The sequence below is a fragment of the Nicotiana tabacum genome, chromosome 20 (genome assembly GCF_000715075.1).
Source record: "Nicotiana tabacum cultivar K326 chromosome 20, ASM71507v2, whole genome shotgun sequence".
Taxonomy (NCBI): Eukaryota; Viridiplantae; Streptophyta; class Magnoliopsida; order Solanales; family Solanaceae; genus Nicotiana; species Nicotiana tabacum.
Window position 1 is genome coordinate 56,473,439 of NC_134099.1, and position 72,089 is coordinate 56,545,527.

General features: G+C 38.3%; 4 protein-coding genes and 1 non-coding gene across 5 annotated transcripts; 3 read left to right on the forward strand and 2 right to left on the reverse strand.

Annotated features, from left to right (window-relative positions):
• Positions 1–14,962: 14,962 nt before the first annotated feature.
• LOC107806317 (uncharacterized protein At3g49055) lies at positions 14,963–26,998 on the reverse strand. Its single transcript, XM_016630456.2, has 5 exons — positions 25,228–26,998; positions 25,076–25,152; positions 24,763–24,874; positions 24,482–24,598; positions 14,963–15,532 (listed from the first exon to the last, which is right to left on the reverse strand). Exons 1-5 carry the CDS (start codon positions 26,623–26,625, stop codon positions 15,179–15,181), a joined length of 2,058 nt encoding a protein of 685 aa, XP_016485942.1. The 5' UTR covers positions 26,626–26,998; the 3' UTR covers positions 14,963–15,178.
• Positions 26,999–29,124: 2,126 nt separating this feature from the next.
• On the forward strand, positions 29,125–31,140 carry LOC107806315 (replication protein A 70 kDa DNA-binding subunit B-like). The gene is made up of 9 exons (XM_016630454.1): positions 29,125–29,295; positions 29,387–29,651; positions 29,771–29,855; positions 29,940–30,064; positions 30,143–30,224; positions 30,310–30,427; positions 30,506–30,663; positions 30,754–30,874; positions 30,982–31,140. Exons 1-9 carry the CDS (start codon positions 29,125–29,127, stop codon positions 31,138–31,140), a joined length of 1,284 nt encoding a protein of 427 aa, XP_016485940.1.
• A 2,544-nt stretch (positions 31,141–33,684) lies between these two features.
• On the forward strand, positions 33,685–36,797 carry LOC107806316 (uncharacterized). The gene is made up of 4 exons (XM_075240167.1): positions 33,685–33,969; positions 34,250–35,022; positions 35,146–35,324; positions 36,589–36,797. Exons 1-4 carry the CDS (start codon positions 33,685–33,687, stop codon positions 36,795–36,797), a joined length of 1,446 nt encoding a protein of 481 aa, XP_075096268.1.
• A 77-nt stretch (positions 36,798–36,874) lies between these two features.
• Positions 36,875–39,267, forward strand: LOC142174382 (uncharacterized). The gene is made up of 2 exons (XM_075240168.1): positions 36,875–38,037; positions 38,820–39,267. The coding sequence occupies exons 1-2, from the start codon at positions 36,875–36,877 to the stop codon at positions 39,265–39,267; spliced, it is 1,611 nt and encodes a 536-aa protein (XP_075096269.1).
• Positions 39,268–54,644: 15,377 nt separating this feature from the next.
• LOC142174984 (small nucleolar RNA R71) lies at positions 54,645–54,751 on the reverse strand. The gene has a single exon (XR_012704181.1). It is a non-coding gene; the product is annotated as a small nucleolar RNA R71 (small nucleolar RNA).
• Between the last annotated feature and the right edge of the window lie 17,338 nt (positions 54,752–72,089).

Consider the following 72,089-nt stretch of genomic DNA (forward strand, 5'->3'; position numbering starts at 1 on the left):
TGCTTGACAAAATAGCTCAGAATTCGGGGTGGACGACGAGGAATGCACCTATCACTCCAGTGGTACACTCAATGCCTTTTGACCCATCAAATTCCATGGCTGAAAATGTGGCGACCCTTTTGACACAGATGAGCATACTCACCAAAAAAGGTGGAGGAATCAGGGCAGAAACAGCAAGTGCACATTGTAGATATTACCAATGGGGGCTTGTGCACATCTTGCATTAGTCAGCCAATTGGTAATCCTTGGAATGCAGAACATGATCATCATCATCATCACCCTGAAGACATGAACTATGTGTCAAACTATGGAGGCCAGAGACAGGGCAATCAGAATTGGGGTCAGCAAACTCAGCAACCATACAGACCACCTCAGCCACAGTACAACGCTGGAAGCATGGGAGGTATGAGACCTCCCAACAATATGGCACCTTATCCAAGGCCACATGGGTACAACAATCAGCAGCAAGGGCATCCCCCACCTCAGCAACAACATGGTGGAAGGCAAGAAGATGGGTTCACTAGACTTGAAGCAATGATGCAGCAGGTTATTGGGTCCAATGCAAAAATAAATGAAAGAGTAGATGCACATGACGCAACAATCAAAAATATTGAAGTGCAATTGGGCCAAATTTCAATGTCTCTGAACAATCGTCCTCAGGGGACATTACCTGCAGACACCCAGATTAATCCAAAAGATCAGGGCCCAAAGCAGCTGATGACGGCGAGTCTCCGTAATGGAAGGGATCTAGATGTAGAACAAGAGAGATCTCGAGAAAATATACATGCTGAGACATTCATTCCAGTGCCCATTGGGCTGGATGAGTCTACGATACTGACAGAGGTGACAGTCCAGCCTGCTCAGGAAGAAAAGAACATTCAGCAGGAGACCGAGAAAGTAGCTGAGCCAATTGAAGAGCCAGTAGTTGAAATAGAATCTGATAAAGAGAAGTCCCAAGTGATTGGGAAGAAGAGACCTCCTGCACCCTTTCCACATAGGCTGGCCAAACATCAAAAGGAGGAGTAGTATAAAAAGTTCTTTGAAATGCTCAAACAAATCCAGGTAACTATTCCACTGATTGAAGCTTTAAAGGAGATGCCTGGGTACGCAAAAATGATGAAGGACTTGATGTCCCGGAAATTTGATTTTCAAGACTTGGCTACGGTTACACTTACTCAGACCTGTAGTGCAGTGGTGACGAGACCTATTGCTGAAAAGCTGTCTGATCCAGGTAGCTTTACAATTCCATGCACTATTGGGAATTTCGCCTTTGCTAAGGCGCTCTGTGATTTAGGGGCCAGCATTAATCTTATGCCCCTAGCTATCTATAAGAGGTTGGGCATTGGGAGAGCTAGACGACAGGACTGTGAAGCGTCTATTCGGTATCCTTGATGATATGCTTATTCAGGTGGGGAAATTTGTGTTCCCTACAGATTTTGTGATCTTGGATTGCAAAGTAGATGAAGAGACTCCTATAATCTTAGGAAGACCATTCTTGGCCACGGGGAGAGCTCTGATTGACTGTGAGACTGGGGAGCTCAAAATGAGACTCAATGATGAGGAAATAACGTTCAATGTGCAGAAGTCTATGAGGCGACCAAGCGAGTTTGCCAATTGCTCTCTTATTGATGCCGTGGATGTAATTGTAGAGTCTGATGATGAGGTATTGACAATTGAGGACCCCCTTGATGCATGTTTGATGAACTTAGATGAAGTGAATGGTGAGGATTTGGCAGAATGGGTGTTGGCATTGGAAGGTAGAGGGTTCTGGGAGAGAAATCTAGAGTTTGAGCCCTTGCACTTAGAAAAGAGAGAAACTCCTCCAGCTAATCCATCCATTGAAGAACCACCAAAGCTGGAGTTAAAACCATTGCCAGCCCACCTCAGGTATGAATTTCTGGGACCTGACTCCACATTACCTGTTATTATCTCATCTAGTTTGTTAGATGTGCAGGTTCAACAACTTTTACAGGTACTAAAGGAGTGCAAAACTGCCATGGGGTGGACCATGGCAGACATCAGGGGGATCAGCCCCGCCTACTGCATGCACAAGATTCTGCTGGAAGAGGGGCACAAACCTTCCAGGGAACATCAGAGGAGGCTGAACCCCAACATGAAGGAAGTGGTGAAGAAGGAGGTGATAAAGTGGTTGGATGCGGGAATTATTTTCCCAATCTCTGACAGCAGCTGGGTGAGCCCAGTGCAATGTGTTCCTAAAAAGGGTGGCATGGCGGTTGTGACAAATGACAACAATGAATTGATCTCAATAAGAACCGTCACAGGCTGGAGAATTTGTATGGACTATCGAAAGTTGAATCTAGCCACCCGGAAAGACCACTTCCCACTTTCCTTCATTGATCAGATGTTGGACAGATTGGCAGGGAGGTCACACTTCTGTTTTCTGGATGGGTACTCAGGGTACAATCAAATCTCCATTGCACCGGAGGACAGAGAGAAGACCTCTTTCACATGCCCGAATGGCATTTATGCCTTTAGACGGATACCCTTTGGCCTATGCAATGCACCTGCCACATTCCAATAGTGCATGATGGCCATATTCACTGACATGGTTGAGGACATAATGGAGGTATTCATGGATGACTTCTCAGTGGTGGGGAATTCATTTGATGAGTGCTTGATAAATCTGACGCGTATGCTGAAACGGTGCATCGAGACTAACTTGGTTCTGAACTGGGAGAAGTGCCATTTCATGGTACAATAAGGCATAGTCTTGGGGAACCGGGTGTCAAGCAAGGGAATAGAGGTGGATCGCGCGAAAGTTGATGTAATAGCAAAGCTGCCTTCACCAACTTCAGTCAAAGCCATCAGAAGCTTCCTTGGACATGCCGGTTTTTACCGGAGGTTCATAAAAGACTTCTCCAAAATCGTCAACCCTCTCTATAAGTTGTTAGAAAAAGATCACCCGTTTTTGTTTTCTGATGATTGCAGGGTAGCATTTGAGGAGTTGAAAAAGAGACTGGTCACAACACCCATCATTGTTGCCCCCAACTGGGAGCAACCATTCGAACTAATGTGTGATGCCAGTGACTATGCAGTGGGAGCAGTGCTGGGCCAGTGGAAAGACAAACTGATGCACCCAATCTACTATGCTAGTAGAACGCTGAGTGGAGCCCAGTTGAACTAAACTGTGACTGAAAAGGAGATATTGGTTGTAGTGTTCGCGTTTGACAAGTTCCGATCCTACCTGATAGGGTCCAAGGTAATTGTATATACTGACCATGCAGCTCTCAGGTACTTAATAGAAAAGAAAGAATCTAAGCCACTCCTAATTCATTGGGTGTTGCTATTGCAAGAGTTCGATCTTGAGATTCGTGACCGTAAGGGCACTGAGAATCAAGTCGCTGATCATCTATCACAACTTGAGGGAGCTGAAAATGTAGTTGAGGTTGAGGAAATACTAGAAACTTTTCCAGACGAGCAGTTGCTCGCCACCACTCATCAGGAAGCGCCATGGTATGCAGACTTTGCTAATTACCTGGCCAGTGGTATAGTTCCTCACGGCCTTTCATCGGTCCAAAGGAAAAGATTTTTTCGTGAAAGTTGCTAGTATTACTGGGATGAACCTTATCTGTTTAGAATATGCCTTGATAATATGATCCGGAGATGCGTCCCCGAGATAGAGCAATTTTCTGTTTTGCAGGCTTGTCACACATCGGCGTATAGTGGACACTTTGGAGGGGTTAGGACAGTGGCAAAGGTGCTAGAGGCTGGATTCTTCTGGCCGACAGTGTTTAAAGATGCGCAGCTATGGGTGAAGGGCTGCAATGAATGTCAGTGGACCGGGAACATTTCCCGACGCAACGAGATGCCCATGAACCCAATTCTAGAGTTGGAAGTGTTTGACGTCTGGGGGATTGACTTCATGGGTCCCTTCGTCAGCTCCTATGGAAATAAGTACATTATTGTTGCGGTAGACTATGTGTCCAAATGGGTGGAAGCTGCGGCGTTACCCACCAATGATGCAAAAGTGGTGGTGGGATTTCTAAAGAAGAACATATTCACCCGCTTTGGGACACCACGAGCAATTATCAGTGATGGAGGCACTCATTTATGCAACAGGGCCTTTGAAAAGTTGCTTGCTAAGTACGATGTGCGCCACAAGGTGGCTACTCCTTACCACCCGCAAACTAGTGGACAGGTTGAAGTGTCCAACAGAGAAATCAAGAGTGTGTTAAACAAAACTGTGAACGCCACAAGAACTGATTGGGCGAGGAAGCTAGATGATGTACTCTGGGCTTACAGAACTGCCTTTAAAACTCCAATTGGTATGTCACCATACAAGTTGGTGTTTGGAAAGGCCTGCCACCTGCCAGTGGAACTTGAACATAAAGCGTGGTAGGCATTGAAATAGCTGAACTTAGACATGGAAGCTGCGGGCACGTCAAGAGTCACTGAATTGCATGGGCTCGAGGAGTTCAGATATCTTGCTTTTGAGAGCACAAAATTGTACAAGGAGAGAATGAAGAGGTTGCACGACCAGAACATTGTTGAGAGAAATTTCAAACCCGGGGACATGGTATTACTATACAACTCAAGACTATGTCTGTTCCCAGGTAAACTTAAGTCACGATGGTCTGGACCATTTCGAGTAGTTGAAGTTTTCCCTTTAGGAGCTATTGAGATTGCCACAGAGAATGACTCTCGTACATTCAGAGTAAATGGTCAGAGATTGAAGCCATATGTGGGCATGAGCGAGAAAAAGGAAGTGTTTGAGCTGCACCTGACTGAACCACAGAGGTCGAGCGAGCCTTAAATGCGCTCATCCTGCGTCGTGCCACGACGTTAAATCAGGCGCTGCGTGGGAGGCAACCCACGAAATTGTTGTAAGTGTAACACATTATATGAAAAAAAAAATCAAAAATTAGATAACTGCCCAGACCGCGGTTCCACCGCGACCGCGGTCAAACCGCGGTCAGAGACCTCCTCTGAACTTCGTTCACCGCGTTTCCACCGCGACCGCGGTCAAACCGCGGTGGGAACCCCTCTCTGAACTTCATCTACTGCGGTTCAACCGCGACCGCGGTAGAACCTCGACAGACCCCGTCGGGCCCAGGTATGCAGAAAAAAACATATCCCCCTCCCATTTCTAATTCACCTAACCCTGCACCTACCCCAAAACAATTATTCCCCCTCCCTATTCAGAATCCCTCCCTTCTCTTTCTCTCTCAAATCCCTCCCTCACTCTCAAAAACTGCCATTGTTATCTTCTACACACCTCCTCTCACCACTACCCACCCCTTCCTTCCTTCATCAAGTAAGTGTTCTCTTCTTTTTGATTCTATTTCTTCTTCTAATTAGTGTAATTTAGTCTAAACTAGTTTAGTTAGACCCTAGGTAGGAATAGTGTAGATTTTCTTTCAATTTTTGCTTCTTCTCTGTTTTTATTATTGTATTTGCTTCTTGTGGATTTGTTTGGTGCTAACATGGTTGGGTCCTTCTTATACTTCGATTGTGGGGGTTGTTTCGATGATTTGGAGGCCTAGAAATAATTTTGCGGTGTAGTTTGGTGGAGGTCCCTCTTTGGCCGAAAATTTGGGGCTTGTGGTGCTATTTTGAGGTATTTTGTGCCTATCCTAGGTTGTGGTGGTGTTGTATTTGGTGCATGGTGGTGTTATATTTAACGTGAATCACTTGAGGGAGTAAGTGTGGGGTGTTGTATGCCAGAATTTGTAAGAAAGTTGTGGGGCCATTGTGGAGGTTGTAACCTGGAACACCTCACTAGTTGGGGGTTTGGCATAGTGTATGAATAGAATAAATGGGGGTTATTATTTGGTGCCATCGGGTGGTGAAATCTGAGTAACCATCCGGCTGACACATGTAGGATATCTTTGATAGTTCTATTGTATTCTTTGCAGGTCATATGGCTTGTAAGAAGCAAAAGAGATCGGCAGGCACGTCCCAACAGCCTACATATGATGCCTCAAGGTTCGAATCAGAATTGGCAGAGGACGACTTTCATGCCAAGGCCTCAAAGAGCTTCATCCCTGAGATTCTGATTGACAGGGCAGCCCTCCGTGCAGAAAAGGAGGAGATGTATGAGAAAATCCGACGGAGGGAAATGGAGTTCTTATTTGATGAACCTGAAACGGTGAACAGGATGCTTATAAGAGAGTTCTACGCAAACTGCCCATCACATACGTTGCGGGAGGTGACTGTGCGGGGCAAATGGGTAGATGCCTCAGTTGAAACTATTCAACAGGTGTTGCAGCTGCCCCAGTTTACTGGTGACGTCGACTATTACCAGGACGCACCAGGAGTCACTTGGGATATTATGACTGATGCACTCTGCGCAGGGGGGCAACCAATCTGGATACGTGACCATATCACCCTGAACTCCAATTCATTCACCCATTTGGCTAAGTGTTGGCTCACTGTCATTTGCAGCCGGTTCTTGCCCTCAGGCAACACGACTGACGTGAACTTCCAAAGAGCCCTCTTGACGTGGTGCTTCGTCACAAAGAAAGATTTTGATGTGGCAAGACTTATTGGTGATGAAATGATCATATGGTCCCCGCTGAGGTCAAAAGGATTCTACTTCCCCTCCCTGGTGACTATATTGTGCCTGTTGAAGAATGTCCCCACTCATCCTACTGATGGAGAGTTGCCCCCTAAAGCAGCTTTCAGAGCTCCGGGCATCAGAGTGGGCAGGAGTGCACGCACCACCATTCAGATCGATGATGAGGATGATGACCCGGTTCCCATGGCACCATCCAGGAGATCCTATGACAGTGCCGGACACTCTCGGTGCCCCCATGCTGGGGCAGTCTTATCCAGATCACAGTCCACCCAGCCTATGTTGTGTACTATGGAGGAAGAGGTCGCGGATCTTCGCACCTCGGTGGAGGGCCTACACACGCGTATGGATTCCATGTCTCAGCGGCAGGCCAGGTCTGAGAGCCGGTTTATGTCTTGGTTCCGTGCTTTGGGGAGAGCTTGCCATGTGGACCCCAGCACCGTCTCCGACTCTGATTGAGGCTCAGGGAAGTCTTCTTACCCTTCTGCTCGTTATTTTTTATATGACATGGGGACATGGCATAATTTTTAAGTGTGGGGTGGGAGACTTGCTCGGGTAATGTATTGTAGTGTACATAAACATGGTGTATGTTGTAGTATTTGATTGGTGTTGTTGTGTATAATTGACTGTACTCACATTAGAAATAACTGACTTGGCCCAACGACGGACACTTATCGACGGGTCTCTTGAGGGTCAAAGTCGGATTTATAAAAAAAAAATGTAGAGGACTCTTCCTGAGGACGGACCACTTGGACAGTACTCTTGAGGGAAGTAGTCCATGTAGTTTCTTTATTTTCTTTTTTTTTCTTTTTTAGGTAGTGTAGTAATTTTTCCTTGGTTTTTCTTTTGACCACGGTTCTTTTTCAAGGGCTTTCCTTGAACTGGGTTAGGTAGATTTTTCGTTTGTAGTTTTAGGACCAAAATGGGTGAAGGCTAGAATGCAACCCTTGATGTACACACCTGAGAATAACAAAAACGAACATGAGGGTGCGACGTCTAGGCTCGTTTGTAGACTCGTAAATCTATGCCTTAATTTTGCACATCCTGTCTTGCTTGAACGCTCGTATGAGTGTGTTGATAAACTAATTCGGAATGAGTTACATGCCAAGTGTGTGTGAGATATTACTTGTATTCTGTGCTTGCATGTGATACCTAGAACTTGCCCTGTGTGTTTGCAAAGTGAAATAGAAGCTGTTTGGTTTTAGAGATGATTGAGGCAATTCTTTGAGTAGCCTGTATATTTGTGAATCCACCTGTATATATTGCCATAGTTAACCCCTTTGAGACTGAAGTCTGTTCTTTGATAACCCTATAATGACCTATATCCCTGTGTTTGAATAGTTTGACTATTTGAACCAGTACCTCCTAGAAGCACTTGAATTACTAAAGAACATACAAAAGTCAAAGTGTGGGGTGGTAAGGAAGTAGGAAAAAGGGGAATCAGGAAAGAAATACTTGAATGGTACAATGGATTTGTAAAAGAAAAAAAAAGAAAAAAAACAGTTGCACCTAAAGAAAAGTGGGGGTCACCTATGAACTAAAATGTGGAAGAACGAGTGGGCTGAGCATGGAAATTGAAATAAAAGGAAGTGTGTATTAAAAGTGCTTAGGGAGGTTAGTCACTATATCCAAATATATCCTACCCGTCCCTTAGCCTACATTACAACCAAATAAAGACCTCTTGATCTTTGACTGAATAGCTCGATTAGTAGAGTACTACACTAAGGGCAAGCTTATGGTGTGTCTGTGTGGCATGTGAATGTTCTTTGCTGAGAGTGAGTGAATTCTTCCTATCTTTGGTTCCTTGTTGCTTGAATTTTATGTGTGTGGAACTTCTCTTAGAATTATGATGTGAGGGCATGTGACTCAGGAAGAAAAAGTGAGTTTTCACCTCTGTTAGAGTAACTAGAGTGAGCATGAGTGTGTCATGGTGTTAGAATCTTCATCTGAGGCGTGACTATTGCACTGCTTAGGTTGTTTCTTCATAATGGCGGGTGTGACATAAAAATTGGGTAATGCATCGAACGATTAGGCCTAGAAGTGTAAATCCATTTTCGAAAGCAAAGCTTTGAATGGTTGATAATAGGTGAATTTAACTATAATTAGGCCCTAAAATAACCACTTTCTTGTATAGTTTGGATGATAAAAGTGATAACAAAATGCTCTTATTAGTGTTTTTCATGCTTTGCAGGTTATATATGACCAGAGAAGGCTATGGAGTACTTTTGGGATCAAATATGGAGAAAAAGAGGCCGATCGTAAAATTCCGTCAAGTAAACCACGCGAAACAGCTCAAGTCAGAACCGAAAGAGGATTGTCGCGGTTCCACCGCGACCGCGACAGAACCATGGTAGAAGAGGGCTGCATACAAAGTGAGAATTAGAGAGCATGTTTGGCCGTGGTTTGACCGTGACCGCGGCAGAACCGCGGCGGAGGCGGAGAACTTCAGGGACTAAAGTGCAAAACATGGGATTTTTAGCCCAAAACCCTATTTTAACCACTAGACTTCGCCCAAGAGAGGCATGTATTGATTTGGAGAGTATTTTGTAAAGGAAAAACAATTGTGAGAGATCACCCAAAACATCTTTCTTCTTTTCTTTGATTTTTCTTGCAAGTTTTATGATGAATATTGTTTTAGTTTGTTTACCCATAGTTATGAGTAGCTAAATCTTTTGTCTAAGGTTTTGATGGAACCTATTGGGGGATGAACTTCTTGTTTATGTGAATACAAATTGCTAGTCTCAATCTTTATTTGTTCAACTTTGTGCATGTTGTAGTTAATTGACATGATCCTCAATTAGCTGTGCTAATTAGTGTGCATAACTCGGGAGAGAGTGCATATTTAGGTTATTGTTGAACAACACCACTCCCAAAGTATAAGAGGGATCTATAACTGCGGGTTTAAAAGCGGGATTAGGGATAACGAAGCCTTGAGTGCAATCTAAAGTGAACCGTGTTAATTAGAGCTAGCTAGTGTATCTCGGGAGAGTGCATTGAGTATATTACTGTGATTACTCGGGAGAGATTTACGGTAAGATGAGCGTTCATGATTGATAGAGAGGTGTTGGTCAATTTGTATGAAGCATAAATATAAGGGATTCCATCAATAGGGGAAGTCATTACCTTAGCGTTTTCTCATTATTGTTTACAACCTTAGCATCCTTAGTTTACAGCTGTTTATTTACTTGCAATTTTAGTTATTAAAGACACCATCAACTGTGATTCACACGTTTGGGGAAATTGGTTCTCAAGAGTTTAGTGGGTCTAAAGATAGTGAGTGATAGGTTAACTCTCTGTGGATTCGACTCTGGGCAGAATACTCAGGTTATATTTGCAACGTCCGCAGGGTCCTTTTTATAAGGCATAGTTGAGTGTGATCAATGGTCTTCAATGGTGGACTTCTACTCTTCAATTTTCTTACATTGCAACCAGACGACACAAGAGGAGAAGCAGAAAATATACGGTCCCTTGAAGCATATGTAGAAGATGTGAGAAGAAGAGAGTGAAAGTAATGGTTGTGAAAATACATATTTAATTTCATAGCTTTTAGAAGCAATGGTTGTAAGAACATATATTTTGAATTTGTTAGTGCTTTCAAAATATGTACAATATGAGCTAGGTCGGATAAAACTTAAAAACATGAGCCATTTTTTTGTTATGGTGTGAAGTCATGTGTATTTTTTTGTCATTCTTTCTTCATTAAAAATATTACTTTAGTTGATGTCGTGTCCCAAAATAAGGATATATATAATGTTTGTGTAAGGCATAATACATGGACATCCCTTTAAAGTTGTCTTCACTTTTCACTTAGACCCTTTATCTCAAATTGTTTCATTTGAACATTTTAACGAAGATTTTACTGTATCATTTAAACACAATATGTTGACATAGCAAAATAAGTGTTTCTCATATTTTTCAAGCGCGTGAAGTCATCCAAAAAAGTAAAGCCACGTACTTCTTGCCGAAAATGTACAGCTTCTGCCGAAAAAAATTCTGTCCAACTTCTCTTTTCTTCTCCACATGATCTGGACTCACCAAATTCCGCATACTTCTTTTTTTCTTCTGTCGGATTCTCGATCAACCAGTCCCTCAGTTTTTGCGTACCATGGGGCTTTCTTCCCCAAAGCCATATTGTTTCACATGACCAAAATTAGATTAAACTTAGTTCTTCTAAATCACACAAAAGTACGAATCTTCTCAAATCTAAATGCTTTCTATATTTATTCTTAAAATTTGAAGAAAAAATTACAACCAGATCTCGATCTACCATGCTCCACTTCCACCACTACACTATATAGATTGGCCTCGGAATATTATAGCTTTAATGAAAAAAAATGAGCAAAAAGAGATCACTAATTGGTTCACTTATGGAAAAATTTAGCCCATAATGGGCGGAGTCTCCAAGGTCGTATGTCAAGTTCGCCGAACTTTTTTTTTTGGGAGATTCATGACATTTTTGAGACGGTTAAATGATTTATGCTTTTGCAAGCTTTTGGGAATGACATGGGAAGAATCTTGATGGAACAGAATTTGCTCAAGGTGGAAGCTGGTGACAATTTTAGAGAACGAACAAACATAGTTGAGGATTAGTCCATTGGGGAAGATGACGGTGGTGGGGTGGAGTCCTTGTTTTTATATTTTATTTTATTTTCGAATTGTTTTTAATTTTAAAAAGTTAAATTCACGTGTCGCCATTTTATTCGTCAGGCGTGTGAATTACACGCACCTTTTGTGTGTGGCTGCCTACGAATTGTGTATCCAAATGACACAATAAACCCTTGGTTAAAGTACTCAAATAGAACAAATTTAAGATAGAGTGTCTAAGTGAAAAGTGATACAACTTTAAGGGACTGTCGATGTATTTTGTATTTATGTAACAATACAAGTTCTCTTTTTATGACTTTTAACTGATGACATACTTAAGCAATGTTACATACTTCTGAGACAAATCTGATGAGTTTTCCTTTTTATATCGCAACTAGTAAAATTGCTTCGCGCGGTCGTAAAAATTAAAATAAAACTAATTTTTTTTCTAATATCTGAGTATTAAAAGCATTTAGTCCTTAAGTCCAAATATGGAGTAGATTTCATGTTTTAATCCATTTTATTACTAGCAATTATTTTAACTTATTTGTTTAATTCATCATATGAGGATATTTTGCTTTTCCTAAATCTTCCTTTTTCTTTTTCTTCTTAAAGTAACTAAAGAGACCCCAAAGCATAACAATAGTATGCAAATAAGGGAATTCAAAGCATTAATTAGCCGATATAGTTCAGGGAATTGATTGGTCGTATGCTTTATTCATTTTTCAATGCCAAAAAATTTGAATGAACCGTCTTGTCCTGTATGTAAAAATAATGCAATATATATCATGAGATAAAGAAATCTTAGATGCAAAAACTCAAGCACCTTTTCTGCCGGCACGCAAATGTATATGTATTTCAACAATCACCATAATTTGGAGGATCAACACAAGAAGTCTTTGATGACTTCCAAGTTATCAATCAACATTTAATTTATTAACAAATGTATTAACTAAAAATTTGTGAATACAATACAATTTCATAAAGATAAGTTTCGAAATTTTCATTAATGAATATACCTGGCGAACATGCAGTATCTCTCTTCGTTATCTAATCACGAACGAAAGAGATATGGAAATTTTATAACATACAACATACCTTAACTCCTAATTATGTTCTAGCCAGAAATTTTTATCACACTACACATGAGTCCATCTTATAGGAATAAACAAAAGAAATTATAATTTATATGTTCTAGTTCTAATTTGTTAGATTGAAATTTTATGACTGAGTCATTCCAAACGAAAAAAATTAAAATCAAACATAATTCTCACAAAGTTTTCCAAAAGTTAAACGATCGACATTTCTGAATTCCAATGTGTTCAATCTCACAGAAATACAACAAAAACTTATTGATTTTTGGCTCGCCTGCCATAAGTGATACATTACTTAAGTACTATTTTTTGCTCGAAAATATACAATATTAAAGATATAGAATAAAAAATATGAAGAAGGTTAAAGATTATTCAATTTGCTCACATTGAGAAAAAGAAGAGAACTTTAATGAAGCAAATAACATTTTACCAATATATCTCATATTCCATGTTCTCCAACTGTCACTCTACTTGTTAGGGGTGGATCTATGATACCGAGATCACTTAAACTCAATATTTTCAATGCGGAGCATAAATTTACGTATAAAATTTTATTAAGTTGCAACAAAAAGTAAATATAAACACTTTAAAAATATAATGGCCATAGAATAATTAAATCCGCCTCTAGTGCCAGTATTTGTGTGAATGCATCAATGACAAAAAAAACTCAGCTTACTATAACTCTTATCCAAGAAACGAAAAAATAACGGAGAGAGAGAGTTAAAAAATCATTAATAATTATAAATAAATAAATAAAGGAGAGAGAGAGAGTAGGAGAGATCTCTTTTTGAATTCAATTGCCAAGTGAGGTTCATATCTCCATACATACTAGTAACTTCACAAATTTTTTTCTTCAACTTCTATAACTTCTTTTTTATCAATTGTTCCAACAGAATGAGATAGACAATTGTCATTCTGGATAACTTATTTAGTCCTTTAGAACAGAATTTTCTTCAAATAACACCTTCAGTTAATCATATATTATAATGTGACAGAAATTGAGGAAGATAAAGGGTTTCAGATCAAGAAATTAAAATAGGTCAGGAAGAAATAAACGAAAAAACTAAGAATTAAAAATGGGAAGAGAGATATTATCTATCACGTGGTTAGTCTAACGTATTGATCTTATGTCAAAAAACCTTAGGAAATAGATTGAAGACAAAGAATAAATCTGCAAATTCTTGCTTCTATTACTTTTTCCTTTAACAGTTGAATTCTCAAGTGAGATGGTTTGTACATGATTACATCTATTTACAAATGGGAAACTTGAGGCGACATCTGTCGCGAGATTTTACTTCCCGTGGTGGGCACATCTCTCATTTATGCAAAACTAAAACTACATACAAAGAAGAATAGCAATACTTTAATTCAAACAATCATATAATTGTTGATAATTTCATAAAGTGAAGAATAACGATATTGCAAGATAGAATAAGGAGCCATACCTATACCGCGGTGTCTTTAGAATTGATGCACTTTCCATGGGTAGACATTGGAGGAAGAAGAAAGAAGCTGAAAGACCTAGCCATTGTATTTGGAAGCCTAAACTAAATACAATTAATTTGAGTTTAACTTTTTAGAAGCATACGGTTAGCTTTCTATGTTACCAATGTGACCTATCAGATTAACGTTTTACGTTACCAATGTGACCCTTCAGAGCAAATCCATTAGTCTTTTATGAATCAGTTTTTTTGTTCTATAGCAGAATGAAGAAGAAATTGTAGGAAAAAGGAAAAAATAGGTAAATACTAATGTTGATCATAGGGACTGCCACATCATCTTTATATTGCCAGCTTTATATTTATATATAGATATTCTAAAGATCAATTATTATCCTTATTATTGGAATTTTTAACCCATTTGATTGAAAGTTGAAATACTATTATTGAGCAATCAGAACTCTTCGAGCACCATTTTTACATATTCATACAAATAGACCCTAGGAGATGAGTTGAGGTTCTACGAGATACCCATTACTCGGAGAACCTTCCTTATAGTATTGATGTGCTCCATTTATGGATATAAAAAAGTTAAGCGAGTCAAATTGATTATTGATTTTGGAATAAGGAGTCGTAGGCTCTATTTATTTTCGGTAAGATTATCATATTTGAATTTAAAGACGAATATCGCGGTATTTAAACTCATCCAACGATGTAACGCGTGACAAGATGAACATGTCCCGACAATACTAGCAATGTAAGGATTCACCATGAAATTGTCTACCACGACTTTTTTTATCCGGACTTAAATCGGTAATGAGTATTCACGCACACCGAGTTGATTTTTACGCGACTGAACATTGACCTCAAATCAGCCTTCTTTCGCGTCAAAACATGAATTGAGTTCAACAAAAATTTGTAACATCCTTTATTTTTGTAAATGGAAATTATTATTGAAGAAATATCCTACAATCCCTGCGAGCAAACTCTAGCAAATTAAGAACTACACTATAACTCTAATGCAACAAATGGTTTTACCTTCAACTTTACGAAATGAACAGTCCAATTCTTCGTTCTTCAAAGCACTTCCCACCATAAATCATTTCTCAGATACCATTTCAATTTCCTCTAATATTAATGGAGCTACCTTTACTTTTATTTGAGACCTTCTACTCCATTTCTATCGAAAGATTAAAAAACAAAGCTATTGAGGCCAAGAAAAAAATACCAATCCTTGATGCATGAACTACGAAAAGACAGACTTCCTCTGAACAGAGCCAGTGTAACTTGTGTACAATCCAAAAGGCTCGTTTTACTTTGAACAATTAATCTCCTATATCATTTATCTGATTATTTTTCTTACAAGTATCACAAAAAATATACAGCAGGTGGAAATTTGAAAAAGAAAAAAGAAAAAGCAGAGGAAATAATAAAAATGAATTACAAGAAGAGAACAAGAGAAAAGAATAAAATACTGGGAGTTCAAAGAAGCATACTATTGTCACCAGTAAGAGAAGAGGAGGCTGTCAAAGAAGGGGTTCAGAAAGTTCCATTTCATTGGCACTCTCTTGTTGTGTCTCTACACGTCTCGTACCTACCAAATCTAAGCCAAGCCATTGCCATGGCCAGCATATGTATCTTGGCCTGTTTAGAGCAGTTCTGGATGTTTCCCTGCCATCTAGCTCTTCAAGCTGACGAGTGAGCTCTTCCACTTTATCCCTCAGCCTCGATGCTCTTAAATCTGCCAGTCTCAATGATTTCTCAGCTGCATCTCTTGCAGCTATGGCTGCATCAGCTGTTTCTTCTTTGAATTTGAGCTTCTTCTCAGACTCTAGTACGGCTTCCTTCGCTGCCTCAAGCTCCTGGCGTACAGCCGACAACTGCAAGAACCATCGTTTTTTTGTTTTTGTAGAAATAGTCGATGAGTCAGTAACCGGAATGGCAGAACATGCAGCAGTTTATTTACAAGAAATTGCTGGAGAATTGGAAAAAAAAACATAGGCATACTGCTCGCTTTTGTATTCTACTAATAAATTATAAAGTATGAAATCAGAACCGCATTAATGTTAAATTATTTGGTTGATAGATTATTATAGAGTTCTCAATATCTCTAAACCACGATCCATGGACAATTTCATAAACTGAGGTGTATTCCTATCTGCATAGGGGACAAATGGTCAATGGTGCAAAACCCAATTGTTCATTCATTTCGGTAAGAGTTATCCTGTTGATTAAGAAATAAAATGTGATAATGTCCATGCACTTCCACGGCTGCACTGTTTTTCTAGTAGAAGAACATCTAAGTGCATGACTCCAATATAAAGTGCTGTTCTGAGCTTTAGTAGAATCTGATTCTCTCTCCGATAACGGCTCTAAAATTCGCTTTGACATTTGAGGTTCAAAGATTCACATAAAACCTGCATTACAAATTGACATAAAGAGAGATTTCTCTTCTGTCTATGGTCAGTGATGCTTGGTCATTGTTATTGTTTAAGTTATCTTGTTAATTCAGTAAATAAATGTGACATTGTCTATGCAATGCTCGGTATGCATTATTTTTCTAGTAGAATCAGACATCCAAGTGACTTACCCAGTATAAAAGTGCTTTCTTGAGCTTTACTAGATTGTAGATTCTGATTTTTCACAATAGCGACCCAAAAGTTTGGTATTCCATTTGAGAGCTAGAGATGGAATAAAGGCAATAACTTCTGGACATCAAACTCTGACCTTGCATCTTAGCTTAATGCATGTATGTAACAAGGCATAGTTAATAGCAACCTAGTGAATAGTATCAAACACCCAAGTTGCAGTTCTTCTGAAACGGCATGCCAAAGTTCATACCCCTTAGCAAGCTTTCATACATCACATCACGAATCACTACTACTATCTTAATACATAGGACACCCTAGTCTTCATATCGAGCACTCTACTCACTCTAATTCTCTTCCACTCTTTGTAGCCATAGTTATGATATTACAACCCAACTGGTCATTTTGAGTTCTAGGACTGTGGTCCCTTATTTGAGACTTCTCGTAGGTTCATTTGGTGATTTATGGGTAGCACGGCCCCGAAGGGTTCGGAAGCGTTTTGGGAGACTTGAACTTGAACTAGAAGCCTAAAGTGCTTAGACTTAACCAAAGTCAACATTTTGAATAAACGAGCTTAGATTCATGGTTTGAAGGTTCCAATAGGTTCAAATGATTTTGGACTAGTATGTATGTTAGGATTAGGACCCGAGGGGCTCAGGTGCATTTCGGCAAAAGTTTAAGAATTTTTAAGTTGATTTGAGTTATAGATTTGATTTGTAGCATTCCACTTTGTGTTTTGAGCCGTGGAATATAGTTTATATAGAGTATTTGGACTTGTTGGGATGATCTGAAAGGGCCCCCGGGCACTCGGGTGAGTTTTGAGGTGTTCGGGGAAGGTTTTTAAGGCAAAAACCAGCAATAAAATAGCAGCAGCACCCATTTCAGTCATTTTCTGTAATTTCAGCCAATTTTCAGCACTTGTAAATAACCTCATTTCATACATTCATTTCACCATTTTGGGAGCCAAGGAGCTCGGACTGAGGTGATTTTGAGGGGATTTTCATCTACCTCATTAGGGTAAGTAATTCTAACTTTTGAATCTATGATTATTACATAAATCTATTTTCGATTTTGCCTTAGAATCAAGGATTTCAAAGAGGGAAAAAGGGATTTTGAACCAATTTTTTTTTATGACCGAGAAATCAGTCTGGGGCCGATCCTTTGGACCAACGCAGCCTTCGAAACTCGGTGGATAATGAGCCCGCCCTCTACCCTTCTCCACTTAAATATCAGGCTTTGCTTAGCATGATGTGGGGGCTTGAACCTGTGACCTAAGACACAAATCCACCACCCTCTGCCACTTGAGCAGGGCCTGGGGGCATTTTGAACCAAAATTTTGAAAAGTGAATTTTGAGGTTTCGAATACCGATTTGGACTCAAATTTGAAAATAAATTACATATTTGGACTCGAGCGGCTATAAGTCACCGGAGTTGGTCTTGATCTTGGATTTTGACCATGTGGGCCCGGGTACATTTTTTGTTTGACTTTTGAGATTCTGATAAAGATCGAGTCTTTTTCATATGTGATTGATTCCTATAGCCTTATTTAACCTCGTTAAGTATTATTTGGCTAGATTTTGGACGTTTGGAGGCCATAAAGAAAGGAAAGGCGCTTTTGAAGGTTGAAGCTTATTTCGAAGAAGGTAAGTATCTTAGCTAACCTTGACTTGAGGAAATTTTTCCAAAGAATGGATTTTTTTTTTTTTTGATAAGGTAAATTGTATTAATCAAAAGGGAGAGAACTCCCGTATACAAGAAGTATACCAAAAAGTAGAGAATTTACATCAGAACATGATTCTTTACAAAAGACGCCCAATCTTCTATACAAATAGGGGCTATATGAGTGAACCAAAAAGCGATCAAAGATAAAAGACTATTCTTAAGATGTGAAAAAGGAGACTCAATCCCCTCAAAAGCTCCCCAAACTATCCACATGAGTGCTAACGGGGCGAACTTCCACGCCTTTTGCTTTCTTCTTCTACGGAAACCGGCCCAGTTATATAGCATTTCCTTTACGGTGCTTGGCATCACCCATTGAACACCAAAAAGGTTCAGGATCGCCCTCCACAAAGCCGAGGACACAGGGCAATGCAACAAAAGATGATCAACTTCTTCCCCTGAGCTTTTACACATATACCACCAACTAACAAGTGTAATTCCCCTCTTTTGCAGATTCTCAGCAGCCAAAATCACTCCCCTCGCCGCTAGCCATGCAAAAAAGCACACCTTCGTGGGCGCCTTAGGAATCCAGATCGAGGAATATGGAAAAGAGGCCTCCTCTCTCACCAACATACTCTGGTAAAAGGACTTTACGGTGAACAGACCATCGCCACGCAAACCCCATCTCCAAGAATCACAAATGGTTGAGGCCTGTCTTGCCCATATAGCAGTGTCAATAAATCTTGGAGCTCCGCAATCTCCCAATCTTGCATGTTCCTTCTAAATGAGAGGTCCCATACTACCCCCTACATGCTCGTTACGAATCTGTTGGACCATCAATTCCTTCTGGTTTGAAACTCTGAAGACGTGGGGAAGGAGACCCTCAGAGTATCCTCTCCACACCACCTATGATTCCAAAAACGGATTCTCCTTCCATCTCCCACCCTGTAAGAGATGTTGCCACCGAAGGATTCCCAATTCTTCATGATGCTCCTCCACATGCCACACCCGAAAGGTGTTGTGATTGCCTTGGTCCTCCAACCCCTCCCGTGGAATCATACTTTTCTACTATGACCTCCCTCCATAGAGCATGCTCTTCTACCCCGAATCTCCCCACCCATTTCCCTAACAAAGCTCTGTTGAATACCCTAAGATCTTTTACTCCAAGTCCACCCCACTTCTATGGGGAAGTGATTGTTTGCCAATTCACTAGATGATACTTTCTAGTTCCATCCGCTGCATCCCAAAGAAAATTCCTTTGAAGCCGCTCCAGTTTTTCTGTAATGCTCACAGGAGCTTGCATCAGGGACAAGTAATAGGTGGGCATACTAGATAAAGTGCTTTTAATGAGCACTTCCTTTCCGCTTTTTGACAAGTACCGTTTCTGCCAGCCTGCTAATCTTTTTTCAACCCTTTTGATCACTGGATTCCAAGTCGTAGTATCCTTATGCGAAGCACCCAATGGGAGACCCAGGTAAGTAGTGGGAAGGGAGCCCACCTTACATCTGAGAACATAAGACAAAACATCAATGTTAGCAACGTCACCCACCGGGAAAATCTAACATTTGCCGAGGTTGATTTTGAAACCTGATACTATCTGAAACCACTGCAGCACCTGCTTCAGGTAGGTCAACTGATCCATATCGACATCACAGAAAACTAGGGTGTCATCCGCAAAAAGCAAATGAGAGACTCTTCGGGCACTGGGCACCCCGATCGGAGCTGAGAATCCTCTTAAGAAGCCTCCGCCCGCCGCTCGATCCATCATTTTACTCAAATCATCCATCACTAGAATGAATAGCATGGGGATAGGAGACCCCTAGAGCTGCTAAAGAAACCACACGGGATACCATTAATCAGGACAGAGAATCTGACTGAGGAAATGCAGAATTTGATCCATCCCCTCCATCTTGCCCCAAACCCCATCCGCATCATAATGAAATCCAGGAACTCCCAATTGACATGGTCGAAAGCCTTCTCAAGGTCCAACTTGCATAGTAAGCTGGAATCTCTATTTTTCCTTCTGGAGTCTACAAGTTCATTTGCCACCAAAGCGGCATCCATGATCTGCCTACCTTCCACAAACGCATTCTGGGAGGACGAAACAGACACGTCAAGAACCTTCTTGAGTCTATTGGAAAGCACTTTAGAAATAATCTTGTAAATGCTCCCCACAAGACTAATAGGCCTGTAGTCACTGATAAAGTGAAATGCACCTTCTTTCTTAGGCACAATAGTAATAAAAGAAGCATTAATACATCTCTCGAAAACACCATTCACATGGAAGTATTCAATGGCTTCCATCAACTCCCCCTTGATGGTGTCCCAACAGAGCTGAAAGAAGGCCAAGAAGAAACCATCAGGGCCGGGGGCCTTATCACCAGCACAAGTCGACACAGCCTCGTGCATCTCCTCCTCCTCGAAAGCCCTTTCTAGCCACTCATTGTCTCCCTCCCCTATGTGGTTGAACTCTATTCCCCCCAAAGCCGGCCTCCAACTAACTTCCTCTGTATAAGTTCTCATAAAACCCCACTATCGCCCCTTTTACCTCCTCCTATCCCTCAATCACCCCATCCACAACTAAGGACTCTATGAAGTTTCTCCTTTGATTTGCAACCGCCACCCTGTGGAAAAATTTGGTATTTGAATCCCCTTCCTTTAACCATAGTGCCCTCGATTTTTGCCGCCAACTAGTCTCCTGAGCTATTGCTAACTCGACTATTTCCCTTTTAACCTCCCCCAAATCTCTCTTTCTCAGATTCATCTAACTCTCTCGCCCCTTCCCCTCTCTCTAGATCCCCCAATTCATACATAAGCTCCCTCATTTTAACCTCTACCCTCCCAAAAACCTCCTTATTCCACCTAATAATATCTCCCTTGAGCAATTTAAGTTTCTTCGAAAGACGGAATGAAGGTGTCCCTGATACCCCGTAGCTTGTCCACCATTCTTTCACCTTGTCACCAAATCCTGGCACCTTCAACCACATGTTCTCGAATCGGAAGGGAGCACGCACCCCCTCCCTCTGCATCCATCTAGCAAGATAGGCAAATGATCCGAAGTCAGCCTAGGTAAAGGAATCTGCAGCATATTAGGCACTAGCTCATCCCAGGAGGGCGATATTAGAAATCTATCAAGTCTAGACCTTGAGTTAGAATCCTCCGCCCTGGCCCAAGTAAACCTTTCCCCTGACAGAGGAAGATCAATGAGAAAGTGATCATTGATGAAGTCAGAAAACTCCTCCATGGCCCTCGAAATCATACTACACCCTAATCTCTCCTCCGGGAATTTAATAGTGTTAAAGTCTCCCCCAAGAAACCATGGAATATCCCATTCCCCCATCATATTGGCCAGTTCCTCCCAGAAAAACACCTTGGACCCTTCTCCTACCGGTCCGTACACTCCCCCAAATCCCCACTCCACCCCACTCACTCTATCTTTGACAAGAGCTGCTAAAGAAAAAGCTCCCTTCTTAATCTCTTTTACCTCCAAGCTTCTATCATCCCACATTAGAAGAATGCCCCCGGCACTTCCCACTGCTGGAACCCAGTCATATTTTACCCAACTACCTCCCCAGACACTCCTCACAATCACATCCGACAAAACTTCCATTTTTGTCTCCTGAAAGCAAACTAGGTTAGCACCTCACTCTCTAACTCCCACTTTGATGATGGCCCTTTTATTTGGGTCATTCATCCCTTCACATTCCATGAAAGAATCTTAACTTCCATAAGAAACAATATCCCCCTTCTCCCCACCCCCTCTAATCGAGCTCTCTTCCTCCCTGTCACACACCCGGCCCCTTCTCTGGTACACCACTATATCCCCTAAATTATTTTGCTTAACACCTTGACCCAACTTCCTCCCTGCACCATCATAACAAGATTGTTGCTCAATCTCCCTCAACAGTTCTAACACCCTATCTTCCTTCCCTTCAAAAGAATTACCAAGGAACTTCCCAAAGTTTAATAGTTTATCCTCCATCAAGAAAGACATATCCCCTCCTCCAATCCGTGACGAAATCGGACAGGCGTCTTCTATATGAACCCTTTCCTTACCCCTACCGGAGGAATACAAGACCATAGCATTGCTAGCAATAGGAACTTTAGGTGCCGAAAGGATCTCGCCATTTGCTTGAGGGGTATCAATCTCTGAAATTAGCACCCTGCTGCTACATGAATGACCAGGAACACCAGTAGGGTAGCAGGAAGGAGGAGAGCATGGAGTCATTGGCGGCATCTTAACTGGAGATACTGGTCCGGCACTAACATCAGATGGGGCATGCTCAACGATCTTCCCAGAAGAAGAAGAAGCTTGAAGTGTAGCCTCAACACAACTAAGCCCAGGAGCAGATGAGGGGGCGATGGAGTTGGGTCCATCAGAGGCGGGAGGTTGTGGAATAACAGTACCATCTATAGCCGATGTCGCCCCTGAAGCAGCGGCCATCGAAGAAGCTAACAACGAATGGACTTATGTGCTACATGTGATGGGAGTGACATATACGAGTTGACGAGCGTATATGTTGATACCAATGTTGTACTATGTTTGGGGTAGATTTTAGGCTTCTTTAAGCCTTGTTTTGATCATCTTCTACTTATGACATGCTTTACTTGTTTGTATGACTACCTGAACATTTTATTCATGTTAGAGATAGGTTCATATGTATTGGACTACATGAGTTACTTGTTAGTCATATATTGATCATTATTATTCTTTGAGTCATGACTATATGTGCATCATCACATACTAGTTTAACATGATAGGATATTGTATGTCATAACTAGTTGTTGTACGACCATTTAAGCATCTTATTCATGCTAGAATAATTTTATAGACACCCTTCTTATGCTAATTTAATATTATGGATTTCATGTACTGGTTTTACATCGTAGAACTGTGTAGTCATACACTCTTTCATATACACACTTTGTTAGCTTATATACTTGCTCTCATTACTTATTTGAGACTGTTGTGAGCCATTGAGTTGATAGGGCATGTGAATTCACGCTCCTGCTTTATTTCAGTTAATTTTTTGGGACAGGTGATGACAACACTCTTCTATTTCTTCTGGGTTTTTTTTCCAGATCTATTATTCCTTCCTTCTTTGAATATAACAGGAAAAATCACAAGTATCTTTTGTCAGAAGAGAGAACTCATTGGGTATGGCCTTCTTTTTCCCAGATGTATTGTTCTGATCATCTGGCCTTGCTAAAGGAACAAACTCTTGACCAGGAGAATAAAAAGAAACCTGACAGCAAAGGGATCTCAATTTCTAAGGAAATTCTGTCTCTAAAGAGAGCCAGCAGACATATCACACCAGAATCCAAATCAATCAATCAATCAACTTGACCTCAAAACCCAACTAGTTGCGCCTGTTTGTGTGAATCTTCTATATCCTTTTGGCTCTATACACATTCATTGAATCAATTGCTGATTCCTAAAAGCATAGCTTACATAAGGGCGTCGAGCTCACTACACATGGTAGGTTCTTGTGCGCTTTACATGCTTTGGCCAACTTTCTTGATAATATGAAATTTCACCTCTTTCCTTTTTATATCACAATGTACTACCTCCTGCTAGCAACAAAAAATTACTCAAGACTTTGGAGTTGATTTTCTTTTTGAAACAGAACTTTGAAATTGAATATCTCGTTTTGGCTTTCATATCTTTAAATCTAATTCAAAATTGAGATAGATCGCAACGCAATTTGAGAACTTTTTTGACTCAAAGCTTTCTAAAATTACCTCTAGCATTAAATGTTTAGCTATAAGCTGTTAGAACAGCAGTATCACCGTACTCTAGGCTAAGAGGCACACTCTCAAATCCTGAAGCCAAAATATCCATTTTACAGCATTATATTGTCATCTTTACTTAATAGCAGGATAATACAGAGTTGACATAGAATTTTGTTCCTCCACATGCCCCAAGTCACAATTAAGCATCAACATGCCTGACAAACTCGCAAAAGGGAGATTCAGCGACTAAAAATTGAGAAACGCAAGCCAATAACCACCTCTTCACACTGAAACCCCCCCCCCCCCCCAAAAAAAAAAAAAAAAACTCCTCCAAAATAAAAAGGGGGGGAGGGAAAGAGAAGAACATTACTAAAACAACTTTTAAGATCCATCTCTTTTCATGAAGTAGTAAATATCTTTTATCATTCCAAGACGTTTAATTTAAAGGCCAAACGAAACAAGGGTTACACTTCAAACCCATGAAAAGGTGTCTGGTTGGAAGAAAAATCTGCCCAAAGCAGATGATTTATCTTCATTCTAAAATACAATAGTTGATACAGAAGTTGAAAGACTTTGGCAGTACTGATGAAGTAACCAGTTTCAGCCTCACAAATAAGTCAGAAACATGCTAACAGTTTCTTAGCAATTGAATAAACAACCACAAGTGTGACAGCATGTGTCAGCTTGTGTTCTAGTGGAAACAGAACAGCATAAAAACCGAAACCCCCAGCACGACAAAAGTTTTCCCGGACCAGTTTAATAGAGATCAGATTCCACTCGTCAGAAATGCATTTATGACTTTCACAATAATTAGTTAAATTACATTAAGAGCGTTTAAGCATCAATTACCTGTGCATCACATTCTTGTTCAACAGCTTTACCTGCAGCAGCTTCTTGCTGTGCAGCGATTTTCCACCGTGTAATTTCTTCTTCAGCGGCAGTGATGTCCATCATAAGCCCTTCAACCTACAATGAAGAAAGTTATTTGTAAGATAATAAGACAAAAAGGATTACATATGAATATGAGCTTACCAGAATTCTCCTACGCAAACCTCCACAAATGACATCAAACTCTATGAACCAAATACCAGTATTATGACATAATATATTGAGATTTGGCAGTGCATTACATTTTCATTTGCCACCCTCTCCTTCTCTTCAAGTTCCTCCACACGTTGCTTCCATTGGCTGAGTTCCTTCACTTGTGTTTCCACATGTTCCTTCAGTAAACTTGACTCTGCCCTTTGATTCAGTAAAGCAAAATGATAAAACAACATAGTCAGGATAAGGATAGGCTAAGTCATACTCGAGTGTTTCTAGAGGAGAAAAAGAAGACAAAGGGGCCATGCATCAGATCTGCTCGCTCAAGCCGAGTAGCATCACATAGTGATGAAATGCGGCTCAAAAAACAGTTAACCCAATATAAGCTTGAACAGGAGGTACCTTAGCTCTTCCACAGTATGTTTTAGGTCAATGATCTCAACCTGAGACTGCCTAATTATATTTTCTAATGCACCAGCCTACATCAAGAACATCAATTAGTTAATAAAATAACAAGAAACTTTAAACACGAATTAGTACCAAAAAAGACTTACCAAAGCATATACTTCATCCTCTTCTGTATTCGCTGCATCCTTTTTATTATCAGAAGCAGGGATCTTGCCATCGCCAACACGATTATTGAACTTGTAATTTATCCCAGCTTCTCTCAATCCATTTTCCGCTATCTTAAACAATTCATTTGTTTTGGATGATAAATCCACTGAAATTCTCTTTGAAAGAGCACTTCTCAGTAAAGACCCAATTTGTTCTTTTTCTTTTACTAATTGAGAAACTGACTCATTTAGTTTTTTCACTTCACGACTCCTCTCCTCTAACAAATCCCTCGTTTTATGGACAACGAATTCACTCATTTCATAAATAGATTCCAATCCCGCTAAAACCGCCCTTATATTCTCTTCCATGTCCATCTCTTGCGCAAGAAACAAGGATTCCGACAACTCAGATGCCTTCCTCGCATCAACAACCTTAACAGCATTATAAATCTGTTCGTGTATATTCCCAACATATTTCAGTTGCTCAGCAAGTAATGGTCTTTGCATTTCCAGCTTTGTTTCTGAACTGCTTAACCTACCCTCGTATTCACTCACCAAATCCCTCAATCCAACCACTTCACTCTCCAATGCATTTTGCTTCTCACACATCACTCCTTCCAACTCCGATAGTTTCTCATCTTTTTCACTTACAGATTTCTCTAAACTGTCGACAACTGAAGCTTTCTTCGCAACCTCCTCTCTCAAACCACTAATCTTCGCCTCTAACTCTGAAACTTCAATAGCAATTTCATAATTCCTGTGTTCCATTTGTTCCCGTGCCTCGTTCCATGACTTTGTTGTTGATTCAATCTGTCTTAAAAGCTCCTCTACAATCTCATTCATCCGTTTGATCACACCATACGAGACAGCTGGCAATCCTGTGTATTTCGGTGACCTAGGTAATCCACCAGCTACAAAATTCTTAAATTGACTAACTTTTCCAGATATTTTATCAATTCCACTAACTAACATTGAACCAGAAGTTTCCATCTCAGTTCTCATTGATTCTTTCGCTTTTTTCACTTCCTCTAACTGCTTAGCAAAATCATCTTTCTGCTTAATCGCTTCTTTTAGTTCATCCGTTACCTTCTCGACTGTTCTAGAAACTTCTTCCTTTTCCCGTAATGCTTCATCGCGTTGTCTCGAGTGCTCATCGCGCTTTTTGATTGCTTCATGAGCGAGAACTCTCAATCTGTTAAACGAAACTTGCAATTCCGATTTCGAATTCTCTGCGGCTAATCGAGATTGCCGCTCTCGATCCAGCTCCGCAAGAATCTCATGGAATTTCTCAATTGAGACATCTTCCGGTGGCGGAGAATTTATATCAATAGGTAGCGGATCATCCGCCTCCACGTCGCTCAGTACAGCGTCGTTGTCTTCCTCACCGGCGCTCGCCATGAATAAATTGCAAAATTTTACAATCTAAAACTTTGACATGACTAGTTACTTACGAATTCTTGCATCAATTCGATAATTCAAAATCCTCAAACCCTAAAATTAAGATAAAGCTGAAGTCAACTAAGTGTAAAACAAAAGGAAACCGATCTCGAAGATATGGTGATCGCCGGAGATTACGTCGAAAGGAGTGGATTTTGTATATTGTAAGGATAATCGGGGATTGATGATCGGCGAGATTTCAGTTCGGAGAAATTAAGTGCAGTAAATGAAGAGAATGAAACCTTGGGGGTTCCGTTCAATTATGCCACCACCTAGTCTCTCGTTCTTGTTGGTTTTTATCTTGTTTTTACTTTCTTTTTTTTTTTTTTGGATGTTGGGTTTTTAATTCAGTTTTCTTTTATGTTTCCCGAAAACCGGAAGGAAAAAATGTGACTCGTGCACTTGTTGTCTTTTGGCTTTTACGGTCGGAAAAGGAAAAACATGTGAGGAGGAAGCTTCCTTTTTTTTTTTTTGGTAATAAAAAAAAGTTAAATATATTGTTGTCTTGGTTGTGTAATTACTAAGAGTAGTAATTAATCGCTCTGATAATTATATACTAGTATAGTAATTATCTTTGTTATTTGCCATAACGTAATTGTAATGTAATTCTCACTGTCACGTTTGATTGGACAAGTATAATTATATAATTAAATATATTTTTTCCAGATAAACCTATTGAAATATATTAAAATTTGGGGGAGTTATATTTAAATACAACTCTCACACATACATTGCAATTAAGTGATCTATATTTAACTTTGCAAGCCCAAAAATAATAGGCTAAGATTCAACATTCAATTCCAAATAGGTTCTCGAAATTATTATTTAATTTTTTTTTAAAATGCTCAAGCTTTTAATCTAATTTTTGAATCTGTAATTGTCACTCAAATATTAGTTCAACAAACTAAATATATTTGGGTGGTAAAAAATTAAATTTTTAAGATAATCCACCATTGTTGAACACACTTTAATAAGTAGGTTTAAATTTCGAATATGATTTTATTAGAAATTTGGAGTGGATGTTGTTTAGACTTGTTAGAAATAGTATAAAGAGGTTGTATACAAAATTTGAAGTCATTTAGTAAAGATTAACCATTGTTGAACAAGCTTAAATAAGTTTATTTAAATTTCGAATCAGGTTTTGTGAGAAAATTGGAGTGGGTATTCTTTAGACTTGTTAGAAATAGTATAAGGAGGTTGTATACAAAATTTGAAGTCATTTAATGGAGATCTGGAATGGTTTGAACAAAAATTGCAATTGAAAATCGTGGAAGTTTGTATACAAAAGTTTGTATAAATCTATATTATATTAAAATCACGAAGGCCCTTAGCGAAATGTCGTTCGCCTTTTTTTACCCTTTAAGACATAGAGTTCCCATATGACAATATAGTGATTTAAGTATTTCATAAATATTTAAAAATATCACTTAATTAATTTAGTTTTCTGATTTTTTGGTAAATTTTTCTTCAATTATTTGTTATTAAACTTTGCCTTAATTAATTGGTTAAATTTTGTCACGTTTCTTACCGAAGGAAAGTTAACAAAAAAAATTTCCTAAACTTTTACTCTCATTAAATTTTGTCCCGTTTCTAACCCAAGGAAACTTAACAAAAAAAATTTCCTTCGTCCGTTGCACACAAGGAAAGTGTAAAAAAATTTCCTTCGTCCGTTGCACACAAGGAAAGTGTTTAGAATTTGACTTCGTCCAGGGAAATATTTTGGTAGAAGTTTTTATTATTTGATAAATTTTTCTTGTCTCTTTAACTTACACACAAATTTACTTTATATAATTTCTTTTATGTGTCAAATTGTGTACCATAATACTTCTATAAAAGAAGCTACAATGTCACAATTTAATCATCAAAGTTCACCCTATTCCAACATCGCGATTTCAGGTGTTGTTTTTTTTTACTAATATCAACATCTTTTGCTACTTTGTATTTTCCAAGCACATTTGCATGCACCAGTTTTTAATGTTGTATCACTAATTTATTTTTATTGTTGCATCAATAATTTTTTATTATATAGTTTTTGTTTCATGTTTTTGACTTGGCTAATTTTACATCTCACATAATTTATAAATTTTGTTACAGGTTATTGAAGAATTGCAATTCATCACAGAAAATCGGTTAGACATTCGATCTAAGTCTTATCATTTAAATATTAGTATTATTTATTTCCTTTGTTGTATAATTAATAATACTTATAATTGTTATGCCAGCTCAAGTTGCTTGTTTTAAAAAGAATTAAAAATTATACTATCTGCTTTAATTTGTGTTATATTAATACTACATGATTTGCGTTATTGCAATTTCCATGCTTGAATCACTCAGATTTCAACAATTACATCTGTTCAGGTAAACAATCTTCCTTATATTATAAAAATAATCAATTATTGAATTAGTCACTTTGATAACTTATAAAACTCTTAAGCATGCTTTATTTTAGGTACACTTGCAATGGCCAGTGAAAAGGAATTGTTAGACCAATGTGTCCCAATTAATAGTCTAAGAGTATCCGATTCAAGTTGGGTAATACGAGTGTTAGTGTTTGGGAGTGGAATAGTAAAAGAATTCAACAATAAAACAAATCAAGGCACCCGAAAAATTGTGACATTAGTTGACGAAGAGGTAATTGTTATTTTATATCAATATTTTATTTCATGTCTTTTCATATTATAGTTTTAACCATCAGATTAACTTACAGTGAAATTTTTTACAGGGAACAAAAATTCACGCTACACTTTTCAATGGTTATATTGAGTTGTGGAAAAATTATTTACAACAAAACAAGATCTATTATATCATAAACGGACGCATCAATAGTGCAAATCCGAATTTTCAATCAGTGCACAACGAGCTTGAGATTGGATTTAAGGAAAATACGTTAGTTGAAGAAAGCAATAGTCACTTTTCGACCATTGGTTTTTCAAATAATTTTATTTCATTCGATGAGGCATCAAAGTGCACCAATGGAACAATTTTTGGTAAGTTGTTTAGATTTCATCTCATAATCTTTCACTAAATATACAAATAATATTTTATTTCTATTCTGCTTATTAATTTTTGGGTAATATACATATAATTATTTTGATATTCTTTTTAGATATAGTTGGAATTTTAGTGGATATTAAACCCTCCATGGGAGAAGGTTCAAAGAAACGAAGGGAGATAGTGCTTATCAACGAGATGTAAGTTGGTAGTTTTAGTTCAATATGTTAAATGTTTCTTCGTAATTAAGATGAATGTCTAATATATTTAATTGTAAATTTCAGGGTTGATAGAAAGACTGTAACCTTATGGAATGATTTCTCAGAGATAGACGGTCAAGTACTACAAAAATTGATTGATGAAAAACCTGTCGTTGCGGCATGTGATGTTAGGAAAACATCATATAGAGGTAATATATCAAGAACTTTGGTATTTTTTGTAAATTGTAGAATTTTTTATTATATTTAACCTTTTTTTATTTGTGAAGGAAATTTTTCAATATCTACTACATACGTTAGTAGTATAATGATAAATCCAAAGTTTGAAAAGGCGGTAGCTCTCCAAAAATGGTAATATTTGCTTAGTTTTTCTTTTAAGTTTAAGCAATCTTAGTAAAATATAGTTATTATTATTTACTAATTACACAATATGCAGGCATGACTATAAAAAGGCAAAAAACATAGATATTAGTTTATTGCCAAGTATACAACTGAAAAATGCTCGAGAAGTAAAGATTGAGGACATCAAAGATGATTCGTTCGACAATAAAGAGGTAAATTATTCCAACTACTTAATATTTATACTTTTTAAAAATGACCTATCTAACCTATTTTGTTATATTTATTTGCAGGATACATATTTTAAATTTAATGCAAGAATAAAAGATATAATGAACAAAGACGAACCATGGTATTCTTCTTGCAAGAAATGTTACAAGAAAGTGGACGTTATAAATAATATTGCAAAATGTCATCATTGTGGCGTCGAGAATGTTGATTACCAGGAAAGGTAAAACACATAAAAAAAAATTCAATTCTTTCTCTACATTTTCACATATCAATAAATGAGCTAATTGTTTGATTATTTATGAATTTGTAGGTATATTCTAAAGCTTGAGGTGTTTGATAAGAAAGAACGTTGTTATGTTACACTGTTTGAATCTACAAGATACTTGCTTGGTTGTGATGTTACAACGTATATACAATCAATATCTCAAAAGGTCAGATTATCTCTTGATTACACCATTATAAAATATACAAATTAGTGACATTTATGTGGTTTGAATACCTTATCCAATCTTAACTAATTTACTCTTTTTTTGTACAGAAAGAAGAATTCAAATTTTATCGCAAATTGGTGTTGAGTCGGGAAAAAGAGTTCACCTTTCTTGTCAAAATTGATTCCAAAAATGGTGGCGATCGAGATGGAAGACGATTTATTGCGGAGGAGATCCAGGAAGTTGAAAAATTGCTGCAATTGAAATAGATGAAGAGATACAAACGGAAACAGGAATCAAGAAGACCAAAAAAGTCGAAGAAGACATCAACAACCCAATAATTTGCAAAAAAGTCAAAATTGAAAAGGATTAGTGTTGTTGCATTCTCTAAGAAATATAAGCTCTTTTTTCCCCGTATTCTATATAGTTATTGATTGTTGAAGTTTCTATTTTCTTTTAAATAATAAGGAACAACTTTTGCTGGCATATATATAATATTTAAATATCAATTTTACTCGGTGTATTCTTTGTACTATGTGTGTTTTAGCTGAATTAGAATACGATATTAACTACTAATTGTATTCCACAGGCTATTCTTCATTAACCACATATGGCAAAACAAGGTACATATAAACATAATTAACAAATTATGTTCTTTATAATTTTGTTAATTGCGGCATTAATTTTTTTAAAAAATATTTCTTTCTATATGTATAGATCAAGGCAATGTTTCTTATGCGATTCGGAGATTTAGCAAATATAATGCTTTACATGCGTCAAAGTCAAATTATGGAAACAACAATATATATGAAGAACAAAATTCAGGTAAAATTACTATTAGCCTGTAGCTGTTTCCTTGGCAAAATTCACTTCAAGCTGCATATTTTAACTTATTACATCAGATCAATACATAATCACTTTTATTCATGCATGTGTATTAATTGTTTTTAAATAATTTTTGCTCCACTAAAATATTATAGGCTAAAAATGTTTATTTACTGCAACTTCCAAATGAAATTCTAATTCATTATAGCATAAATCAATTTAATTGTTGGGACCATTATCCATCTAAAATCCTACTATAAATTCGTTACCCTTTACTTAGTTATACTATATTAAAAGCACGAAGGCCCTTAGCGAAATGTCGTTCATCTTTTTTACCCTTTTAAAATAAAGTTCACACTAGACAAAATAGTCATTTAATTATTTTTCTAATATTTAGTATTTTAAAGTCAACTAAAACTTTACTTATTAAAGTTTTCCTTATTTGAACGACTACACAAAAAAATCTAAGTATATATCAAAATTAGTTACATTTACCATATACAATATTATAATACTAAAAATATGAATGTTTCCGTATTATATTTTCTAAGAGGATGTGCATATAATTAATGGAAGGAAACGGCCAAACTTATAATAGAATAGCCCGATCATAATTTGAAAAGAAAGAATTACAAGAAAACATATATGACTTCACACCATAACAAAAAATGGTCTATGTTTGATATTTGTCGGTGATTGATATATTGTGCATTAAATGTTTTGTTTTACCATCTGAAGTTAAAACTAGCCATTTCTTGTGGATGCTTTTCCATGCTGACATATATAGTATAACCATTGACCATAGAAGAATGTCAAAGATGCTTGAGAAGTTTGCCTTTGAAAAACATAACGTATCAGCATGTGGAGTCCATCTTAATAGTATGGTCATTGACCATTTTAAGTTTTTCATGCTCAAATGGAACAAGTCCTCATGCACCTTGTCTCTTCATATAGCCTATTCTGCAGGTGTCCATGTAGGATACCAATTATTCAGACAGATAAGCCATTTAAGCTTGGACCGTTGACTACGGTAGCATCGGTCATAGAAGCACGGAGGTTAAAATCACCGGCGTTGAATGCTATAGTTGCGGCGCCGGTAGCGGCGGCTTTGTCACTCTCATATTTAGCTTTCACTGATGCCTTCGTCATTTTTGCCATAATTTTTTTTAAGGACCTTGTCTTTTTTTTTCTTCTTCTATTTATGAACATTTGTATGTCGTCAATTTTTTGAAATATAATTAATAGAATTTACTTTGGATCTAAAATATGCTTCTTATTTTTGGGAAATCTTGACTCAATCAATGGAAGATATTAATATTGAAGAAAGAAGACCAAGGAAGCAACGCATGATAAATTGGTTTTTGAAGGCTCTATCAAAAGAGTGTGAAATTGAAGGTAATATGCAGTACTAAATTATCCAGCAAAATTACTTATATTTTATTTGTGTTCGAGTTATTACCTTCTAACATTTGGCTACATAAATCATAACATTTGGCTACATAAATATAGGTGAAATTGTCTCTAAACCATCTACATCTTGTACTCAAAAGTTGGAAAATATTTCCGATTGTATTCATTGTCACGCTATGAGGTTTCAGCATGAAACTCCAACATTTTGTTGCGGGGAGGGATCAGTAAGATTGGCAAATACTGAAGTTCCAATATAATTATACGAGTTACTTGTTGACGAGTTAGACAAAGCAAAAAAGTTTCGTCGAAACATTAGAGCATATAATAGTATATTTGCATTTACGTCTTTTGGTGTTAGACTTGACAAAGAACTTGCATCTTCAAGGAAAGGAGTTTACACCTTTAAGGCACAAGGTCAAATTTATCACAATATTCCGTCATTGCTTCCACGTGAGGATAATCCATGTTATTTTCAATTATATTTTTTGACACGGACAATGAATCATGCAGTCGGATTTCAAAATTGCAAGAAGCCAACTTATCTGAGGAAGTTGTGACAAAAATTAGGCAGCTAATGGATGAGAATCCAATATTTACAAATTCGAATTGCTGCCAATGCTACACTGGATCAACGTGTCTACAACAAACCATCGATAGATCAAATTGCTGCAATTTGGGTAGATGGAAACAATCCAAATGTACCATTCGATAGAGAGATTATTGTTCATGAGCATTCCGGCAACAAACATAGAGTCAAACATTATTATGGTTGCTATGACCCACTCCAATATCCTCTGTTTTTCCAAATGGAGAGGTTGGCTGGCACCAAGGAATACACAAATATAAATCAAAAAGAGGTGCAAGTACATCTGAAGTTGCCAATGTAAACCAGAATGTCCCAACATACACGTCCGCTAATGAGGTGTTTCACAAAGAGGAGCAAGGTAAAGTATTGCAATTAAATTACGTATCACTTTAGTTTTCTTATTTGAATATTAACTACACTAACAGATACTACTTATTTTTGTAGGGGTACGTCGTGAATCTAAATCATGTGTGTCTTGTAGAGAGTATTATTGCTACAAATTTCAAATACGCAAAGGAGAAAAGACAATACTACTATTGTGCGGACGGTTATTGCAGCAATTTGTGGTTGACATGTACATCAAGTTAGAAACAATAAGACTTGAATTCTTTAGATTACAGCAAGCATTACTTAGAAGGGAAATATTACAAGGTATAGTTGATAGTATCATGGCTGGAGAATATAGAGGAGATAAAGTTGGTCAAAGAGTAATATTGCCGGCATCATTCATCGGAGGCCCTAGAGATATGCGCCGTAGGTATATGGATGCAATGGCTTTGGTTCAACGTTTTGGAAAACCAGATTTATTTATCACAATGACATGTAATCCCGATTGGGTGGAGATCCAGGAAAATCTATGTGAAGGACAACTTGCACAAGATAGACCAGACTTAGTGACTAGAGTTTTTAGGGCAAAATTACAAGATTTAAAGGATCAGATTTTTAAGAAAAAAATATTTGGTCCTGTTGCGGCACATGTCTTCGTGGTTGAATTTCAAAAAAGAGGCCTACCACACATACACCTTTTGATAATACTTGAACAAGGGTACAAGATAACATTAGCAGACCAATATGACAAGTTTATTTCTGCGGAACTTCCTGATGAAGAAGAATATCCACTCTTGCATGACTTAGTTGTCAAGCATATGATGCATGGTCCATGTGGAAAACATCGTCCAACAAATTCATGCATGAAGGATGGTCAGTGCAAGAATCACTATCCTAGGCCATTTAGTAATAAATCAATACAAGGAAAGGATGGATACCCTATTTATAAGAGAAGAAATGATGGAAAGATCGTAAATGTCCGTGGCATGAGAATGAATAATCAGTGGGTTGTGCCATATAATCCTTACTTACTAACTAGATAAAATTGTCATATTAATGTGGAGTCTTGCTCTGGAGTGAAAGCAAACAAGTATCTCTATAAGTATATATATAAAGGGCATGATAGGTGTGTTGTTTATATTGAACCAGATGATGGAGAAAAAGTAGTTGATGAAATCCAAAATTTTCAAGACGCACGTTGGGTATCTCCGCCAGAAGCACTATGGAGAATTTATGAATTCAATCTCAGTGAAATGCAACCTCCTGTCATTAACCTTCAACTACATCTCCCGGATAGACAAACAGGTAAATATTTATCTCCAACAAGGTTAATTAAAACTTTTGATGAAATAAATAACTATACAAGTTTTTGTGAAATGTCAACACACAGTGTGCTATTGGAGCAAGCAAAATTTGCAAAATGTGATTGCGTGGGAATATGCGACGCTAACCATGCTCACGGAGTATTTTCGGACATGCTCGAGGGATACTGAAGCACGACAATACCTATACAAAGAATTTCCAGAGTATTATGTGTGGAACTCACAGGGAAAGATATGGACAAAAAGAAAAACAAGATCAGTTATTGGTCGAATTGCTACTGGTAAGATGATCTATCTATTCTCTTTCAGATAAATCTTGATGAAATTAATAATTTGAAACAATATTAGTCTTGTAAGATTGGGCACTTTCTGTTTGATAAATTAAAACAATTAAGGCATCAACCAAATAATACACAGTCTAGGATCTGATATACAGGCTATCAAAAAACAGAAGTCAGGGGTAGAAAGTTCACAACATAAATGTGAGTTTCAGAATGTAGCCAATCCTAAACCCAAATAAAAGAGGAGGGTAATGACAGGCTGACGCCAACGCAAAAATAGTCAAAAGTATAACGAAGCTGTGATTTATAGTCCAGAAACAAATGCGAGTCCTTTGGAACTATTTATGCAAAATAGAATAGGGCTATTACTTAAAGTTCTAATCAATAAGAACAAGAATCAGTAATTCTAGATAGTTTTTTCCGGGGGTCCTATTCCTTTTACTGCAATATGGCTATATAGCAGTCTATAAGAGTTCATCATTATTTCTTAGAGCTGAATCCATTAGTTTCGTTACATGATTGATTGAAATAAAATAGGACACAATGACTTCAGCTAATGCCTAATCTATTTTTGGCATATGGCCGATTTGAAGTTAACGTGATGAAGATACTAAATGGAAAATATTTTTTGTGCTGCATACAAAAATATCTACAAATGTGTATAATGCAAAATTATCAAAAACTATTTGCACTTGTCACAACAAAGTTAGAAGCTGGTGTTATATGTTTCTTGATAAACATATTTCAATTCTTATCAGCTAAGAATATTCTAAGGCTTCAACAAGAATTCAGAATCCAACATGTTTAAATAACGACACTTCTTTTAAGTAAAGAAGGAATATATTTTGGCATCATTCATTGACTTGGCTACATTATACTGACAGTCTGCACCCTATTGTATTTTATCTGGATAAATGACAATGATTAGTCTTAACAGTTAATATAGAATTTTACTCAATGTTACAGCTAATCCTAGAGAAGGCGAAAGGTATTATTTGAGATTATTGTTGAATCACGTCAGAGGACCCTTATCATTTAAAGACTTGCTAACTGTTAATGGAAGAGAGTGTGAAACATTCAAAGAAGCTGCAAAGGAAAGAGGTTTATTAGAATCAACAACAGTATTTCAGAATGCTTACGTGAAGCGGTCCTCTTCAAAATGCCATCGGCACTGAGAAATTTATTTGCAACAATTTTGGTTCATTGTAATCCAACGGACATTAGGAAGCTCTGGGAAACCTATTACGAAGATATGTCAGAAGATTTTAGAAAAATACGTGACAATTCTCCTGTTGCTCAACTCCAATGCACATTGAAGAGCATCAATTATTTCTTAGAGAGCATGGGCAAGAAAATTGACAAGTATGACTTACCTAAACTTGATCATGGTAGGGATAATGGTAATGTATCGGAATGCAGAGAAATAATCGAAGAAAGGTCTATAAATGTATCGCCCGAAGATTTTGATGCACAATCAAAACTAAATCCTGAACAAGAACAAGCTTTCAAGACTATATTAGAGAGAGTCGACTCTGGCAGAGCGGGATTGTTCTTTGTGGATGGACCTGGAGGAACTGGAAAAACATTCCTATATCGTGCATTGCTTGCAAATCTCATATCAAGAGGCATGATAGCTTTAGCAACGGCAACAAGTGGTGTAGCAGCTGCAATTTTACCCGGAGGTCGTACAACTCACTCTAGATTCGACATCCCTCTTCAGACAACTGATACAACAATCACAAATATGTCAAAACAGAGTGGTGGTGCTAAATTGATAAGAAAATCAAAGCTAATAATTTGGGATGAAGCACCTATGGCCAATCGTCAGACGATTGAAACCGTTGATAGGAGCTTCAGAGATATAATGGATATTAATGAACCCTTTGGTGGAAAAGTGATGGTCTTCGGAGGTGATTTTCGTCAAGTACTACCAGTAGTTCCAAAATCTACCAGAGTTGAAACAATAAATGCAAGCTTGGTAAAATCATATTTGTGGAATAAAATGGAAAAGATTCAATTAATAAGAAATATGAGGGCAAGAGCAGATCCAACATTCAGCGATTTCTTACTACGGATCGGTAATGGAGAGGAACCTACAATAAGATATGATATGGTCCTTCTTCTAGAAAAATTGATCGTCAAACATGATGGTGATAGTATTGGTGAAGATAATTTAATAAGAGAAATATTTCCATCTCTAGATGAAATGTCAAGTTGTGCAAAATACATGACAGAAAGGGCTATCTTGGCTAGCAGAAATGAGTATGTTGATCAACTAAATGAGATGTTAATTGCTAAATTTCCTGGTGAAAGCAGAACTTTTTTGAGTTTTGACTCCGCAGAGGATGATACCAACAACTACTGCCAGGAAGAGTACTTAAATAATTTAACACCAAGTGGCCTTCCACCACACAGGTTTGTGTCAAATTGCTATTCTCTATATTTCTGTGAATTCATTGTGTACTAGATCTGACAATATAAAAAGAATCTCTCGATATGTTTTTTAATTGAAATAAATTTATTAAACTTACCGTAATCATATTATGTATACTCTTGCAAATTCATCTTATACAATTTTTTCTTCAGAGTTTTACACAAAAGTTGCATGCGTTCCTTTTAGTTATACGAATACTCAGTTCTATTATTGAAGTCAATATTCGAAACTTATAGCAAATGTAACATTCAGGATAGACAAAAAAATAGAAGATCATTCTGAGAATTGGGAATTATATTAATATATACTATCACATACAGTAGCTTCATCTTTACAATCTACAATTGCAGATTTATTTGAATATTTTATAGTTTGCAGGTAACTATTTTTTTGTGTGAATGGTGTTTTTTTTTTGGATTTTTCTATAATTTCTAAAATATTCTGTTTGTTACATTCTACGTATATGTCAAGGAAATAAAGACAAAGTAACATACTTCATCCTTAGACCCGGTAATTTTAGCATTACTGTAATAAAGTATGTCTATTTCTCTGCCGTCTTCCTTGTGTGCCTTTTTATACTCAAAATCAAGCAGAAAAATGGACATCAGGGATGAATAATTCTAATTATCTTGGTGGCTTGCAAAGCAGCTAAAGGAATTAAAAAAGAAAAAAGAAAAGAAAAGAAAGAGTATTATGAAATCATTTGGATGATAACCTGAACTTCTGCTTGTTATGTTTAAAGATATTATTTATTGTTTGACAGGTTGGTTTTAAAGAAAAATGCTCCGATCATGTTATTAAGAAATTTGGACCCGGCAAATGGCTTATGTAATGGTACAAGAATGATATGTAGAGGCTTTGACAACAACGTCATCCATGCAGAAATAATGATGGGCGAAAATGCTTCCAAACATGTGTTTATTCCCAGAATTCAACTTTCGCCTCCAGAAAATGAAGGTTACCCTTTCAAATTCATCAGAAAACAATTTCCAGTACGTCTATGCTTTTCGATGACAATAAATAAAGCACAAGGACAAACAATACCTAATGTGGGACTGTACTTACCACAACATGTATTCTCACATGGACAACTATATGTTGCACTCTCAAGGGGAATATCTATGTCAACAACAAAGGTTTTAGTCTTGACCGAGCAGCCAAAGCGAAAAAAGGAACATATACCAAGAACATCGTCTATAAAGAGATATTAGGTAAGATTCACCACCATAACATAACATATATCATAGAAACATAATTGTATGATGATCTGTTGTTATTCTTCAAGCAATATTTTCTTTTTTCATGAAACTTCCTCAACTATACACAAATTAATTATACATATTATACATGAATTTTACATATATTATAACTATATAATTATATTTATTTTTACAGACTCTAAACTGTTTCACTGAATGCATCGACAATACCATTATATTTTAGAGGCGCCTTCCTCTTACCAGAATCAACTGAAGCAACATTCTTCATGGCGCACATCAATATTGTTCCACATATGACATCAAGAGGGTAGCAACAGTCTGACTAATAGTTCCAGCAACATCATCACACCCATGCTTCATTGTAACACTCAATTTAGTGTCTGCATGCTCAATACAACTATTTCTTTAATGTAATAACTTTTTTTGCATCGTCAAATGCTATTTCACTTAATTCATTCTTATTCAATTTAATATGCACTATTTTAGATAGTTTACCATTTAAATATTTGTTATATCATCAATTACCTTTATACTTAATTCATTCTTATTCTACCTAATTAAAATACGTTCTTTTGTGCATAACGCATAATACACGTGCAACGCACGTACACTAAATCTAGTATATATAAAAGTGTATAATAGTATATAAGAAGCATTTATATACACATATATGTTATTATACAATACTATACATCATTATACAAAAACTGACTTCGTCTTCTTCTTTGCGTCTTTTCTGAAATTTAACTCAAATCTTGCTCAAATCTACTCCAAATCACTTCAAATTTTAATTTTGAACTACTCTTCATATTTTCAATTAATTGGAACAACACCCATCCAAACAACTAACAAACTCAAAAAAAAAATCTTATTTCAAAAGCGAAGCTTTAATTTGAATGGTTTTCAATGGTGGACTTCTATTTTTTAATTTTCTGTTCTTCAATTTTCTTACATACACACGCATACACTGCAACTAGGTGATACAATTATAACTTTGCAAATCTGTAACCTGGCCAAGGTTTTAAAGAAATTAATTTTTCATACAATCAACAACTATTTTCATACAAAGGTAGCAGAAAATATAAAGCAGAAGCTCCAAACAACTAAGTCTGATAGCTTTCAATAATTTCTTTTCAAATTATGTACACATTGGGCTAAGCCGGGTAAAAATTTGAAAGATGGGCCAATTTGTGTTATGTGGTCCAGCGAAGTGATTCTAAGTGTAATAATTATTCCTTAAAATTTATAAATAATACATTAAAAGTAGTAGTAAGTATCTTCTAAATAAATAATATTATTACTTAAATGAATTAATCAAAATTGCAGTAACGATTTAATTTTTACTAACTCATTAACTTATGATAAATACATGTATATATAAGAAATGCTAGATATTAATTGTAATAAGGTATTTAAACTAATATCAATATTAGAATTATTATTATGGGATGTATGAATAGCTATAAATTTTTACACTCTCTTTCTTATTCTTTTAAGTCACTATCTTTTTTTTTTGCTTCTCTCATAAGATTACATACTTTCTCTTTTATTTCTTTCTTATTTTCTCTCTCCTATGAGTTTAAAGTGCAACAGTGGTAAAATTTGAGATTATTAATGATAAAAATTTTAAAAATAGTCTTAACCTTGAATATTCCTTAAAATATATTCAATAGTCACTATGATGTTGATGGTTCAGACTTATTCTAAATTAAAATTGTTCAAAAAAAAATAGTACAAATAGAAAATAATACTCTAATCAACATATTCAATCAAATAAAAATATTTTATTCTTTTCTAAATGCTTATATTTCTTATAAAATAATATTAACATTTGCCTCAGCGGAAAGAAGTTTTTTAAAAATAAATTGATAAAATCTTATATAAGATCAAATTTTCTCAAAAAAGATTAAGTGAGTTGGCAATATTATCATTGAAAAAGGATTACTAGAAGAAGTTGATAACAAAAAAAAATTATTAACAATTTTGTATCTCAAAAAGTTAGAACAATAATTTTTTTTTAATTTAAGGCCTCCAAATAAATTTTGATTTTAGACCACTAAAGTGCTTGAGCCTCCCTTGAAGAGGGGTCAAGGACAATTATTCCAACTTAAAAACTTGGGGGTAAAATTTAAAAGGCTAAAAATTAATAAAAATCCACCGCCCAAAATCGTTCTTCCCCTGCCTACCCAATTTTTCTCTTACTTCTTTTTAGAACTACTATTTCCTCGCCTTTTTTCTCTCAAATTAAACCTCTCTCCAACGATTTTCATTCAAAATTAATTATCCCACAATCTAGGGCTCCAAAAATCGGCTCAATTTCTACTATATTTCGTTCAAACTTGTAACGATTTGGCCGATTATTTTGTGTACTTGGAGACTCTGTCCTCGGGTGGGCAGAGTGTGGGACGGGAGGTAGGGGAGGTATAGGGGACAAGGGAGCCTATAGGTTGAGAATCGGGTCATGGAACATAGGTTCGCTAACGAGTAAGTCTATAGAGTTGGCGAAGATACTTCAGAAGAGGAAGATTAATATAGCGTGTGTCCAGGAGACTAGGTGGGTTGGATCGAGGGCGAAAAACGAGGATGGGTATAAGTTATGGTACTCTGGAGTCCTGAGGGGTAAGAATGGAGTGGGTATCCTGGTAGATAACCATCTTAGAGATTCGGTGGTAGAGGTCAGGCGGGTGAATAATAGACTAATGACTATTAAATTGGTGGTAGGTGAGTGTACTTTAAATGTCGTTAGCGCGTACACGCCGCAAGTAAGCTTGGATGAGGAGATTAAAAGGCGTTTTTGGGAGGGTTTGGATGACATCGTTCGTAGTATTCCACCTTCGGAGAGGTTATTCATAGGAGGAGATTTCAATGGTCATATTGGGTCGTCTGCAGTTGGTTATACTGAGGTGCATGGTGGCTTTGGTATCGGGGAGCGGAACGGAGGGGGCACTTCGCTGTTAGACTTTGCCAAGGCATTCGATCTAGTGATTGCGAACTCAAGTTTTCCTAAGCGGGATGAGCATTTGGTTACTTACAAAAGTTCGGTGGCAAAGGCTCAGATTGACTATCTCCTCCTCAGGAGATGCGACAGAAGGTTGTGCGAGGATTGCAAAGTTATCCCAGGTGAGACCTTAGCAACGCAACATAGGCTTTTGGTGATGGACATTGGTATTAGGATAAGGAGGAAGAAGAGGTCAGTACGAGGCCGTCCGAGGATTAGGTGGGGCGCCTTGACTAAGGATAAAGCTCAGGAGTTGGAAGGAAGGTTATCGGCAATGGGAGCTTGGAGAAGTAGTGGGGACGCAAACACTATGTGGTCGACGACGGCTGATTGTATAAGGAAGGCGGTGAGATAGGTGTTAGGGATATCTTCGGGCCGCACCGGTGGCCACAAAGGAGACTGGTGGTGGAATGCAGTTGTCCAAGATAAAATGGAAGCAAAGAAGGCGGCGTACATGCAGTTCGTAGGGAGCTCTGGAGAGGAGGAGAAGAGAGCGAACAGTAAGAGATATAAGGTAGCTAGGAAGGAGACGAAGATGACAGTAATGAAGGCTAAGATGACAACTTTTGCTCGTCTGTATGAGGAACTAGGGAATAAAGAAGGGGAGAAGAAATTATTCTGACTCGCTAAGGTTAGAGAGAGGACGACTCGGGATCTGGACCAAGTGAGGTGTATAAAAGATGATGACGACAAAGTTTTGATGGGAGATGACCAGATTAAGAGGAGATGGCAGACCTACTATCATAAACTTCTAAATGAAGAAGGGGATCAGGATATTGTGCTAGGTGAATTGAGGAATGCCAACAGCCCCCATGAATTAAGTTATTGTAGGGACATTGAGGACGATGAGGTCATGGAGGCAATGCGTAAGATGAGGAGGGGCAGAGCTACCGGGCCAAATAAAATTCCGGTTGAACTTTGGAGGTGTGTGGGTAGAGCAGGCATGGAATGGCTTACTGGGTTGTTTAATGTTATATTCAAGACTAATAAGATGCCTGAAGAGTGGAGGTGGAGTACAATGGTTCCGCTGTATAAGAACAAAGGCGATGTTCAGAGTTGTAACAACTATAAGGGTATCAAATTATTGAGTCATACCATGAAAGTCTGGGAGAGAGTGGTAGAAATGAGAGTGCGAAGGACGGTGTCTATTTTAGATAACCAGTTCGGGTTCATGCCGGGGCGATCTACCACAGAAGCTATCCACCTTATTAGGAGGATGATGGAACAATACAGGGATAAGAAGAAGAATCTCCACATGGTGTTTATCGGTCTAGAGAAAGCGTATGACAGGGTTCCTAGGGATGTTCTATGGAGATGCCTAGAGGTCGGGTTACCGGTTGACTACATTAGGGTGATTAAAGACATGTATGATAGAGCTAAGACTCGAGTTAGAACAGTAGGAGGCGACTCCGACCATTTTTCGGTTGTTACGGGGTTGCACCAAGGGTTTGCGTTCAGCCCTTTCCTATTTGCCCTGATGATGGATGCCATAACACATCATATTTAAGGGGAGGTGCCATGGTGCATGCTATTTGCTGATGACATAGTCCTAATTGACGAGACACGACGCGGCGTCAATGAGAGGCTAGAGGTTTGAAGACATGCCCTTGAGTCTAAAGGTTTCAGGCTGGGCAGGACGAAGACGGAATACTTCGAGTGCAAATTTGGGGCCGAGCCGATGAAAGCAGGAGTGGAAGTGAGGCTCAACTCTCAAGTCATCCCTAAGCGGGGTAGTTTCAAGTACCTTGGGTTAGTTATTAGGGTACCGGGGAGATCGACGAGGATGTCACACATCGTATAGGGGTGGGGTGGATGAAGTGGAGGTTAGCAACGGGAGTCTTGTGTGACAAGAAAGTGCCACCGTTACTAAAAGGTAAGTTTTATAGAGCAGTGGTTAGGCCTGCTATGTTGTATGAGACCGAGTGTTGGCCGGTTAAAAATTCACACATCCAGAAGATGAAAGTAGTAGAGATGAGGATGCTGAGGTGGATGTGCGGGCATACAAGGATGGACAAGATTAGGAATGATGATATTTGAGAGAAGGTGGGTGTGGCCCCCATGGAGGACAAGATGCGGGAAGCAAGACTCAGATGGTTCGGGCACATTCAGAGGAGGAGAACTAATACACCAGTGAGGAGGTGTGAGCGACTGGCTGTGGTGGGCACGAGGAGAGGTAGAGGGAGACCTAAGAAGTATTGGGGGGAGGTGATCAGGCAGGACATGGCACGACTTAGGATTTCTGAGGACATGGCTCTTGACAGGGAATTGTGGAGGTCGAGCATTAAGGTTGTAGGTTAAGGGGAAGTTTGTGAATATTACTACAACGCACTAGAGGGAGACTAGCCATTTAGGGGTTAGACTTAGGATACTACTGATCAGCTACTGATGCAGGGCTGTATCTGCTGGATATTAGTATACCTTACATCCTTTTCGTATTTCCTATATTGTTGTTATTTTGTTATTTTATGTTATGTATTTTATGTTATTTACTATGAGTCTATTGATAGTACTAATATATTGTCTCTTGAGCCGAGGGTCTCCTAGAAACAACCTCTCTGCCCCTCGGGGTAGGGGTAAGGTCTGCGTACATATTACCCTCCCCAGACCCCACTTGTGGGATTATACTGGGATGTTGTTGTTGTTGTTGTTGTTGTTGGAGACTCATTTCCTATTTGACATTTTGCCTATGCTTGTTTGATATTTTATGATTTTGGGGATGGTTATTTTGGCTTCGGGTAGGTTTTGGAGTGAATTCGGATATTTAGTCTCATTTTGGAAGCTTAAGTTGTATGAGGTGACCAAGGTTTGACTTTTGTATAAACGACCTCAGATTGGTGATTTGATGGTTCCAATATGTTTGTATAGTGATTTTGGACTTAGACATATGCCCGTATTTGAATTTGGAGGTTCCTAGGATGTTTTGACACAATTTGTCGAAAGTTGACAATTTGAAGGTATGGAGAGCTCACAAGTTTGACCGGGAGTTAACTTTGATGATATCGGCTTCAGATTATTGTTCTAGGACTTGGAATATGTTTGTTTTGTTAGGACTTGTGTGCAAATTTTGGATGTAATCCGGATTAATTAGACTTGAATTGGACGCTTGGTTTGAAGTTTGGAAGTTATTGGACTTAAGAGAAGTTTAACTTGTGCTTGATCGATAATTCTTGATTTTGATGTTAATTACAGTGTTTTGAGCCTCTGAATAGGTTTGAGGGAGGTATTAGGACTTATTGGTATGATTAGACGGGTTCCTAGAGGGCTTGGGTATGTTTCGAATGGGTTCAGGACCATTTTGTTTTTTGTTAGCAGGTCTGGTGCTGGCGCATCGCACCTACGAGCAGGAGATTCGTAGATGCGAAGAGGAGTCTGGTTAGGTAGTGGTTTCTTTTGCGAAGTGTCACGACCCCAAACGGGACCCGGTCGTGATGACACCTCTCATGAAGACAAGGCGAGCCGACACAATTTCCAAATCAACCATTTTCAACTTAAAAGTGATTTTTATACCATTTATAAACCATTAATCTCATAATGAACATTTAAAAGAAAAATGCGGAATAATTACACAAGCCCGACATCGGGGTGTCACTAGTTATGAGCATCTACCAAGGTCTGAATACAACAAAAACAGTCAAGTGTACTAAGTACAGAAATGGAAATGAGATGAAGAAGCAGTGCTACGAACGTCATGTAGCCACCTTGCTAACTCTGATGACTCCACGTCTGAGCAATCAATACCCACTACCGGGTTCTGAAATACCTGAATCTGCACACGAGGTGCAGGGAGTAATGTGAGTACTCCAACCAAGTAAGTAATAAGAGCAAATAAAGACTGAGTAGTAGGAAACAATGAATCCACATTCATGATAACTCAATAAGCACACAGGCTGCTAATTCAGAATACGAGTCGATCGTCTTATTTAAAATCCAGCCTTTTGGTAAAAATCATTTAAACAGGTGAAAATGCTTTCCAACAGTTTCAGTAGGGGTTCAATACCATTTATAATAAAAGAGATGAAAACCATAATCGGCCCCTAGGGCAAAACATAGTTCGTAAACAGCCCCTCGGGCAAAAAAATAGGAATCATAAACTGCTCATAACATGAAAATCTCAGTGGAAATAACAAAGCCAAATCAGTGATTAAATTCTGAACATCTCATAAACCCCAACTTAAATGAAAGTTGTTTTAAAACATTTGTTCAACACTTTCGACAGAGGCTCAATATAAAGATGAGTGAAAACAGTCTATAATCAACATATTCGATAGAAACTCATTTTTAAAGAGGAGTGAAAAATCAATAAGTTCATAAACAGGCCCCTCAGGCAAAGCATAACTCATATGCATGTATATATCTATCGCCCCTCAGACAAGCCTCCCAGTCACTCGTGACTCAACTCTTACTAATCAGCGCTCACACTTAGCACTCACACTCACTAGGTACCATATAGTAACCGCTGCGGCGCGCAGCCCGATCCATATATCGCTGCGGCGTGCAGCTCGATCCATATATCTCATCGACGACACTCACTGGGGGTGTGCAGACTCCGGAGGGGCTCCTACAGCCCAAGCGCTATATCGCTGCGGCGCGCAGCCCGATCCATATAAGTATCGCTGCGGCGTGCAGCCCGATCCATATACATACATATATATATATATATATATATATATATATATATATATATATATATATTGTTGCGTCGTGTAGCCCGATCCATAACTATATAATCCTTACAACCAGGCCCTCGACCTCTATCAGTCATTAACCTCACGATCACTCGGACCATCAGTAAAACAGGGAACTTAGCCTAAACAATTTTCATATTTTTAAGAAATAAAGTGATAAACTAGATTTAAACAATAAACAGGTAAAACATGACTGAGGAGATGCTTTCAAAACAAATAGAGTGAGGATGTCATACAGTGAGGATATGCTCTCAGCAGGTCGGCACAAGGCCCCAAGCATGGCATACAGCCCAAACATATAATATCAATCTCTAGAACATGGAACATCATAAGAGTTCAAATCAAATACGCGACTTAACAGTCGTACGGGGCAGACCAAGTCACAATCCCCAACGGTGCACAACTCCACGCTGGTCATCTAGCGTGTGCGCCACCTCAAAGTAACACAACGATGTGTAATCCGGGGTTTCAAACCCTCAGAACAGTATTTACAATCATTACTTACCTCGAACCGGCTAAATCTCTAGCTCGCGACGCCCTTGCCCCTCAAATCGGCCTTCACGCGCATCGAATATACCCAAAATCAGAACGAATATGTCACAATATGCCAAGGGAACAAAGCCCAAGCGAAAACAATCGAGAAATACCAAAAATTCCAAAATTAGCATAAACCCGAGCCCCGGGCCCACTTCTCGAAACTCAGAAATTTTCACATCATCAGATTCCTTATTACCCCACGAGTTCATACATATCAAAAGTCCTCAAATCCGACCTCAAATGGCCCTTCAAATCCCAATTCAAAAGTTCAAAATCCCAAGCCCTAGTTCTTCCATTTTTAACTTAAGTTCCATGATTTTCTAGGTAGATTTCACAATAGAATCACGTTTTAGGTTCAAAAATCTTACCTCCAATTGATTCTCCTTGAATCTCTCTTTAATCTCCCTCAAAAAGCTCTCGAAATGAACAACTATGGAGGAAAAATGACCCAAAATCGCGGATGAAATAACTTAAAAACTTTCTGCCCAGCACTGCCCGTTACTTCATCGCGATCGCGGCACAAGCCTCGCGATCGCGAAGAGCAAATCTTCAAGACCTCAGCAGTACACTATGCGAACGCGACAAATATTATGCGAACGTGATGCTTCAGCTTACCATACTTATGCGAACGCAAGCCCTCTAGTGCAAACGCGAAGAGAAATTCCTCTTGGACCCCATTTCTTATACGCGAACGCGGACAGCCTCATGCGAATGCGAAGCACCAGCTCCTAGCCTTCTGCGAACGCGAGGCCTCCTATGCGAACGCGAAGGTTTAAATTATGGCCTTCCAAATTCCTTCTACGCGATCGTGATATACCCCACGCGATCGCGAAGGCTTAAATGTCTGCAACACCTGAACAGTTTTTCTACAACATTCCAACTCCAAAAATAGCCCGATTGACCACCCGAAACTCACCCGAGGCCTCCGGGACCTCAACCAAAAGCACCAACACATCCTAAAACCTCGTTCAAACTTGTTCCAATCATCAAAACACCTTGAACAACACCAAATCCACCAATTCACATCGAATTCTAGCCTAAATTTTCTACAAACTTCCGAAATACGCTTTTGATAAAAAACCCAACCAAATCACGTACGAATGACCTGAAATTTTGCACACACATCTCAAATGACATAACGAAGCTACAGCAACTCTCGAAATTCCATTCCGACCTCTATATCAAAATCTCATCTATCCACCGGAAAACACCGAAATCTCCTTTCGCCAATTCAAGCATAAACCTTCCACGGACTTCCAAAATGCATTCCAATCACGCTCCTAATTCCCAAATCACCTAACGGAGCTAAGCAAATCATAAAAATTCTGATCCGAGATCATATACAAGCAAGTCAAATATTGGTCAAACCTTTCGAATTTCAAGCTTCAAACTGGGAACTGTTCTTCCAAATTCATTAAGATTTTCTTGAAAACCAAAACCAACGATTTAAATAAGTCATAATACATCACACGGGGCTAGTCATGCCCAAGAACTGGCGAGCAAAGTGCAAAATCTCAAAACGACCGGTCGGGTCGTTACATCCTCCCCCACTTAAACATACGTTCGTCCTCGAATGTGCCCAGAGTTGTTCCAAAAGCCAACCAATCGCTGAATAACCTTACCATGCATATACCCGAGGGTGATCCCACGTCACCCTATCTCATATAGGTCCGATAACACACAGTAACTGAAATTACACAATACCAATCCAGCCCATAACCATAGAACCACATTTCCACTTCTGAAACCATCAATACGATCACAACCCCACATCTATACTCTGAATAGGCCCGAACCAGCTGTAATAACCCATGCTTGCAACCTCAGGTGCAATTATATGATATACCACATAACTCAAGCACATGTAGCGATAACTCCCATTCACAACAGCTGCACACAACAACTGAATACCGGTAGAAAACCTTTTATCCACTAAAGTCTCATTCCAACACTTTCATATACTGCCAATGAAAGGCCATAACCATTTCTCAGATCAACCATTCATGAAGCCCCTTCTCCTTTGTCAAAGACCATAGCAATTTTTTTTGAGCCGAACCTCGATATTATCTTTCCAACATACTGAAATCGAATCCGTTCGTATTCATTAATGATCCCAACGATCTCCTCTGATCCAACACACTACTCTGGTGACATGACACATCAATACAGGCTTAAGCCACAACTTGCATAATACACGCACCAATAAGCAACGGTCCGAACATACTCGAATCATGAAAATGACTCTAACGAAAAAGCTGCCCCTCAAGCTTACCAGTACCATCACAACACAAGGCTGAGAACCCATATCTCATCATAGAAATAGAACACATGAATCTAACATGCAAGGTCATAAATCCACATAGCTTCGCTGCAACGCGCAATCCTAACCAAACACTGCTCCACATGAAACTCCTCGAGTCACTATGCTCGAAATCGACAACCACGCACAATTTGATGTCTTGAGCCAATGCAAATCATACACCCACGGAGAAACAAATAACATACACCACGCAAACCCGAAAGGACATAAACGATATGCCATTCACCCAGCAATACCCAATCACTCTTCCCGCTCGACTTCCACTATGAAACTCCATAGAACCGCACAATAAGTGCTTATAATCAACAGATCATAACGTCTCGCAACACAAAAAGGTAACTCATAGATCTCCCCAGATTACAAATAAGCTCAATAACAAGCGAATCAACATATCCCTCGCCTATAACAACTCGAAGTCAACAAGGCCGTCTCGATGCCGTACACATATCCATATAGGTCTACCAATGGACCACACATCAACTCTAGTTACCCACAACAGATAAGTATGAGGTTCACCACAGTTTAATTGAAAATAGGAAGGGGAAATCATGTTGCGGGGTACAACAAGTATCAACAGGAAACCAACAATCTAGTGTAGAGAAACAGTAACACAGTTATCAATAAAAATTAGGAAATAAAAGACAAGTGCACGGCATCACCCTTCGTGCTTTTACTCTCTCTCACCAAAACAATACACGACATCACCCTTCATACTTTAACACTCTCTCACCAAAACAATACATGGCATTACCCTTCGTGCTTTACGCTCATCCTCACCCAAACAACAATTACAAGGCAAATAGGGTAAGGGAATCTATAACCTCGAAATAAAATTAAGTAACAACAAAAAATTAGTAAATAAACGCAAGGGCATAACTCAATTATCAGCAAGAATCAGGGAAAATCAAGGTCAAGTGCACGACATCACCCTTCGTGCTTTTACTCTTGTCCTCACCATAAGGATCAATACAATAGGCACAGAATGGTACATCATGCGGCATGACATCACCCTTCATGCTTTACACTCTTTCCTCACCATAAAATCAATATAATAGGCACGGAATGGTACATCGTGTGACACGGCATCACCCTTCATGCTTTACACTCTTTCCTCACAAAACAAACAATGCATGACATCACCCTTCGTGCTTTAACTCTCTTCCTCACCCAAACAACAATCACAAACAATAGGGCAAGGAAATAAAGAAAATTGCAATAAGAATCCCGGCAAGGGAGCAACAAGTCAACAATTAAATCCCGGCAAGGGTACAACATCAATAACATCAATATCCCGGCAATGGAGATAACAATTAAATCAATAATAGCCGGGCAGGGGTGACAACATAATGATCTCTTCTCTTTCTCATTTTTTACTTCACGATTCACTTCACAACTCGAGCCAATGCTCTAGAGGTTCAATTATCACTTATACCTTCACAACTCATTTCACAACTCGAGCCAATGCTCTAAAAGTTCAATTGTCAATTATACTCTCACAATTCGTTATACAACTTGAGCCAACGCTCCTCAATGTTCATAGGTCACAATTCTTTCCACAAACTTTATACAACAAATATAAACCATTACCAAGGCATGAAAGATACAACAGAGTCATGATAATTACAATGTAAAGACTCACGGGCATGCTAGACACCAACGTATAGATACTCGTCACCATGCCTATACGTCGTACTCAACAATTACCACATAGCAAATAGGACTCAACTCCTAATCCCTCAAGCTAAGGTTAGACCAAACACTTACCTCGATGCCACAAACACAATTCATGATTCAATTATAGCTTTACCCCTTGATTCCACCACCAATTCGCTTGTATCTAGTCATAAGTTACTTAATTACATTAATAAACGCTAAATGAATCAACCCCAATGCATGAAAATGAGTTTTTCTAAAGTTTTACCCAAAAAATCAAAAATCGCCCTCGGGCCCACATGGTCAAAACCCAAGGTTCAAACCAAAACCCGATTACCCATTTCCCCACGAACCCAAATATATAATTTGTTTTGAAATCAGACCTCAAATCGAGGTCCAAATCCCCAATTTTTGAAAAACCTAGGTTCTACTCAAAACACCCAATTTCCCCCATGAAAATCATTGATTTTAAGTTGAAATCATGTTAAAAGATATTAATGATTGAAGGAAATGAGTTAAAATTAACTTACAATCGATTTAGAAGAAGAGTTGTTCTTAAAAAATAGCCCAAAGGAGTTTGTGTTTTGAAAAGATGTGAAAAATGGGTTTAAAATCGTCTAAGTATAAAGTTGCAGGTCTCAGATATGGGAATTGCAAACAGGGGTTTGCAATTGCGAACCCCGACCTTTGCTGGCTTAGGAATTGCGAAGGGAAGCTCGCATTTGCGAACCCTTAGGAAATCTAGGCTTTTCGCATTTGCGAACAAATAGTCGCATTTGCGAACAAATAGTCGCATTTGCGACTTCAAGCCTTCCCGGCATACGTCGTATTTGCGAAGGGGATCCTCGCGTTTGCGATCATAGAGGATTTAGGCGGGCGTCGCATTTGCGTCATATACTTCGCATTTGCGAAGAAGGCTGCCCAGGCCACCCCTCGCATTTGCGATGCAAGGCTCGCATTTGCAAGCTCGCATTTGCGGCGAAGCCTGCAGGTCTGAAACACCATCAATAAAAACCTACTTTTTCTAAGTTCAAAATGCACCCTGTGGCCTATCCAAAACTCACCCGAGCCCTCGGGGCTCCAAACCAAATATACACAGAACCTCAAAAACATCCTACGGACTTGTTTATGTACTCAAATCACCAAAATAACATCATGAACATCGAATTAAACCTCAAGATCAATGAAATTTCTCAAAACTTCTTTAAACAACAAATTTGCATTTAAGGTCCGAATCACGCCAAATGGGTTCTGTTTCTTACCAAACTTTACCGACAACACATATAAATCATATTGAACCTGTACCAGGCTCCAGAACCATAATACGGGCCCAATACCACAGGTTTCACATAACATTTCACTTTCAAAAACCTTTATATTTTTCAGAAAATAATTTCTTTCAAAAATTCATTTCTCGGGATTGGTACCTCGGAATTTGATTTCAGGCATACGTCCAAGTCCCATATTTTCCTACGGATCCTCCGAAATCATCAAATTACGGGTCCGAGTCCGTTTACCCAAAACGTCGTCCGAAGTCAAATTAATCCATTTTATAGTCAAAATTTATCATTTTTCATAGATTTCACATTTAGGCTTTCTGGCTATGCGCCCGGACTGCGCACGCAAATCTAGGTGATGCTAAAAGAGGTTTTTAAGGCATATGAAAAGTTCCACTAGTGCGACACAGGGCGCGACGTAATAGTGTATTTTCGCGGTCCAATTTTCTTACTTCGGTTTGGAAAGGAAAGTTTCGTCCAGGACCGTTCCTAATTGGTGTGAGTACACCAAAAATACATCTTTTTACTTTTGACCCATGGAAGATTGGAAGAGCAGTGGAGACTCAAAGCTGAAGGATTCATTATTCTTTCCTCAACTCAACACTCGAGTTTGGATTAAATTCATGTTTTCTTATTCTTCAACTTTATGTGTGATGACTTTCTCCATAATTATAGAGTAGGTTACTTCAAGGTTTGACGGATATGGTATTTTGATTGATATTTGTGTATTTTAAGTCTAGTTATTTGCATGAATTCGTTTATAGAGCTTAGAATTGATTGCAATTTTGTTCACCAAATTATTTAATCGAAAGAGGAATATTTTAGTGATTATTTTTGCATTATTTGGTTTGGTTTGGTTTAATTTAGTGATTCTTCTAAGTAATCGAGAAAGCTTTTAGGAGATATTCAAGAGACGTTTTCCTAAAGACCAGTCCATTAACATGTTCTTGCATAATTTCACAATGATTTACATTAGTTCACCTCGTAGAGTTAAGATTTAATTGGGAGAGAAGTCTTGGCTACATGTTTGAACTAATAATCGAGTGAATTCGTGAGAATAATTAGGACATTAGAGTGAATTGAACTAGAATTAGGCCCCGAATAGCTATCTTGTACCTATCCTGTCACGACCCTTATTTCTCCATTGATATTCTTGTGTTGCTCAGTTCTAGTTACTGTGGTCAATTGTTAATTGCTTAGGTTTAATAGTTAATTTTAGTTCATAATCATTCCAATCAAAGTGTTAATCATCCTAAATAATGTTTAAATCAGAAATTATTTGAACATTATTTAAATCCTATCCACGTGGAGATAATGATTAAACTATACTATCTTTGGCTTGCGAGCATCAATTTAGTGTTATGTTTTGCACTCATCAAAATTTTGACGCCGTTGTTGGGGATTCAGAATCAATAGTATTCAGAATAGTTTTTGGTGCTCATTTAGGACCAATTTTATTTTCTTGTATTCATGTTTTTCTTACTTGTGTGCTGGCAACAGGTTTAACTTCTTTGGTGTATGACTCAATCTTTTTCAAAAGAAGTGATTCCATATGATCAAAAGGTGGAAAAGTGTCTGTGATAGTCGAGAAAAGAGAAAGAACTTAGCGGAAAATTCTTGGGGCAACCTTAAACCCAATAACACATAGCAAAGAACAGTGATAATGGAGTAGACTTAGTTGCAAGAGAGGCAACACAACATAGAGAACAAGTTGCACAGTTAGCAGCTGAAGCAGTTGCTTCAAACCATCCCAAAAGTTCTACTGAAGGGCATTCCCATTTTCACTGAAGGATGACGTGAAGCACTGGCTTCAAAGCTTTCCAACTGGGTCGATCAAGACATGGGAAAATATGACAAAAAAATTTCTTGACAAGTACTTCTCAGCTGAAAAAACAGTAAAATTCAGAAGGGAAATCCACAACTTCTACCAGAAGGACACTGAAACAGTCTTTGAAGCTTGGGAAAGATTCAACGAGATATTAAGAAAGTGACAGCATAATGGAATCAAATTGTGGTTGCAACTCTAGGACTTTTGGGATGGACTGACACCCTCCTTACGATGAACTCTAAGTACTGCAGTTGGAGGTCCTTTAATGAAAAAAACTCTTGAGGAGATTATTGCGATTCTCGATGAGCTCTTTGAAGATTCTAACCCATGGTCTGCTGAGAGTGGTGATAGAAGAAAATCAGCTGGGGTTCACCATGTCGGATCTAACACATCAGTGCAAGCCGAGCTAGACACCATGGCCAACGAGATAAAAAAGTTAACCTTAGACAAGGTCTAGGGCTAGCCCTCATCAGTTTGTGACTTTCGTAGAATAGGTCATCCAATGCATGAGTATCAGGCCTCGACTATAGATGAAGTGGTAAATGTTGTGGGAAGCTTTGACAGAGGCAACTACCAAAGTGGTAATAATTTTAACTCCATAGGATAAAGGAACCTAGGATTTTCTTGGAATTCACCAAGTGGTAGTCTGAACTCATGGCAGTAGAATAATCCGAGATGCCAGAGACAAGGAGCTTCAGGATTTCAAAATCAGCAGAGGCAGCAATTCTAGCCTCCAGAGTTTAATTAATCTAGCATGAATGATCTGGTGAATGCCTTTATTATTACGACAGATGAGAGTCTTGAAACTCATGACACAGTTATCTAAGAATAGGGCACAATCATTCGAAGCTTGAAAAGATAGGAGAGGCAACCTTCTAATATATTGTCCGAGAGGGTTCCAGAATCTCTCCTTGATGATACCAAAAGGAATCCAAAAGAAACAATAAATGCGGTATCTTTGAGAAGTGGGAAAGTATTGAAAGACCCCATAGCAAAACAAAATGATGAGTTGATTGAAAGACAAGTGGACATTGTGGGAGAACAGAAAAATAACGACAATCAAGAAGGTGAAATGAGGGTAGATCCAGATGATAGTCTGAAGAAGAAGGGGAGGAATAGAGCTCTGAAAAAGAAAAAAGGATATGAATTCAATGAATGAGGAGACTGAGGAAAGAAAATACATGCTTGCTTTACCTTTTCCCTAGAAGCAAGGAAGAGAGAAGCTGAACAAACAATTTGGGCATTTTCTAGAAGTGCTCAAGCAGGTGCATATTAATCTACCTTTCATAGAGGTGTTCTCACAAATTCCAGCATATGCCAAGTTTTGAAGAATATATTGTCCAACAAGCGGAAAGAGGAGGAGACATTGGCAGTCAAGCTCACAGAGTATTGTAGTGCTATTATGCAAACTAAGATCCCTCAAAAGTGTGGAGATCCAGGGAGTTTTACTATACCTTGCTATTTAAGAAGTACTAATTTTGAAAAATCTTTATGTGATTCAGGTGCTTTTATTAAACTTATACCTTTGTCTATTTTCAAGAAGCTTGAGAGAGAGAGAGAGAGAGATTTGGCCAATCAAGTTTGTACCTATGTCTTTGTAGCTGGCAGATCAGACCACAATAATGCCTTAAGGAATAGTGGAAGGTGTATAAGTTCGGGTGGACAAATTTGCGTTTCCTGTGGACTTCATCGTGGTAAACATGGAAGGGAACAAGGAGGTCCCTCTAATTTTAAGGAGACCTTTCTTGTCTATTGGCAGAGCTATTCTCAACATTCAAGAAATGCAGTTCATGCTAAGAGTGGGGGGGGGGAGAAAGAATGATCTTCAAGATGAAGGAACCAATAGGGGCACCTAGAGAACAGTCGGCTGCACACTCTGAGTTCAAGGCAAAGGCCCTAAAAGAACGAGCTGGATGAGGTAAGCATGATAAGTGTGGGGTATGCCTGAAGAATGCAGAAAAGAAACTTTAACCATGGATGTATGCACTGTGTGGAGCATGATAAGTGGACCCCACATTGATTCAGACCCATATTAGGTGATTTAGGGAGTTTTCTTTTCCTCTTGCTTTTTATTTGTGTGTCATGAAGACATGCTACAATTTAAAGTTTGGGGTGGGATATGTAAATATGTATGTGTATATCTATTTTTTTGTTCTTTTATCTTTGTGTGTGTTTTCCTTAGTATTGGTGTTTTTTTAAATTTGTTCCAATGATGGATTTTCTCGACTGTCTTCTTTAAGGTTCAAAGTCGAAGAAAAAAAGTCTTTTATCTTTATTTTATTTTCTTTGATAGTGTAACAATTCCCATTGGTTTTTCTTTGTGTCGCAGTTCTTTTTCAAGGGTTTTTCTTGAACTGGGTGTAGTTAGTTTTTCTTTTGTTAGGAATAAAAAATCTTGTGTTATGGTGTTAAACAGAGATAACTATTCTTGACTTTGCTTATGCCTTGAGAGTGGTAAGTGCCTTAGTTGTGACGCCTAGGCTTAGCTCTTGACTCATATATAAGTACCTTAATTTGTTTGATCTCAACTTTGCTTAACTGCTTTGACTAGAGAGTTGGGATAGATCCGGTCCCGAGTAAGTTATGTGCCAATGTGTATGTGAGGTTATTATTGATATTCTGTGCATGTCAATTGATGTTTAGAACTTGCCCTGTGTGTTTGAAAAGCGAAATAGTAGTCTTGTTCAGTCTAGGATGTGATAGAGGTATTTCTTTGTTGAGCCAAATATATGTTTTTACCCACCTAATTGTGATGTATCTTAGTTAGCCCCGTTGAGCCTGTAATCTTATTTCTTTGGCAACCACACTACAAGCATGACCCCTTTTTGTTTGAATTGACTATATGTTTGAACCTTTTTACCTCTCTTGAGCACTTGAAGTTGTTACGAGCTTATTAAAAGCTAAGTTGAGGTATGGTCAGGTTTTTGAGTGGAACCGAGAACAATAGGAGAAAGGTGCAATATTTTGTAAAAAATGAGAGTCACTAGTAGGGAATTTAATGAAAAAAAACAAAAAATGGATTAGTTCGAAGAAAAAAATCAATTAGAAGATAAGGAACAAAAAGTCATATGTTTGTATGTACTAGAAAAAAAATTGATTCCTTGCTAGTGGTAGTCCTTATCTTGTTTGTGCTTAAAGAAATTGGGAGCTTGATGTTATTATATTGTGAAGGTTGGAGTTTGGTTCAACATATGTGTGGGGTTTAAATTGTGAATTGTATGTATTAAAGTGCTCAGGAACATGTAGCCACTATATTCAAATATATTCTACTCGTCCCGCAACCTACATTACAATCAGTTAAAGTCTCACTTGATCTTTGACTGAATGAGCTTAATATAATAGAGTATTACACTATGAGCAAGCCTATGGTATGTCTTCTATGGTATATGAATTTTATTTCTGAAAATGATTGAATTTTTTCTATCTTGAGTTCCTATTTGTTCTTGAATTTTATTGTGTGTGGGACAACTCTCCATTTTTGGTATGGGGGCATATGACTTGCGAAAGAAAGGTAATGTCTTTGGCCTCTGTGTTAGAGTAAGTAAGCAGGTTTGAAAAATATGTGGTGCTTTTGAGTCGAGTCTAGGATGTTATGGTAGATTGCTTAGTCTGCTTTAAATATTCTCGGCATGATGAGCTTGGGAAGTTGTTTGATGAAAAGGTCATCTCTGTGAAGTAGGGTTTGATTTCTCGAGGACGAACAATGGTTTAAGTGTGAGGTGTTGATAGTAGGCTATAAACTCATATTTTAGTCATATTTTACACGTTAATTACTGCACTTTACTCGTGATTGAGCTTAAATAATGCTGATTTGCACTTATTACGTATTTTATGGCTCGCAAGACATGATTCCGAGTTAAGAAGATGATGTGGAGCTATATCGAGTAATTTGGAGCTTTGAAGTCTGAGTGAAAGCCCAAGAAATTAAACTGGGATTGCGTTCGGGGATCGAGGACCAAGTCCGGATATCAAAAAATGCACAAAAGAAACTACTCTGAGAAAATTTCACTATTGCACCGCATGGGCCGGCGAGGTGTGGCGCAGCGGTGCAAAATGGCTTGCTTGACAAAAATCTGCTCTCTAAAAAGTTCCACTAGTGCGACATAGGTCACAACGCATTAGTGTATTTTTGCGCTTCAATTTTTTCACTTCGGCTTGGAAAGGATAGCTTCGTCCGGGCCTGTTCTTACATGGTATAAATACTCTAAAAACATAATTTTTAGAGAACTTTTGACCTATGGAAGATTAGAAGAGCAGTGTAGACTCAAAGCAGAAAGATTCATCATTCTGTGCTCAACTCAACACCCGAGTTTGGATTGAATTTATATTTTTTTATTCTTCAACTTTATGTGTGATGGTTTTCTCCATAATTATGGAGTAAGTTACTTTACGGTTTGGCAGATATGGTGATTTCATTGATATTTGTGGATTTTACCTCTAGTTATTTGGATGAATTCATTTATGGAGCTTTGAATTGACTGCAGTTTTGTTCACCAAATTATTTCTCAAAAGAGGAATATTTTGATTATTATCTTTGCATTATTTGGTTTGGTTTAATTTAGTGATTCCTCTAAGTAAACGAGATAGCTTTTTGAATTATTGATTAACCTAAGTTAGGAGAATATTCAAGAAACATTTTCCTAGAGACTAGTCATTAACATGTTCTTGCATAATTCCACAGTGCTTTATATTAATTCACCTTATAGAGTTAAGATTTAATCGAAAGAGAAATCTTGGATGCACATTTGAACTAATCATCGAGTGAATTTGCGAGAATCATTAGAGCAATAGAGTGAATGGAACTAGAGTTAGGTCCTGAATAGTTATCTTGCACCTATCCTATCACGACTCTTATTTTTCCACTGATATATCTGTGTTGCTTAGTTCTAGTTTTCTGTGACCAACTGTTAATTGCTTAGGTTTAATAGTTAATTTTAGTTCATAATCATTCCAATCAAAGTGTTAAGCTTCCTGAATAATATTTAAGCTAGAAATTATTTGAATATTGTTTAAATCTAATCCCTATGGAGACGATAATTAAACAATACTATCTTTTGCTAGCGAGCATCAATTTTATATTGTGTTTTACGCTCGTCAATATCGCATTTGCAAAGGTGTTCCGCACCTGCAAGGATTGACCAGTTGGGAAAAGGTCAAAAATGCGTAGATTTGGACCGCACCTACAGGATCGCGAATGCGGAATCACGGGTAGGCTCTTCTATTTCGAGGGTTTATCTCATTATTCATTATTTGGAGTTTTGGAGCTCGTCTAGTGGCGATTTTTAGAGAGAATTTCACAATACTTTAGAGGGTAAGTAATCTCTACTTGATTTTGACTCCATGGTTTTGTACACTTGAAACATAAAATTAAAAGAAAAAATTGGGGGGGGGGGGATTATGCCAAATTGTTGAAGTAAATAATTGAGTTTTGAACCCCACTTCAGAGTCGGATTTGGATGGAACTTCTATATTTGGACTCATGTCGAATGTATAGTCGGTATTTGTGAGTTTGGTCGGGTTCCAAAAAATGAGCCTAGGTTGACTTTTTGATTGGTGTGTTATTTGACTATATTCGAGCCGTTTGGAGGATTCTCTAAGGGAAGGTATTTTTGGAGTATTAATTTGCTCGTTTAAAGTAAGTATTTTGCCTACGTTTGGCTCGAGGGACTAGTCGCTTGAATTATTGATGTTGGCTACATGTTCAGGGTAGTGTACATGCGAGGGGCTGAGCATATGTGCGTGCATCATGTTTATTCATGTTCAGGGTAGTCCTTAGGCTATATTATACCTTATTTTGGACATTGTGAGTCTTGCTATAATGCTATTACATGTTTGTATGATTATGTAATGTAATGACCCGGCCAGTCATTTTGAGCTTTAGAGATCCGTTCAGTGGTTCGAGGCCTTTAGTGGCTTCATATTGTGTATTATGACTTGCATGTGTGGTCGGTTTCGATTTTGGAGAGTTTCAAGATTGATTTGGAAGAATGTTTTTCATTTTAGAAGCTTAAGTTGGAAATGTTGATCGATGTTTGACTTTTGTAAAAACAACCCAAAGTGGTATTTTGATGGCTCTGATAGGTTCGTATAGTGATCTTGGACTTGGGCGTATACTCGAAATTGAATTCGGACGTCTCTAGGTTGATTTGGCATATTTTGCCGATAGTTGGTAATTTGAAGGTTTAGAAATTCGTTAGGTTTGACTTTATGGCTATTGGGTTCGGATTTTGAGTTTTGGGACTTGGAATAGGTCTGTTTCTCTTATTAGAACTTATCTGCAATGTTTGGCGTTGTTCCGAGTCGATTTGATAGGAATCAAACGCGTGGTTGTGTTTTTAGAAGTTCTTGAGTTTCAATGTAAATTTCATGCGTTTTGATGTCCGATGTTTGGTTCCGAATGTTATGGTGTTTTGGTTGCGCGAGCGAGTTTGTATGATTTTTTAGCCTTGTATTGATGTTTGGAGTGGAGGCCCGAGGGCTCGGGTGATATTCAGACGCATTTCAGAGTATTTGAAAAAGTTTCAGTTTTGCTGGTATAAGAACAAATGCTTCAGGTCTCGCAAATGCGAGATTTTGTTCGCATTTGCGAGGTGGGAGATTGCAATTATGAGATTTGCTGGGGACTGTGTGGTTCGCTTTTGCGAATATTTAATCGCATTTGCGATGGTGCTTTGGGCTAAAAAATTCCCCATTTGCGATCATGATGTTGCTTTTGCAAAGTGTTCCTTGTTCGCATTTGCGAACATACTGTTGCTTTTGCGACATTAGAAGGACTGTGATGAGTGTCGCTTTTGCGATCATTCTTCGCATTTGTGGGGTTAGTAGTTGCTAATCCCACGTTGCATTTGTGACACCTGCACCTGAACATAAGGGATGGAAGACGGGATTTTGGTCTTATTTTCATATCATTGAACCCTAGACTTAGTAGGAGATGATTTGGAGAGGGGATTTTTACATACAATCATTGGGTAAGTGATTTTGATTAATTTTCAATTATATTACATGATTTTATATGAGATTTAACATCTAAATCATGAGATTTGAAAGGGTAATTTTGGGGATTTTTTTCTATGTTTTGAAAAATAAAAAATTGAGATTAAGAGTCGAATTGGACTCGAATTTGAAAACAAATTACATATATAGACTAGTGGAGTTATGGGTAGTCAAGAGTTACCCTTGGACTCATATTTCGACCGGCCATGCTGGGCTTGACTTCATTGAATTTTGGGAAATTGTGTAAAGATCTTAACTTTATTTATTAAAATTGGTTATTGTTGCATTATTTGATGTTATTACGTCGATTTTAGTTAGGTTTGAGCCGAGCGGAGGTGAATTTTAAAGGAAAAGTTTTTTTTGAGTATTGATTGAGGGATTTTTAGGTAAGTATCTTGCCTAACTTTGTGTGGGGGAACTAACCCTTAGGGATTGGTTTGATTGCACTATTTGAATTACGTGGAGACGTATATACGAGGTGACGAGTATGTACACGACCTTAAATGTAAAAATTTGACCAATTTAGACTCTTAGGTTTCTTATATACATTAAATTGAAGTTGCCTTATCATGTTATATCCTCATTTGTTAAATTTACTCTTAAATTCTTTACTTGAAGTTGTTATGCATGTTCTATCTTTTATTGTCATGATATTCTTATATGATCTAATTGAAATTGTTGCCTCTTTTATTGTCACGTTACCTCTTTCATTGCTGAGTTATTCTTATTTGCAGTAGTTATGTTATCTCTCTCATTGTTAAGTTATTCTTAATTGAAATCATTATTACATGTTATCTCTTTCATTGTTGAACTTATTCTTCCATTCCATTGTGTTGTTATAATTCTTGTGTTGTTTTACTTGCCATACTCCCATGTTATTGTTGTTGTTGGTGTTGTTGTATTCAATATTATTGAGCGGTAGGCTATGTGTAGTTGTGGTATTGGAATTAGTTGTTATGGAAATGTTGTGGCATATGGGCACATGTCGTGCGAGTTGTTATGTTATATTGTTTTGTTTTTGGCATATGGGCACATGTCGTGCGAGTTGTTATGTTATATTGTTTTGTTTTTGGCATATGGGCACATGTCGTGCGAGTTGTTATGTTATATTGTTTTGTTTTTGGCACATGTGGGACTGTTGAGAGGATTGTCAGGGTGTTCTCACGTGAATTATCCGTGCTATTGTTATTATTGATATTTGCACATGCGACGAGACAAGACGGGGTATATATGTTCGGTTACTCATGTGGAAAACACAAGGTGGGCTAAGTACTTACGCACGTGTGGCAAGACAAGGCGGGCATTTACTTTATTAATGAGCTCGCGGCGAGAAGGGGGGCTTTGTCAGGAATGACTGTGATGGCCTTATTGTTATTGACGGTATTTGTGTGGTGGAGTGACCTTCTTGTGTGTGTCATGCATATTACATGTTTTTATGTGTCGTTTCTAGTGTGTTACTCGATGTCTCTGATTTTACTTGTTAACTCGAGCTGTGATAGTACACTTGTACAAGAATACACCATAACATGTCACCTATATCAGTCCGGAAGTGTAAATCTTGATGTTCATTGATCATGTACATGTATTCTTGTATACCTGCCTTCTGTGTGTGAATTGGACTGGTAGCACGTGAGTTGTCCGTCCGGATATGAGATATTTTTACTATTGGCACATGAGTTATCCGTGCGGATACAAATTATTACTAGTGGCACATGAGTTATCCGTGCAGGTCTGAGGTACTAATGGTTTTGGCACATGAGTGGTCCGTGTGGTTGTGTTGATGATGTGGGCAAAAGATGCCATATGGTTATGATTCGTGATTTGGGACTAGTGATTTGTGATTATGAGGTGTGTACCTCAGTGTTATTCTTGTGTGAACTTTGTAATAGAACGGTCGACTATCTGGTTGTCATTTGTTTTCCTTAATTGGTTTTACTGGTACTTTAACTGTGTTATAACTACTTGCTGCATTATCACCTATTTACTTCTTGTTGTTTCTACTTTCCATTGCTATCATTATATTGTTGTTCTTTTTATGTTTAGCTTTATATTGATATTTGTTCCTCCATTAGCTTTATTTAACATTTCATAGGTTATTATGTATAATAGGTGTCTTGACTTGAACCTAGTCACTATTCCACCGAGGTTAGTCTTGATACTTACTGGGTACCGTTGTGGTGTACTCATGCTACTCTTCTGAACATCTTTTGTGTAGATCCAGTTACCTTGGAGCATGCCGATCGTTAGATAGTTGATTGTGAGTTGTTGCAAAGAATTCAAGGTATACATGTCATCGTATTCGCATGCTTCGGAGTCACTTTCTATTGTCTTTCATTGCCACTGTTTATTTTTATTCTAGAACAATTTTGTATCTAGAGATTTTTAGTGAACTCAGTAGAGCTTATGACTTCGTATTACCAATTTTGGAATATTGTATATCTATTGATGGTTGTTGGCTATGTATGGCGTTTACTGATTAAATTGTTTAAATATGTTAATAACTCAGCATGTGTTAGGATTACCTAGTCTTAGGGACTGGGTGCCATCACGACTACCTAAGATGGGATTTTGGGGTCGTGACATGTAACTTCGTAAATAATGCTAGAGATCATGCGTAGATTTGCTTTCCTGTTTGAACATGATACTCGTTGTTGTGTGGATTAACCGCCTAATTTGAGTTGTAGTCATACACTTAATACATGCATACACCGTGGAATGCTATTTTGTCAACCCAAAAATGTGTGATTTGATATCCATTGACTGTATAGATATATTCTTATATATGCTTTCTGTGTTATGGACTAGTTTGATAGCACGTGAGTTATCCATATAGGTTGAGTATGATAGTGGAGTTGTCCATGCGTTCGTTATGATTATGGAACGTGAGTTGTTCATGCAGTGTAGGGATAAGGATCCACCCCCTAGGGTCGTCCTCTCATGTTTCTCCTTGATGACATACACGTGGTTATAGAAAAGTGATCAGTGTTGGGTTTTGTGTATCTTCTCTATATGCAAATTCCATGGATGTATAAATGATTTTACTATTATTCTCTATATGTTAGCTCCGTAATTGTATATATGCCCTTAGGAGCGTATCTTCTCCATATGTCGCTTATGTTGATGAATTGATATACGATACATATCTTCTCTATATGTCTTTCGTGTGGTTTGACTTGTCTAAATTATGAATATCTTCTCTAGATGTTGAACTATCATTCTGTTTGATGTTAGTGCGCGCATATCTTTTCTAAGTGCACTGTTGGCCTTATCTATATTTCATGCGTAGATTCTGGAATTGTTACTGCGTATATGTATGTAATCGTGAACCGCACAGATTTATCACATGATTATCATTAGTGATTCTTGCCACTACCTTTCCGAGATTAGTCATGATACTTACTGAGTACATAGATTCAATTGTGCTCATTACTACACTCTGCACTTAATTGTGCAGATTTAAGAGTTGGACCAGCAGAGCATTGAGTGCTGGATTATTGTTGAGCTGCTAAGAACCGAGGCAGAACTGTTATTATTTCAGATAACAAGCTCAAGTAAGGTATGTTGGCTAAACTCTTTCCACAGAATTTGATTTCTCGAAATTCTTGTAAACTTCGATTATGGTTTGATCAAGTTCATATTTTTCGTCATTACTATCTACTTCTACGGTTAGCTGGTCCAAATGCCTATAGTTTGATTCACATCTTGATTGTATAATTCTATGCTCCTCTTTAATTTTTATCCCTAATGTGTTTTGAATTCTTACATGTCTATGAGCTGAAGATATGATTGTTCACAATGTTTCAAATATCCTTAAATGTTTTAAGATGATCCTTAAGAGGTAATGAAAGAATGAGAGTATGAATTGTGAAACACGGACGTCGTGCCAAGAATGATGATTTACATATGAGGCCAAGAGTGCCCCTGAAAATGAAAGAAAGTATGAAAGACTATGAAAAGTATATGATCCTTTTTATGATAAATACTTTTGGGAGTATCATTAGGTCATCGAGGAAGGATGGGTCATAAATACCCAAGACTAAAACTAGACGTACTAGTGTAGGGATTGATTGAGGGATAAATCTCCTGTTAGCGGAAACGTAAAAGAAAGAACACAAGATTTAACGTGGTTCGGATCAAAATAATCCTACGTCCACCACAGAACAATTGCCCTTTTAATATTAACAAAGGAAGGGGAGATTTCCCAATTACACTTAAGAGAATTTCTCTCTTAACTCTTTACTCACTACAATGTATTGTATTATTTTGGGATGATTTCTACAAGTGAAGGAGTGCATCTATTTATAGAGGTAAAAACCTCCTCTTGATGTCATTGGTGACATCAAACTACCTCCTCTTGATGTCATGAGTGACATCAAAGGAGGAAGCTTCCTCCTAGCATCCACACCAACTCTTTCCACCAACTCTTCCAATTGGCATGCCATTGTTGACTAAACATAAACCAACATTTTCAGCATGCCATTGTTAACTAAACATAAACCAACATTTTCAATCTCCACCTTGGTTTGCGTTTCGAGCGTGTGAACAACTCTGGCCAAAACTTCTAAGCTTACTGGGCAACCCCGTTGTAAGAAACAAGAAGAATCAAACCATTGTTGAACATACCACCTCCACCTAGCAACTGTTCTCTTCGGAGTTGCATCAGTTGATGCACACCCCCGCCAAGTCCTTGCAGTGTGCAAACTTAGCGAGCGAGACTATCTTGGTCAACATGTCTGCAGCATTATCGTCTGTGATAACCTTCACGACCTTGATAGTTCCCTCATCAATAACATCTCGAATAAAATGAAATCTGACATCAATGTGTTTAGTGCGCTCATGAAATTTCTGATTTTTCATTAGATGAATAGCACTCTGACTATCACATCTAAGAGTTGATTCCAGCTGAACCAAACTCAATTCCGCTACTAAACTTTTCAACCAGATAGCTTCCTTTACCGCCTCCGCTGCTGCCATGTATTCTGCTTCTGTCGTAGACAAAGCGACAATCGACTGCAAAGTCGACTTCCAACTGACGGCACTGCCAACGAGGGAAAAGATGTATCCAGTTGTGGACCTTCTTCTGTCAAGATCTCCTGCATAGTCAGAATCCACATAACCGAGAATTGAAATACCTGTACCACTTTTTCGAAAGGTAAGACCAACACCAGAAGCTCCTTTGAGATATCTCAATATCCACTTGACAGCTTCCCAATGCCTCTTTCAGGCTTGCACATTTGCATATTGAATCTCTCGAGAACCCTTTCAATATACCTCTTCTGAGAAAGATGTACAACATCGTCTTCTCTTGAAATCTCCATACCAAGGATTTTCTTTGCAGCTCTTAAATCCTTCATGTCAAATTCCTTACTCAATAGTTTCTTCAAAGCATTTATCTCTGTAATGTTGTTAGCAGCAATAAGCATATCATCAACATACAACAGTAAATAAATCATTGAGTTACCAGACATCTTCTTGTGATACATACAACTATCAAATGCACTCCTTGAGAATTCATGTGTAGTCATGAATGCATCAAACCTCTTGTACCACTGTCTAGGGGATTGCTTCAAACCATACAAAGACTTCTTTAGTTGGCATACATGATCTTCTTTTCCCTCAGCTAGGAAACCTTCAGGTTGATCCATATAGATTGTCTCTTCTAGATCACCGTGTAAGAAAGCAGTTTTGACATCAAGCTGTTGAAGCTCCAAGTCAAATTGTGCAACCAATGCTAGTAGCACGCGAATTGAGCTATGCTTCACGACCGGAGAGAAAATCTCATTGTAGTCAATTCCCTCCTTTTGGCTGAAACCTTTTGCAACCAATCTCGCCTTGAACCTAGCATCTTCCACTTCAGGAATTCCCTCTTTCTTTCGGTAGACCCACTTGCATCCAACTGTCCTCTTCCCCTTTTGTCTTTTCACTAAGACCCATGTCTGATTCTTGTGAAGAGACTCCATCTCTTCAGTCATGGCTAACCGCCATTGTGCGGCATCCTTGCAAGAAGTTGCTTCAATATACGAGGAGGGCTCTAGATCTTTAATCTCTTCTTGTGCAGCTACGAACGCATATGCAATCAAGTTTGCTTGATTTATAAGGCGTTCCGGTTCTCGTGTCTGCCTCTTCTCCCTCCCCTTCGCAATTGTGTATGGTTCATTGACAGCAAGTTCTTCAATGCCTACATCTTCTGACTCATCTTTAACCTAAGTCTCTTGATCCTTTTCCTTGGCAAGCTCCACCGGAAGCTCCACCTGCTCGTTGTTCTTGTTTCCTGAAAACTCCACAGAAACTCATTCGGAGTCTTAAAGTCAATTGCCGATGCTGGAGATCGATTGACAATATGAGCAGCAGTGTGAACTGCTTCAGCCCAAAATACTTTGGACATTTTGGCTTGTAGGAGCATACAACGAGCCTTTTCAAGAAGAGTTTTGTTCATTCTCTCGGCAACTCCATTCTGCTGTGGGGTATGCCTGACAGTCCTATGTCTTGAGATCCCATGAACCTTGCAGAATTCATTAAACTCTTCATTGCAAAACTCCAAGCCATTGTCTGTGCGAAGATACTTGATTTTCCGCTCCATTTGATTTTCAACCAAAATCTTCCACTCTTTAAATGCTTCAAAAGCATCACTTTTGCCTTCAAAAAATACACCCAAACCTTTCGTGAGAAATCATCAATAAAAATGAGAAGATACCTCTTTCCGCCCTTCGATGGAAGTTTAGAAGGACCCCATAAATCTGAATGGATGTAGTCTAGCACTCCTCTTGTCTTGTGTTTTCCAGTGCTAAAGCTGACCTTCTTCTGCTTCCCTAGAACGCAGTGCTCACAGAAGTCAAGCGTGCTGATCTTCTCACCTTCCAAAAGTTTACGATTGCTCAACATCTCCAGTCCACGTGCGCTCATATGACCCAGTCTCATGTGCCATAGTCTTGCCTTGTCATCATTAGATAACTGCACTGTAGATGCATTTGCAGAGCCAACAATGGTGCTTCCGGCCAATGTGTAAAGGCCGTTCTCCAGCTTGCCTTTCAGCATGACTAAAGAACCTTTAGTCACCTTCATAGTTCCTGCTTCACTCATGTACCTGTAGCCTTGTTCATCCAGAGTACCCAAGGAGATCAAATTCTTCTTCAGATCAGGAACATGACGGACTTGTGTAATAGTCCTCACGATTCCATCATGGCAGCGAACCCGAACTGAGCCAATGCCAACTATTGCACAAGTTGCATTATTGCCCATTACTACGGTTCCTCCACTTTTCTCGTAGCTGCTAAACCAGTCTTTTCGGAACGTCATATGCAGAGTACAAGCAGAGTCTAACACCCATTTGTTTTCATAACTACTATTATTATTACACGATGTTGTTAGTACATAATCATTATCAAAATTATGTACCTGTTCAACTGTAGATGCACTCGCCTTTTCCTTGGACTTTGACATTGGGCAATCTCGTTCAAAGTGCCCCTTCTTTCCACAACCCCAACACTCTGTATTCTTCTTGTTCACACGAGACTTTGATCTGTGCTTTGGTTTGGTCTTTCCCTGTTGGCTAGTCCGGCCTCTTACAAAGAGGCCACTTGCCTGGTCATCTCTATCTCCTTCAATGTGCCTCCGCACATCACTAGAGTTAAGTGCCTGCCGCACTTGCTCAAGCTTGATAGGCTCCTTGCTATACATCATTGAATTCTCAATATCACGATATCCTGAAGTCAATGAAAATAGCAAAGCACATGCAAGCGTCTCCTCCTCCCTTTTAATTCCTACAATCTGTAAGTCCATGACAAGTTTATTAAATGCATCTAAATGATCTTGTAACGAAGTACCTGACCCCATCTTAAATTTGTGAAGACGCCGTTGTAACAACATTTTTGTTGTCACTGATCGGTCTTGGTATAGCCCTTCTAGCTTTTCCCACAACTGTTTGGCCGTCTCTTCGGTACCCGTACTCACTTCACAAAACACGTTAGGTGCAAGGGATAGTTGGATTGCACTCAATGCATCCCCTTCAATCTTCTCTTTGTCGGGAGCTGATATATCTGTAGGATACTTTCCGTCAATAGCATGGATTGAACCTTCCCTCCGCAGTAACGCCATCATCTGGATCTTCCAGATATTGAAGTTGTTGCGTCCATTGAATCTATCAATTTCAAACTTCATGGAACTCATATTTGCTTGTTCTTTCTCCTTGGATTGTTAAAGAATCCTGTCGCTCTGATACCAATTGTTAGCGGAAACGTAAAAGAAAGAACACAAGATTTAACGTGGTTCGGATCAAAATAATCCTACGTCCACCAGAGAACAATTGCCCTTTTAACAAAGGAAGGGGAGATTTCCCAATTACACTTAAGAGAATTTCTCTCTTAACTCTTTACTCACTACAATGTATTGTATTATTTTGGGATGATTTCTACAAGTGAAGGAGTGCATCTATTTATAGAGGTAAAGACCTCCTCTTGATGTCATTGGTGACATCAAACTACCTCCTCTTAATGTCATGAGTGACATCAAAGGAGGAAGCTTCCTCCTAGCAACCACACCAACTCTTTCCACCAACTCTTCCAATTGGCATGCCATTGTTGACTAAACATAAACCAACATTTTTAGCATGCCATTGTTAACTAAACATAAACCAACATTTTCATCTCCATTATATTATATTGAGATTATTCTCGTTAATTGGGATGACTTGAGTTGAGAGATAGAAAGGCCATGTCTACCCACAAGGCATTATGATGAGATGGCTTAACCAATCGGGCAAATATCAGATGCCATGTCACGCACATGGTAGTGTTGTGTTTCTATGTAAAGCCTCATACTTTGGGGTGAGCTGGCTTAGCCGATCGGGCATAGATCGTACTCCGTGATACAAGCACGGTGGTGTATCAATGCTTAAGACCTCCCAACCTAAAACATTGATTAATTCTTGAAGATTTACCTCACTCTTGACTTGGTGTTTTAATATTATTTTATTTTCTGTTTGATTTCATGTTCCTCTCCTTTTATACTATTACTCTATTCATTGAGAGGGTGTTTAGATTTACATACTAGTACTATTTCATGTGTACTAACGTCCTTTTTGTCGGGGACGCTGCATATTTAATGGATGCATGTGGTTCCATATCAGGCGACATCGATCAGTGATAGTGGTACACCCTCTTCTCAGCTATCTTGGTGAGCCCCACTTCATGTCGGAGTCTTGTATCTTTTGCTTCTTGAACATAGTGTTTTGAGGTATAGACGGGGCCTTGTCGCCGGCACTATCATATTACTCTTTTGTATTGAATAAAGGCTCCGTATACATAGTGTGGGTTATATTTTGATTTGGGAAAGTCAAACTAGAAATGTTGTATTTGTAACACATGTTTCCACTTTTAAACTACGAATGTGCAATGTATTTTGGGTAACTATAAATGGGATTTCTAAAAGAAATGAAATTGGTGTTGTACATGTTACTCTTTCGTTGTCTAACTCGTGATATTCATCTTAGCATTATTCATGGGTAAGGTCGGGTAGAAAGCATCAAGTAGGCTTGCTTGACTGGGATATCTCGGTTGAACGACGGTCATGTTCCCAAGGTCGGGGCGTGAGAGAGCATCCCCTCTTTCAAGCTAAGAGGTTGTCCATAATTTAATATTTCTTCCATTCCTTACTTTCAGTTTAATAGAACTTTTAAATTCTCCCAACAAATTTGCAATCTGTTTCCAAATGACAAAACCATTGGGAGATTTCACAAGCTTAGGAACCTAGCATCCATTTCTACCATATTTACTATCAAATAGATCGTTCCACGTAACCTCCTTGCGATCACTTAGCCTCCACATCCATTTTCAAAGCAAAATTTTATTATGGAGTTTGAGATTTCTAACTCCCGGTCCTTCTTCTTCCATGTGTCGTGCCCCCTTTTTCCTCGCGGAATCCGGATTTTGATATTTCGGGACAACTCCTTTCCTTTTGGAATTGGGTAAGAGATTTAAAGAGTCGTCACCTAACGGATTAAGGTGCGTTAGGGCACCTAAAGCAAATAACTCATATACTAGTTTACATTACCAGAGATTGGGTAAGGGCTCGAAATTACCTTGAGGGAAGGTGTTAGACACCCCTCGAGGTCCATAACGGTGGGTCCCGGCCAAACTCAATTTAAGCGAATTAGTCTTATAAGCAATTTAAACAAATAGATATTACTCTTAAAACAAGGAGTAAAGGGGGTCCTAGGTTTTTTAGCCTATAGGATCACTTCTGTGCAATACTGGGTAATCGTCCCCAAGTTAGGGTGCTACACATAGCATTAGCATACATGTTATCATTTTCTTTTACTACCCAATTATCCTCCCCTTTTTTAAGTATTACCTAAGCATTCTAATAACATCCAGTACGTACCTTATGCGTGCACTACCTGTCCCTTACCTCTGGCCCTGGAGGTGTTTAGGGCCTCTATTTAAGGCGGTTCTAGACTCACCTATGTTATTTAAAAGTAGAAAACTAAGCGACAAACAAAAGTCAAGTAGGACTGTCACACAAGAAG

Excerpts from the sequence above, each read along its gene's own strand:
- LOC107806316 (XM_075240167.1), top strand. The coding sequence starts at position 33,685 with ATGAGAATCCAATATTTACAAATTCGAATTGCTGCCAATGCTACACTG. Across the intron at positions 33,970-34,249 it reads TAAATCAAAAAGAGGTGCAA|CAATTTGTGGTTGACATGTA; the intron begins GTACATCTGAAG and ends CGGTTATTGCAG. Across the intron at positions 35,325-36,588 it reads TCTCCCGGATAGACAAACAG|CTAATCCTAGAGAAGGCGAA; the intron begins GTAAATATTTAT and ends TCAATGTTACAG.
- LOC107806315 (XM_016630454.1), top strand. The coding sequence starts at position 29,125 with ATGGCCAGTGAAAAGGAATTGTTAGACCAATGTGTCCCAATTAATAGT. Across the intron at positions 29,856-29,939 it reads ATAGTGCTTATCAACGAGAT|GGTTGATAGAAAGACTGTAA; the intron begins GTAAGTTGGTAG and ends TGTAAATTTCAG. Across the intron at positions 30,664-30,753 it reads AATGTTGATTACCAGGAAAG|GTATATTCTAAAGCTTGAGG; the intron begins GTAAAACACATA and ends ATGAATTTGTAG.
- LOC107806317 (XM_016630456.2), bottom strand. The coding sequence starts at position 26,625 with ATGGCGAGCGCCGGTGAGGAAGACAACGACGCTGTACTGAGCGACGTG. Across the intron at positions 24,875-25,075 it reads CATACTGTGGAAGAGCTAAG|GGCAGAGTCAAGTTTACTGA; the intron begins GTACCTCCTGTT and ends ACTGAATCAAAG. Across the intron at positions 15,533-24,481 it reads AACAAGAATGTGATGCACAG|TTGTCGGCTGTACGCCAGGA; the intron begins GTAATTGATGCT and ends TGGTTCTTGCAG.
- LOC142174382 (XM_075240168.1), top strand. The coding sequence starts at position 36,875 with ATGTCAGAAGATTTTAGAAAAATACGTGACAATTCTCCTGTTGCTCAA. Across the intron at positions 38,038-38,819 it reads AGTGGCCTTCCACCACACAG|GTTGGTTTTAAAGAAAAATG; the intron begins GTTTGTGTCAAA and ends ATTGTTTGACAG.